This window comes from Arachis stenosperma, chromosome 7, assembly GCF_014773155.1.
Source record: "Arachis stenosperma cultivar V10309 chromosome 7, arast.V10309.gnm1.PFL2, whole genome shotgun sequence".
Classification (NCBI taxonomy): domain Eukaryota; kingdom Viridiplantae; phylum Streptophyta; class Magnoliopsida; order Fabales; family Fabaceae; genus Arachis; species Arachis stenosperma.
In genome coordinates, this window is record NC_080383.1 from 61,378,516 (window position 1) to 61,439,463 (window position 60,948).

Below are 60,948 nucleotides of genomic sequence, written 5' to 3' on the forward strand. Positions count from 1 at the left end.
TAGGAAGGGTCTTCCAAGGATGATGGATTCATCCTTATCCTTCCTAGTGTCTAAGATTATGAAATCAGCAGGGATGTAAAGGCTTTTAACCTTCACTAACACGTCCTCTACCATTCCATAAGCTTGTCTTATTGACTTTTCTGCCATCTCTAATGAAAATGTGGCAGCATGTACCTCAAAGATCCCTAGTTTCTCCATTACAGAGAGTGGCATAAGATTTATGCCTGACCCCAGGTCACACAGAGCCTTCTCAAAGGTCATGGTGCCTATGGTACAGGGTATTAAGAATTTACTAGGATCTTGTTTCTTTTGAGGTAAAGTTTGCTGAACCCATGTATCTAGTTCACTAATGAGCAAGGGAGGTGCATCTTCCCAAGTCTCATTACCAAACAACTTGGCATTCAGCTTCATGATAGCTCCTAGATATTGAGCAACTTGCTCTCCAGTTACATCTTCATCCTCTTCAGAGGAAGAATAGTTTTCAGAGCTCATGAATGGTAGAAGGAGGTTTAAAGGAATCTCTATGGTCTCTATATGAGCTTCAGATTCCTTTAGGTCCTCAATAGGGAACTCCTTCTTGTCTGGGAGACATCTCATGAGGTTTTCCTCATTGGAATTCACGTCCTCCCATTCTTCTCTAGGTTCGGCCATTTTGATTATGTCAATGACCTTGCACTCTCTTTTTGGATTCTCTTCAGTATTGCTTGGGAGAGTACTAGGAGGGGTTTCAGTGATTTTCTTACTCAGCTGGCCCACTTATGCCTCCAAATTTCTGATGGATGACCTTATTTCACTCATGAAACTTAAAGTGGCCTTAAACAGATCAGAGACTATGTTTTCTAAGCTAAAGGAGCTCTGCTCAGAATGCTCTGTCTGTTGTTGAGAAGATTATGGAAAAGGCTTGTTATTGCTAAGCCTGTTTTTTCACCATTATTAAAGCCTTGTTGGGGCTTTTGTTGATCCTTCCATGAGAAGTTTGGATGATTTCTCCGTGAAGAATTATAGGTGTTCCCATAGGGTTCATCCATGTAATTCACCTCTGCCATTACAGGGTTCTCAGGATCATAGGCTTCTTCTTCAGAAGATGCCTCTTTAGTACTGTTGGATGCATTTTGCATCCATTCAGACTTTGAGAAATCATGTTGACTTGCTGAGTCAACATTTTGTTCTGAGCCGTTATGGCATTCAAAGAATCAATTTCAAGAACTCCCTTCCTCTGAGGCGTCCCATTACTCACAGAATTCCTCTCAGAGGTGTACATAAATTGGTTATTTGCAACCATGTCAATGAGTTCTTGAGCTTCTGCAGGTATTTTCTTTAGGTGAATGGATCTACCTGCAGAATGGTCCAGTGACATCTTAGAGAACTCAGATAGACCATAATGGAATATATCCAAAATGGTCCACTCTGAAAGCATGTTAGAAGGACACCTTTTGGTTATCTGCTTGTATCTTTCCCAAGCTTCATAGAGGGATTCACCATCTTTTTGTTTGAAGGTCTGAACATCCACTCTAAGCTTGCTCAGCTTTTGAGGAGGAAAGAACTTAGCCAAGAAGACCGTGATCAGCTTATCCCAAGAGTCCAGGCTATCTTTAGGTTGTGAGTCCAACCATGTTCTAGCTCTGTCTCTTACAGCAAAAGGGAAAAGCATGAGCCTGTAGACTTCAGGATCTACTCCATTAGTCTTAATATTCTCACAGATATGCAAGAACTCAGTTAAAAATTGGTAAGGATCTTCTGATGAAAGTCCATGGAACTTGCAGTTCTGTTGCATTAGAGCAACTAGTTGAGGTTTCAGCTCAAAATTGTTTGCTCCAATGGTAGGGATTGTGATGCTTCTTCCATCAAACTTGGAAGTAGGTGTAGTATAATCACCAAGCATTCTCCTTGCGCCTCCACCATTGTTATTGGGTTCGGCCATGTCTCTCTCTCTTTTGAGATTCTCTGTAAGGTTTTCTCTGGATTGTTGTGCTTTAGCTTCTCTAAGCTTCTTCTTCAGAGTCCTTTCAGGTTCAAGATCTGCTTCAACAAGAATGTTCATGTCCCTGCTCCTACTCATATGAAAAAGAAGAGAACAAAAAAAGAAGAGGAATCCTCTATGTCACAATATAGAGATTTCTTTATGTTAGTAAAAGAAGAAAAGAATACAAGAAGGAAAAGAGGAAAATTCGAACTCAGAGAAGAATAGGGGGTTCGAATTTTTAAGATGAAGAGAAGTGTTAGTAATTAAATAAATAAATAGAGAGAGATGAGAGAGAGAATTTCGAAAATTAATTTTGAAAAAGGGTTAGTGATTTTCGAAAATTAAGAGAAGAAATAAAATTAAAATTAAAATTTGAAACAATTAGTTAATTAAAAAAAGATTTTGAAAAAGGGTGAGGTAATTTTCGAAAATTAGAGAGAGAAAAGTAGTTAGGTGGTTTTGAAAAAGATAAGAAATAACAAGAAGTTAATTAGTTAGTTGAAAAAGATTTGAATTTCAATTTTGAAAATATATGATTGGATAAGATATGGTTGAAAAAGATTTAATTTTTAAAATTAGAATTGATTACTTGACTAACAAGAAACTTAAAAGATATGATTCTAGAATTTAAAGATTGAACCTTTCTTAATAAGAAAGTAACAAACTTCAAATTTTTGAATCAATCACATTAATTGTTAGCAAAGTTTTCGAAAATTTGAAATAAAGATAAGAAAAAGATTTTGAAAATAAATTTAAAAAATTTTCGAAAATCATAAAAGAAAAATGAAAAAGATTTGATTTTTGAAAAAGTTTTGAAAAGATAGGATTTTTAAAATTGAAAATTTGACTTGACTTATAAGAAATAGCTAAGTTTTAAAAAATTTTTACTAAGTCAACTCAAATTTTCGAAAATTATGAACAAAATAAGGAAAAGATATTTTTTATTTTTGAATTTTTAATGAGGAGAGAGAAAAACACAAATATGACCCAAAACATGAAAATTTTGGATCAAAACACTTAATACATGCAAGAACACTATGAATGTCAAGATGAACACCAAGAACACTTTGAAGATCAAGATGAACATCAACACTTAGAAATTTTTAATGCTTAGACACTATGAATGCAAAAATGCATATGAAAAACAACAAAAGACACAAAACAAGAAAATATGAAGATCAAACAAGAAGATTTACCAAGAACAACTTGAAGATCATGAAGAACATCATGCATGAGTTTTCGAAAAAATGCATAAATTTTTAAAACATGCAATTGACACCAAACTTAAAAATTGACACTAGACTCAAACAAGAAACACAAAAAATTTTTTTTTGATTTTATGATTTTATAATTTTTTTGGTTTTTTCGAAAATTACTTTTTGGAAAAACGAAAACAAAGAAAAAGATTTTTGAAAACTTTTTGAAAAGAAAATTACCTAATCTGAGCAACAAGATGAATAGTCAGTTGTCCATACTCGAACAATCCCCGGCAATGGCGCCAAAAAATTGATAGGAAAAATTGTGATTTACTCTTTTCATAACTTGAACAATTCTTAGCAATGGCTCCAAAAACTTGGTGCACACTACTATGGTTCACTCACATTCTTCACAACTCCACACAACTAACCAGCAAGTGCACTGGGTCGTCCAAGTAATAAACCTTACGTGAGTAAGGGTCGATCCCATAGAGATTGTTGGTATCAAGCAAGCTATAGTCATCTTGTAAATCTCAGTCAGGCAGATTATAATGGTTAGAAAGGTGTTCGAAAATAATAATAAATAAAGCATAAAATAAAGATAGAGATACTTATGTAAATCATTGGTGGGAATTTTAGATAAGTGTATGGAGATGCTTTGTTCCTGTTGAATCTCTGCCTTCCTACTGCCTTCCTTCAATCCTTCATACTCCTTTCCATGGCAAGCTGTATGTAGGGCATCACCGTTGTCAATGGCTACTTCCCATCCTCTCTGTGAAAATGGTTCAAATGCTCTTGTCACAGCACGGCTAATCATCTGTCGGTTCTCGATCATGTCGGAATAGAATCCATTGATTTTTTTGCGTCTGTCACTATGCCTAACAATCACGAGTTTGAAGCTCGTCACAGTCATTCAATCCTTGAATCCTACTCGGAATACCACAGACAAAGTTTAGACTTTCCGGATTCTTAAGAATGGCCGCCAAAGGGTTCTAGCTTATACCACGAAGACTCTGATTAAGGAATCCAAGAGATACTCGCTCATTCTAAGGTAGAACGGAAGTGGTTGTCAGTCATGCGTTCATAAGGACGGATGATGATAAGTGTCACGGATCATCACATCCATCAGGTTGAAGTGCAGCGAATATCTTAGAATAAGAATAAGCTTGAATTGAATAGAAAATAGTAGTAATTGCATTAAAACTCGAGGTACAGCAGAGCTCCACACCCTTAATCTATGGTGTGTAGAAACTCCACCGTTGAAAATACATAAGTGATAATGGTGTTCATTGGCTTCGACCCCAGAGAGGAAACCAGAATAACCAAGACGAAAAATGGTCTCAGAGACACCTAATACAATAGTTAAAAGTTCTATTTATACTAAACTAGCTACTATGGTTTACAGAAATAAGTCTAAGTGCAGAAATCCACTTCCAGGGGCCACTTTGGTGTGTGCTTGGGCTGAGCTTGAGCTTTACACGTGCAGAGGCTTCTCTTGGGGTTAAACGCCAAGTTGTAACGTGTTTTTGGCGTTTAACTCTGGTTTGTGACGTGTTTCTGGCGTTTTACTCCAGAATGCAGCATGGAACTGGCGTTGAATGCCAGTTTGCGTTGTCTAAACGCGAATAAAGTATGGACTATTATATATTACTGGAAAGCTCTAGATGTCTACTTTTCAATGCTGTTGAGAGCGCGCCATTTGGAGTTCTGTATCTCCAGAAAATCCATTTCGAGTGCAGGGAGGTCAAAATCCAACAGCATCAACAGTCCTTTTTCAGCCTAAATAAGATTTTTGCTCAGGTCCCTCAATTTCAGCCAGAAAATACTTGAAATCACAGAAAAACACACAAACTCATAGTAAAGTCCAGAAATGTGAATTTTGCATAAAAACTAATGAAAACATCCCTAAAAGTAGCTAGATCCTACTAAAAACTACCTAAATAATGCCAAAAAGCGTATAAATTATCCGCTCATCATAGAGTCCCTTGGTGATGAATCGCTAGATCCTCAGAGATGTATCCAATAATCGTAAAGCAATGGTTGCCCTAACCAACCAACTCTATATGTGCCAACTGGAAGTACCATCTCAAGTATGGCTGTGAGGGGCGCAGATTGAATGCTTGATGTATCTGCAGTCGATGGTCACCCCGAGCTACCCACATCTCATACCAACTTCCCAAGAATTCAGGTAGAACTCGCCTGTACCAAACCGACCATCATGTCTGCACATCTCGTCATATTCAGTTGCCTAATTGGGATGTGCTGCAGCCTGTCAAACTATCTCACCACCCGGTCCACCTAGTGCCACTCGAGAATAACAAAACACAACAATGGGCACAATTCAACAAAAGAGGTTTCATCCTTAATGGTCCTCTGTAGAACAATATCTTAGATAAGTGGGTCAGCATATAGCGTTCAGTCAACCTATTTACGGTTAACAAGAAACATGATAAATATCATAAAATATTTCAAACCCTAATCCCAATCACAACACTAACAGTTTTAAATGCAAGTTCAAACATTACTTACATTATACATATTGTTGCCATTGAGGATGCATCTCTATTGTCAAAGCCTCGTCTCTATTCTGTCATTAAGTAGCTCGAACCCCACCCACGTATAATATCATGAGTAATTAACAATCACACAAATATAATGCTTAACTTAAGAAATAATAAAGCAAAACACATAAGGCCAAACTACCTCTCAATCAGCAGAAATGGCGCTGGTCAAATTCCTCTAGTCGACAAGGGTATATTATGATATGCCCAAGAGATAAGCAATCCATAGCATTCACCTTTGTTCCGCTGCCTATGTTCCGTGGCATGACATATTTGGCGGTACAACTATGCCAGCATAGCTGAACTCCATAATAACCTCCCACATCGATCAAGATCCTCTAATGGAAGCAGCCACTTCATGTGAACGTGAGAGTTAGATGCGTCTGAAAACAAAATGCCTCCAATGATATGCATAATGTGTCCTTTGGTGTACTGCAACAGGCGTTCCTCTATTGGCTCTGCCTCCCATTGTCCACAAATAGTATCACAAAATCATGTGAGGTTGATGGTCCACTTACTCTATGACTGTTTGTCATTGGGTCCAGGTACGACACCTAGCAGCTACAAACAGAAGTCCTCAATAAAAAGGTCCATCGTAGAACTGCTCCCACCCACCCATGTAGCCGCTCACTGGATCTCCATCAATATTGAGTCCCAACTCATACACCACATCTTGTAGGGTGATAGTCATCTCCCCACAGGACAGGTAAAAAGTATGAGACTCAGGATGCCATCTCTCGATTAAAGCAGAAACCAGTGCTTAGTCACGGTCCCACTCTAACATATATGCCACGAGCTCAAATTCATCGTGCCTGAGGTGTGTCCTGGTCTCCTCGTGCAAACGCGCTAGTAAATTCCTTTTCGTCCGCAAGATCTGAAAACCTTAATAAAAAATCAAGGAGTCATATAAAATTGATGTGACAACTAATAAGACAAATTTTAAACATATAAAAGACATAAGTTATAAGATACACTACTCGGCCAAGTCTACCAGCAATATAGTTATATGATCTCATCTATAAAGGGTGTTTTTGTAGCATACAAGTTTTGTGCCATCCAATTACACTATAATAAAATAAACTAAAATTGAATAATTTAAAATTAACTAATATAATTTTTTATCAAAATAAATTAATCTAAATACCTATCATATCATAATTTAACTCTAAACCATAATAAATTCGAATGAAACATTAATTTAAATAAAATTTTGCATAAATATCTATTAATTTTCTAACATAACTACATAATCATTAATTATGAACTAATTATCTATCTAAATAATTATTTCTATAAAAACTACTTTTACATTATTCTAACTAAATAAATATGTTAAAATTATAAAATAATATAAAAACAAATTAACTTTAAAACGAATAGAAGAATAGAATTACTTGGAGTTGACAGGTTACAAAAATAAAAAAGTGGAATAGAATAAAAATGAGGAACATAAGAAACGAGATGAATGGAGAGAGTGGAGTTGAAAAGTAAAAAGTGAGGATGATGGGGTGGGAGGACCACGAGTTTATATATTTGGGCAAAACTCCCCTCCCCTTCTAAAATTTACTGAGGGATGCGGCGAACTTCACTTACAATGTGAAGTTCGCTGAGGGGCGACAAACCTTGTGAAATTGATAAGATTTATCAAGAATTACGGCAAATTTGCCTCCAGCGCAAAAAAAAAAAAATGGATTTCAGAAAATAATACAAGATTTATTTTTCTATGAAACTAAAGCATTTTTTATTTTATTTCAAAAAAATTTTCTATATTTCAATGTCATTTTTGTCGACTAAATAATGGTTAATAGTCAAATTAGTCTTTAAAAGATGAGACGTTCTCCAAATTCGTTCCTGAAAGATTTTATCAATCAAATTGGTCTTTCAAAGATTATGAACTAATCATATTTATCCTTCAGTTATTCCATTAATAATTTTCATCTACGATTGATGATGTAAAATGTTAATTAATATTATACATAACACTTAACATGTCTAATTGAATGCTAACCTAATATATTTATAAAAATCTATCAATTTAGTCACTAAATTATATTGAGAATATAATTTATGTAATTAAAAAAAATTAAAGTAATAAATGTTCATAAATATAGTTGATCAATATTCAATTAGATATATCATATATTATATATGTTGTCAATTAATATTTCACAACAATAATTATTGATAGAAATTATTAATAAATTGACTGAAGGACAAATACGATTAATTTTTAATCTTTAATAAACTAATTTAATTAAAAAATAAGATAAATTTAAAGAATATCTCAATTTTAGAAACTAATTTTACTATCATCTCCCTAAATAAACCTTTGAAGTAATTTACTTGTATAAAGAGTTAGTGTTTCTTCATATCGCAGATAATTAAATAATTCTTTAAATTTTTTAAAAAAAATTAAACATATTAAATATATCAATATTACAATAATTTTAATATCTCAACTATAAAAAATATATATAATATATATTAATTAAAATTATGGGTTAAAATTACTCATCGGTGCTCTACATGTGAAAACTTTCCAATCCTTTTAACCTCTGTGCAGCTATTCAGCTGAACCTGGCCCGAATCTTATTCAAGATAACTAGATAAGACACATATATAAATAACGAAAGGTGACGCATTCAAGAAACGCATCATATTCAATTCCTCTGTGATTGTTTGCTTCTTGTTATTCTGTGTTTGCAGAGTTGAAAGATGCCGCTGAAGGTGTTGGAGGCCACAGTTTCGAGCTTTGATGGGGTCTTTGAGAAGTTCCGATCAGAAACTTCCAACAACAAAGCCAATCTCATCCTATTCTTGGCTGATAAGGACCCTGCCACCTCTCTCAGCTGGTGCCCTGGTATGCTATTATTATTCCTCTTCTTTTCTTTTCTTTTTTTTTTTTATCCGGCGGTCTTTCCAGTTCGTTAGCAGATTATGAATTTTATATAAAATACTTGTGTTCAACCCACATGGAATCTTTCAAAGAATTGTAATTGCTTTGTATTTTGTGTACGGTCTTTTATTAGGGAAGTCTTGAATTTCGTACACACCAATAAAATGTAAAACATAAAAAATAAAAAATAAATCGTGCATTCATAATGCACCGTTTTCCATCTATGGAGCATTTGGCACTGGTGAGAATTCTCAGCACAGTAGAGGGAAGTCCTAATAGGTAGAAAAGAAGACAGAATCTTTTAAACCCTAAACCCCCAAAACTGGGAGAAGATATTTTTCTGCTTGCTGGGGAAGAAAAGATACTTTTTGCTTATGGTAATGATCACTATTCGTCATTTACCAATTTAAAATTTAAGATTAAACAAAACAAAATATGTATTACTATAAAGCATTTGACACCATCGGTGAGAATTCTCAGCACAGCAGGAAGTCGTATAGGGTTTTTAGTAAGATGTGCCTTTAGGGCACAAGTTAAAGTTATCAATTAATAAAGTTTTTATAGAAAAAGATGCAAAGTTGAATTTCTATGGCAGTGGATATGAATTTATTAAAATAAAAGGTTTGAAAATTTCTACTAATAGCAACCTTAACATGCTCTTAGGGCACCAAATAGTTAAATCCAATCCTAAAAATGGTAGAAAAAGGCAGAATCTCTTAACCCCCAAAACTGGGAGAAGATATTTTTCTGCTTGTTGGGGGAGAAAATACTTTTTGTTTATGGTAGTGATAAGTGATTTTCTATTTACCGATTTAAATTTTTAAGATTAAACAAAATAAAGCCGAGATCAGATTATGTTGCTTAGACAAGGTAGATTTACAAGTCCAACAAAATTCAGGCAGTAGCAGAATTCATGAATGATGAACACTCACATGCAGTTATTTTCATGTGAAGTTAATAGTTGAGAGTCGTTAGATAATAATTTAGTCAAATATGTCAAATTATCGAACAGTTTTCAACTAATAGCTTCGTATGTAAATAATTGCATGTGAGTTTCTACCTTCATAAATATATATGACTGGTGACCTAGTGAAGTGTTGTATGTATCATTAGAATTATTCTTTTTAATATTTGATTTGGTATTCCTAGATTGTGTGAGAGCTGAGCCTGTGATCTACAAGAGGCTGGAGGCCTCACCCGACAATATTGGGATTCTGAAAGCTTATGTTGGGGACAGGCCAACATGGAGGAACCCACAGCATCCGTGGAGGGTGGATTCCAGGTTCAAGCTTACCGGCGTGCCTACGCTGATCCGTTGGGAGAATGATGTGGTGAAAGGTCGCTTGGAGGACCATGAGGCCCACCTTGAAAACAAGATTGAAGCTCTTCTTAGTGACAAATGATTGCTTTATTTAGTTGGTATACCATATGATTTAATAACACCATCAAGTTCACTCTTTATCAACTTGGACTAGTTGCTTTGCTGTTGAACAAAATAATAGATGGTTCTAATGGTGGAAATCTTAGTCAAATTTGATAAACTCGTAGTGAGTGGTTCTTATATAGTGCTTATGGTTATGTTGTTGAATTTGAGCTTCAATGCTATGCTAAATATTGGCTAATCATCCATGAGACTCTTCCTGCTCTGCCTGGAAAATCTTTCTGAATTTGAAACTGCTACATAAGCATAGTCAATAGTTAGTGTGCTGAATTTGTTCATGATGAGCAAGTACAAAAAGGGTGCGACATTGAAGACAGAGATAGAGATAAAGATGAAGACATAAATGATTTTGGCAGTAAGTTTTAACATTAGCACTGCCGCTAGAAGTTGTGCTGCCTCTTCCATCGGGAATTCGTTGGAAGTTGAAACAATGTTAGCCACCAATGCTTAGCATTTTGTTTTTATTGTACCCACTTCTCAGTTTTCAACTGCCAAAAGTGTTACTGAATTCAATGTCTTTGTATTTTTATATAACTCTCCGAAACCGTTTTCAAACGCTCACAACTATAGTTGTCAGAATTGAATTGGTAATAAACTGAACTGGTAATCGACCGTTTAGATTACTGTTTATTGGTTAATTAGCTCAATCGGTGAGTCACTGGTTGAACCGGTTGACTCGGTTTTATGTAAATAAAAAATATAAAATAATAAAAAATTTAAAATTAAAATTTAAAATACATCTTCACTAATATTTTAAGAATAATTAAGTCATTCTAAAACAATATAGAATAGAAATAATATAAAATCAGCACCTATTTTATAAAAAAAAATCAATAATTTGTGACCAGTTTGTCAATATAATCAAATAATTATAAAAAATTTTATTATTTTTTTTCTATCATAAGTATTTTTTATTTTTTATTTTTTATATTAAAATAACTATTATTTTTAAATTTTAATAATTTATTAATTAGTTTATACTTATTATATTATTATATATTATAAGTATTTATTAAAAAATAATATTAATAGATTCATATAATTATGAAAAGAAAAAATAAGTGAATTTATAATTATTGGTAAATAAAAATATAATTAATATAAAAATGAGCGAATTTATAATTAAAATTAAACTAAATTAATAAAAGTAAACTATTTGATGAAATATTTTTAGATGTATTATAATTTGTGTATATATATATATATATATATATATATATATATATATATATATATATATATATAACAAGAAGCATGACAAAATAATGGCTGTTCATGCATGCTGCATTCTTAATCGAGAGGGGTTCAAATCTAAGTGGAAACATTTTGGAATTTAATGCAAAAAAAATCGTTCGTACCGGTTCTTTACTCGAGTAGTTTGCTTAGACCATTTTCACCGAGTTTGACTGATTCACTCCAGATTTCAATGGTTTGTACCGGTTCTTTACTTAAGTGGTTCGATTGGATCATTTTTATCGAATTTGATCAGTTTTTACCGATTTATATAGGTTTTTTACCCGAGTAGTTCGGTTGGATTATTTTCACTTGATTTGACCAGTTCACTCTGGCTTTGTCCAGTTTACACACTGTTTCACTTCGGGTTTGACCAGTTTGTACCAGTTCTTTACTTGAGTTGTTCGGTTGGACCATTGACCAGTTTGTACCAATTCTTTACTTGAGTTGTTCGGTTAGACCATTTTCACTGGGTTTGCTTGGTTTTTACCAGTTCGTACCAGTTCTTTACCCGAGTGGTTTGGTTGGACCATTTTCACCGGGATTATTGTTTTCACTGGTTCATTCTGGTTTTGACCAGTTTCCTCTGAGTTAGACCAATTTGTACCAGTTCTTTACACGAGTGGTTTGGTTTGACCATTTTCATTACGTTTGACTAGTTTGTTCCAGTTCTTTACCCAAGTGGTTCGATTGGACCATTTTCACTGGGTTTGACTAGTTTTTACCAATTCACCCCGGTTTTGATCATTTTTCACCAGTTCACTCTGAATTTCATCGATTTTGATTGGTTTTTATCGGTTTACTACAATTTGATCGATTTGATTTGATTCTTTACCCGAATTGTTTGGTTGGACCATTTTCACCGGGTTTGACCAATTTTCATCAGTCCACTTTGGTTTTGAACGATTTCCATCGGCTTACTCTGGTTTTTACTGCTTTTCATCATTTCGCACCAGTTTTGACCGATTCGATTTGATTCCTTACCTGAATGGTTCGGGTGATCATTTTCACCAGGTTTGATCGGTTTTCACCAGTTCGTATCGGTTCTCTACCCGAGTAGTTCGGTTTGACCATTTTTTATCGGTTTGTTGGTTCGTACCGGTTCTCTACCCAAGTGGTTCGGTTGGACTATTTTCACCGATTTTGACTGGTTTTCACTGATTCACTTTGGATTTGACCAGTTCATACCAGTTCTTTACCCAAGTGTTTTTGTTGGACCATTTTCACCAGGTTTGACCAGTTTTCACCGGTTCATACCGGTTCTTTACCCAAGTGGTTTGGATGGACCATTTTTTCTGGGTTTGATCGTTTTTACTGGTTTCCTCCAAGTTAGACTGGTTTGTACCAGTTCTTTACACAAGTGGTTTGGTTGGACCATTTTCACTAGGTTTGACTAGTTTGTACCAATTCTTTATCCGAATGGTTCAGTTAGACCATTTTCATCAGATTTGACCAAATTTCACCAGTTCGTATCAATTCTTTACCCGAGTGGTTTTGTTGGACCAGTTTTACTGGGTTTGACCAGTTTTTACCGGTTCGCTCCGGTTTTAACCGTTTTCACTATCAACACTACTCCTACTATGACTACATAGATGCCTGGTGGAACACACTGTATCTTTCTCCAAATCCACACTCCTGGTTCATATGGTTCCGCAAGGGAATTTCTCTACAGTTTTCCAAGTAGTTCCAGGTATGGTTTCAAGAGTTCAGACCAATAGAAGCAATTTTTTTGAAGGAAGCTAGTATAGCTTATGAATATTTCAAAAACAAAACCTCATTTTTATGGCTTATGAATATTCCACTATGGGATATATGCTGGATAATGACTTGGAAATATGACTTCGCAGGATATGAAGACACTCCAAGCGTGAAATATTTAATTCGAAACATAAAAGTAAAATGGTAGAATAGATTTGACCTTAACCTAATCAGTAAAAGGACTATTGATAATTGGATGACTATATCTCAAAAAAGAGCAGAACCCCCGAGCCATAGTTTAAGGTTTGAAAAAGTAGCATGCGAAAAAGAGACTTGTTTCTTAGTCCATAAAAAACATATGATGGCTGCCCTTGCAGCAGCCACCTCAGAAGAAGAAATCCATAATTCCCTAAAAGCAATAAAAGCAGAACCATTAGATGAAGATGAAGAAGTTTAATCCAGCCCAAAACTGTACATACTAGACACCCAAGATCCATTTATAGATTAAAAAAACTCCCAAAATTAGAAAAACAGACACCTGCCCAAAATAAAAAAAAGAAGTGTTAAGACAGCTCAAAGATCAACAAAAGCATCGCGTGCAGAAAACACCAAAAGTTCATCAGCAGAAATACAAAATTCGCTACCAATTTTCTAAAAACTAGGACAGAACACATAAACTCCAAGGCAGAGTCCCTGAATCAGCCTAACAAAAAGAGCAAATAAATTTGCAAAATCAGAGGTTAAATTGTAAAAGAGTAAAAGGGATAGCCCACTATAAAAAGGGGAGGGGGAAGGAGTTGTAAGGTATCCGCATTTACACACAATCTCTCATACTCTGAAACACTTTTAAACTTTCATTGCAATCATTATATTTGAAAGAATCATCCTTTGTATTTTCTTCAAGCTTCTGAATTATAATACAAGTTCATATTACTCCATCATCAAGTAAGTATTAATATTTAGTTCATTATTAGTTTATTAGATCTTATTATATTGTTGATAGTGCTCTTGTTCAATTTATATATTCTTAATTTAAACATTTACATTATTAATAAGTTATATATATATATATATATATATATATATATATATATATATATATATATATATAGTTTATAAAACTCATATTTTTACGATAAAGTAATGTCATTTCCATTTATTATTTCAACAATCATGTCATATAAATATTATGTCTTCAATTATATTTTATTTTATATAATTAATTTGTTTATAAAAAATATTTTTCTATTTTTTTATTTGTTTGCATTTTATTTATATGTATGCATATATTAATGTTATTTCCATTCTTTAGATGTTTGTGACATAAATTGATATGTTTTAATCTTTACATAGAATTTTTTTTTTTAATTTTCTACCATTCTTTAGAGTAATGTATTTTTCTTTGATTAATCTTTGGAATAGAATTTTCTAGAAAATTAAAATTCTATTTCTTATTTTGGTATAAAAAATAGCACTAATTTCAATTCTAATGAGATTTCAATTCTCATGTTAAGGCTGCGACACCCTACCACACGGAACTTTACGCTTAAGCCGTAAAACAAAGGTGGTGTGGTGTTACGACTTCTAAAATAAAAATATACATACATAATATAATTGAAAGAATATAATATTCGAGAAGCCTTGAAGGTTGGTTAAGCAAAAATGTGAAAAATAAAAGCGCAACGCTCAAGGTAACGATTACTTGCGTACGAAGAAAGAAAAGATACATATATATAACTAGAGTGGAGTATCAAGGGTACAAAATATTCAAGCTCTGGGCTCAACCTGCGGAGCTAAGGCTGGCCGGAGGATAATTATATACATACATATAATCCCATGTTTCCAAAATACTCAAATAACCCTAGTTCTCCATCAAAAGTCTCTATGAGGTACAAGAGTCAAACATACACAAAAGAAAAAGTCTACATAATATATATACATCAAAATAACTCAAACACAACATCCCAACTCCACTGCGAAAGGAACTCCAAATGCCTAGTGAGGTGCCTCTCGATCTGCATCTGAAAAAGATAACATATGTATGGGGTGAGAACCGGGGGTTCTCAGCATGGTAATGGTGCCTACATATATAAGATATAAGGTCCCGGAAAAGCCAGAGGCAATTCTAAAATTTCGACACTCAGATTTAAAACTTGAAGATTTAAAATGGAAAACCATAAGTAGGGTAGTTATCTAAGGTTCTTAGTCTTAACTAAACTCTAACTGAGTCCCTCAATTCTTCGCCTTCCTCCAAAATCCTCCATGACTCTAGTAGAACCACACAGACAAACAAAACAGATGAAGACGTAGAGTACAGTTATTGCAAGTAGTAAGTATGGCAGATAAGCATAGTGATTCACAAAGGCAAACCCAAATAATGCACAAGCAAGCAAAACACATAAATGCATATGATGTATGTCTGTCCTATGGCTATTGAGCTTATTTGTCAGTTGTATAGCCAAACCCGACATCTCCGGTAGCTAATCCGGATACTGTCTCTCTGTTGTGCATTAATATCATTAGAGGGAATGCGTGCCCTGTCACCATTAGAGGGATTATGTGCCATGTCACCATAGAGGAAATATGTGCCCTGCACTATTAGAGGAAATATGTGTCCTGCCACCATTAGAGGGAAATAGGTGCCCTATCACCCTTACAACCAGAGAGAAAACACAGTTATACTCATCATCAATCATTCTCAATTATACCTTATTTATCATATTCATTCAATTTCAATTAATCATCATCGAGTTCAATTATTCTCTTTCATCTTAGCCATCATTCATTACGTATTCAGCGTCTCAGCACTTCCCACGCTTGAAACACCACTTCACAATCTCCCTTCACCTTCAAGTTATCTTCCATTCCTAGTTCAATCTCCTTCACTACCATTACAACTCAATTCTAGGCTCTTAGAGAGTCAAAATAGAAGTTTAGAGGATCAAAATCATGTTTAAAACACTAAACTCAAGTTGCTGGAAAAAACAGAATTTTTGGAGTAAAACAAAGTGTGTGCGTACGCACACTTGTGTGTGGGTACACACCCGCCCAAATTTTGTAAAATGTGCGTACGCACATTGTAAGATGTGCGTACGACGCACGCAATAGCAACCTTTCCCATGCTTATGCGTACGCATCATATTATGTGTACACACGGTTGTCAAAACCTCAGGGTGTCCGTGCGCACACTGCTCGTGCGTACGCACGAGCCAAAACACACTCCCTGTTCAATTAACAATACCAGTACCAGTGTGCGTGCGCATATAAACCAAAAAGTTCATTCAAAATCAAGTTTTTTACAAAAATCACCAAACATCTATTTTCCTTCAAACTTCCATTTCAAAACCAAAGTTTCAAGTTCCAACTCAAACCACTCATATCCAAAACACACCTAAACACTTCTCGTTTATTTCATGACCCATTAATAACCAAATTCAAGAAAATTCAACACCAACAATTCATAACCAACACAACTTCATATTCAATCAACAATGCATCATTATTATCTATCAAAATTATCATTTCATCAACCATCAATCGCAAGCATCAATCACTAATCCATCTCAAACTAATTCAATATCCTTTATCAATGCGACTAAACATTAACATAGTCATACATTCCAACCTATCATATGGCCATCTAGCCTAAGTTTTTACGAAATATTATATATTATATACTAGAAACCAAAATCATACATTGACCGATTTTTTCCTAAGCCAAAGACACCTTAAGGTCACCGTTCTTCAAGTGTCCACAACCCCAAAGCCTCCCTAACAGAATTTTGGCTACCAAGGTTCAAGAATCAAGCTCCCAACATCATCAAGGCACTCCAAAACAACATTAGTTAATCTAAATCCACAACATATTCACTATAATCAACAACCAAACTTATTAATTCACTAACCAACAAGAGGTTTGAGGTTCTTACCTTACCTAAACACTAATGGGATAAAACTTAATGGTTTTCTCAAGTTAGTTGGATCCTAAACACCAAAACATCAAATTTCAACAACTAAATTTCCAAATTTTTGAAAATTGGGTGAAAAGAGAGGCTGAGAGTGATATTGAGATTCTTTACCAAATTAGTTTGTGGGCTTTGTAGAGCTCGACACGATGGACGCGTAGCCGCAAACGCTGCGGCAATCGGAGCTCTGGATTGAAAGTTATGGTGGAATGAAAATTGAAGTGAGGGTTTGGTGTTCTTCCTTGCTCCCCCTCATGCAAGTTCAGCGTGTTTCATTTTTGAAAGGGGAAGGAAGAGCTGAAGCTCTTAATTATCTCCCACGTTTCCTCCATTATAACTTTAGTTGTCCTAACGTCCTCCCAATCTTTGCGCTTCTGCTGCGTCACTCTAACCGCTTCTTATTAAGGACTTACCTAATTATTTACGCTAACCAAACCTCCTATCAAATTTTTCCATCACTAGCTGATGACCGGATATTTTATACATTTTTTAGTACTGTTTTCTTAGTATTTTTGGTTATGTGTTGTTAAGTTTTATTAAGTTTTAGTAGGTTTTAGTGCGAAAATCACTTTTTGGATGCTACTTTGAGTTTTGGTGCTTTTCCTATGTTTTTAGGTGATTTTTGGGTGATTCTAGCAAATTTTGGAAAAGTCTGATTCAGAGACAGAGAAAAGGTTACAGATGCTGTCAGATTATGACCTTTATGTATTCAAACGAGCATTTCTGGAGGTACAGAGGTCCAATTGACGCTCTCTCAATGGCGTTGGAAAGCTAACTTCCAATAATTTCCAACAATATATAATAGTCTATACTTATCTTTGGAAATGATGGCTCAAAACGGGCGTTGAACGCCCTACTGACCCCTTGTTTGGCGTTTCAACGCCCCAAAGGGAGCAAGCTGGCGTTTGGACGCCCCAAGGGGGAGCAAGCCTGGCGTCTAACGCCCCAAGAGGAGTCTCAAAACGTGGATTCACCCCAAGTTCAGCCCAAATACTCACCAAGTGGGCCCAAAAAGTGGATTTTTGCACTAAGAGTCCAGTCTATCTTATTTCTGTAATCCCTAGCTTGTTATTAGATTAGTATTTAAAGGAGAAGATCACCCGTGTTTAGGATCTTCTTCCTCAATGGTGTGCGAAATTGACTCCGCAAACTTTCACACAGATGAACCGGCAAGTGCATCGGGTCGTCCAAGTAATACCTCAAGTGAGTGAGGGTTGAATCCCACGAGGATTGTCGGATTGAGCAAGCAATGGCTATCTTGCAGATCTTAGTCAGGCAGATAGAAAAGATAGTGGTTGTAAAAAACGCATAAAACAAAATAAGGAAAGAATTACTGAATTAGTGTGAAAATAGTGATAAGAAATCGGTTGAGGTTTCGAAAATGCTTTCTCTTTCTGGATCAACTTTTCTCACTGTCTACTTCAACAATGGATGATTCATTTCATCGCAAGCTGTAAGTGATTAATGCCGGGACTAGTGATCATTGATCTCATCTACTTCAGATCAAACGCTGGTGTTAATGGTCATCCAATCTGAATGAGGGTGAAGCTTTAGCAATTCAGTCCCTTAAAGATCCTACTCGAAATGCCATAGATAAAGTCAAATCTTCCGGATCAGAGAATGAAGCTTTATGATACTAGTTTATATCACAAAGGCCCTAATCGCCAAAACTTGAGTACAATCAGAAGAACTTCAAGAGAAAGATGAATTCAAAAATTTTCTAAGGTTGATGGTTGCCAACTTGGCAAGAAAGCTCTTCCTCGAGTGTGATGCTTCCTCATCCTACCTAACAAGAATTATGTCATATAGTGGAAAGTAGTAGTCCTTCAAATTAAAATAAAATAAAATTAGCTTCTAACTTATACAGAAAATTTAATTCACATGGGGTTGGAAAATTTACCATCTTTGATCACAAAAAGCAAAGTTCAACAGCTCCTCAACAAGACATCACAATCACACGGCCAGTTTATAGAGAAATGATACACTCATAGTGGTGCAATTATATTAAGAAATTGATGTGATTTAGATTTTAGAAGGTGCAATTATATTATATAAATATATGTGAATGGATATTATATATATTTTTTGTCTTATATATAACATGTTTCGTAGTACAACAAAATCAAGATTCATCAACACACCAAACTGTGAGGCTAATAATGCCAATAAGAAAATGGTAAAGATTTAAGGAGACACTACTCATATTATTTATCATTATGAATAAATATAGAGAACTAATTTTTAACTAGTCGGTATTAACTAATTATTATATTGTAAAATTCTTTTTAACCTTATTTCTTTATAGAATTTAGAGTTTAGAGTTAGAATTTGTGGAAATTAAGGATTTAAAATTTAATATAATTTAAAAAAATTGGTTATATTGATTGAGAAAAATTGATTTCTTAGTTAATCTCAATTATTATTAGGATTAATCATATACTATAAATAATTAAACTTACCATTCAAGGTAGAATTGAAGATCAACAAACAAATTGGAGAGAAGATTTAAATTTTTGAAAGGAACTTGGCATCCTTTTTTCCTTGAGAGGAGGTTAGGTAACATCATTATAGTAAATCAATTTATTTTCTCTCATGGGGCCATATATATATATATATATATATATATATATATATATATATATATATATATAATGGCCTCCACTTCACTCTCGGTTAGCTTTTTTTAATGGGAAAAAACTATTTTTCAAAAGGAGTTTTTTTTTTTTTTTTAAGAAAAAAGCAATAGTTTACACTGTTAAAGCATTCACAATGTTGAAGAGGGGGAAAGAATAGGAAAATGAAATTAAACAAAAAATTGACCTTGACTTATATTGTAAGACCAGAAATTTTAGAAAATGTTATTATGAGCTGTGTAGGCGAAATTTGTGCAGTGTCTACATTGATTTTATTTTCTCAAATTAGCATGATGTAAATTGTTCATATTAATTTTTTGACGCTTTAAACACAATTAAATTTGGAAAAAATATATTTATGTGATTACGTTTGTCCTATGAATGTAGCTGTTGCTGTATTAAATTATTAATTACTTCAGTGATGTATGGTTATTGATAAAAGAGTGGTTTGTAAAGTTATTTGATTTGATGTTATTAAATGTGGATTTTTTTCTGATCTTGGAGTTAATTTGTTAATGTAATTGAGTCGGTTTTTGAAATGACTTGAGGTATAAAAATGAATGGATTTTTGGAAGCAATTTGGTTTTAAATTAGTTTAATTTTATAAATTACTTAATATTGGAGCTGATTTGATTTTGAAGAAAAGATTTATTATTGGAAGTGATTAGAGGAATATTTCCAATAAAAATTGTTTTAACTATTTGAAAAAAAAAGACACTTTGGGATTGCTAAAGAACAGACGAAATAATAAAGCAACGGAATCATCATAGGATTATTAGATTAGGTTTTTATCGAGCCGAACAAATCCCGAGTCGATTTTTTTTCCGGTATCCAAATCGAATTGAAATATGTAATATCATAACATAATTCCAAAATCATGAAACGATTCATGTGTTGTTGAACAGAAATACAGAATGATTCAATTTGAAAATAATTTGATATTGGAATTGGATGAATTTTGAAAAATGATTGAGACTTGAAAATGGTTGAGAAATGTTTAAAAAATATTTTGGATGGGACCTGAAAAGGGTGACAGAATCCGAGTTTTAGAGAAAATGCTACCAAAATTTTATAAAAATTGGAAGTTTCATCTGAAGTAATTATTTAAAAAGATTTGGTTTTAAACATTATATGTTTTACGATTAATTATTTAAAAAGAAAGATTTATGTTTTGGATTGGAATCGTTGATTAATGGAATGGAAAGAATGATGCTGAGGATTGACTTTAAAATTTGATTTTTTAATGAATTTGGAAATGAGATATGAATTGACGAATGATGATGAAATTGAGAATGGCTTAGATATTGATAAATGATGAATGAATTATCCATATGGTTTATAAATTTGAATTATCTAAGACACGAGTTTCCTGGGTAAAGTACCGTGACTTGCCAGCATGTGTACTAGGATGAAACTCGATACTCTGTTGACCCTACGACATAGGGGTGATCGGGCACTATAAATTTCCGGGAATGTTACCCCCATTGAGCAATATTGATTATTTGTGAAAAAGCTACGCATAGACTCTTGGGGATGCACGTCGAGAGACAGTCTAAGATTTTCGGACTTGTTAAGTTGGCTAGATAACTGACAGATGAGCTCATTAGCCATAGGACAGGCATGTATCATATGCATTTGTATGCTTTGCTTGGGTTTGAACTTGTTTTGGTTTGCCTAATTGTTAAACTGTTCTTAACTGCTACCTGAACTATTTGCTGTAACTATTACCTAAACCTGTGCTTTCTTTGTCTGTTTTGCCTGTGTTTGTCCTAGTGTGCTACTTTTGAGAATGAGTTTTTGTGCTGAATTGATGATTGTGTTGATTGGTTTTGTGGTTGGTCTCTGATTAAGATTTTCTTATAATAAAGAAAGGGTTTGGATTTCTAAAAGATTGAATATTATTTCTTTGAAAAGATTTTGAACGATTAGCTATTGGTTTTTAAAAAGATTCATAAGACAATGATAATCACTGAGTTTGAAAACTTTTTTTCTATTAAATATCTTCTTATGACAATTCTAAAACTCCATGGTGAGACCGTGTGATTAGGTTCTCACCCCCTACAACTTTATCTTTTCAGGAGACGGGTGAAAAAGCTCACGAAGGGTTGTAATGCGTTTCGATTAGTCGATAATGCTGTTTAGTTTTTATTTATTTATCTCTCGCCATCAATATTATATCATGTAAGAGGGATAGGAATTGTATAATTTGTGTGTATATAATATATATAAGTTACTTGAATAAGAAGTGTTGTACATGTATATGCTTGTTTTATTTTATTTTAAAAACATTTTTTCCGCTTTTCAAAAAAACAGTGATACGATTTCGAGTTAAAGACTCAATATTTTATAATTAAGTATATGAAGTCGTCGTAATACTTCTTTCTATTAGAGTAATGCAATCGAAAGCATGTCATTCTAATAGTGAAGGTGTTACATATATAGCCTTCAAACTTCAATGTACTTAAGTAGTTTTTTTTTAATAATTGTATTCACTATTCTTAGATTGGTTTTCTTAATTCGTAACAATTAAAATTAGACAAATGATTTTATTACTCTAATGTTGTACAAGTTAATAACATTTGTATTATAGTGAAAACGGAAGATCACATTGTATAAATTAATAGGAAAAGTTACATGAATATTTTCATATTTGATGAAATTTATGATGTACGGACACTAATACGGATACAAGATATGTTGATACGTAAATTTTAAAATTTTATAAGATACGGGATACGTATACATATAAAATATAAAATATTTTTTTAGATAAATCGTAATGATATTTTGATATTTTATTGATATTAAAATATAAATTAATTTTAATGTCTTATTTTAATTATATAAAATATTTAAAATATTTTTATTTTAATAAATAATAATATATATTATTTTTAAATTTATTTTAAAATATATATTAAAAATAAGATTGGACACACCGATACGTGATGGTATTTAGGTGTGTCCGTGTTCAGAGAAAAATCTTTTTATTATTTTATTAAGACACAGTTGCATATAACAGATACGCATATCAAACGAATGTTGATTAGTGTCATATTCAAAATGTGTCTCACACACAAACACAATAACTCTCCGAAATGTCCTTCATATGATGGAATTCATCTGACCTCTTTTTTCTAAACATCATTTTAGTATTTTAGTATAGTTAAATTTAAAGAAAGGACAACATATATTTCTAAAGATAATGGAAATTGAATTGAATTTTACAAAATTTTAAAAGAAAATGAATATAATTTACCCATAATTCAGGTTGGAGTATTAAAAGGTCTTCTTTAGAAGCGTTTGCCACTCGAATATAAAACTTTGGTGTTTTTAACATCATATGAAGTATGTTAAAAAAAAAATTAAGGAGAGCAAAAACCATTTATAAACCACCTTATAACTTGTTTGATAACTATGGTGACAAGTTTAAATTCTTAGGACCTAATTATTGCCTAAACTTAAAATTACATGAGCAATTATTAGACCAAAAATATTTTGGTGTTTGTTTTGATACGTTGATAAATTTATATGTATCGATACATTTGAAATATAGACAAATAATAATTAGTCATGTAGAATTTATTTTCCACATCAGCATTTAATTTTTTTAAAAAATATATATTGTATCACCACTTTTATTATAACACCCTTTTAATTAAATAAAAAATTATTTAATTTTATAAAAATTCTTAAACATCTTTAGTTTATTCGATTAGACAAAAATACCTTTTTCAATCAATTAAATTTTAGAATTTAAATAGATTCCGGCTTCATGCAGGCGGGTTGCAGCCTACAATCTGAATTGAGGACGGATTTTTGGAGTTAGCTCACCCTCGCGGGATCACGATCCTTTGTCCCGGCCATTGTATCTTTTTGATAGAATATATATAAGATATCATACGGATAATTCGAATCGAACCAATTGGATGTCCGACTCGGGCCTATATGACATGACCGATCAATAAAAATATCATTTTTCTATTTTTTCTAATTCTATTTATGTTTCCATTCTTTTTTTATTAATTCTAATTTTATATTTTTAAATAATTTAAATAATAAAATAAAAAAACGTATAAAGTACTAATATATTATCTGCCAACTTATTATAATTAATAATTAATTATTATATTTTAAACATATATACAAGGAGACACATCCAAAAACAAAAAACATACACTAAAGATACATTTGGATTGCCTAAAGTCTCTTTTGGATTGCCTGAATGTTTCATAGAACTAGTGCAGGAAAAAGTTAATAACCCTCCAGAGTTTGTTAGGGTTTTGAAAGCTGCATTTCAGAGTTGAGGAAATGATACACTAAAGATTAATGTTTCTCATTTGTATGGTCTAACTTCCCTGCTCACAACATATATGTTCATATTGTACATTGCTTCATGATTTCAGTTTGTTTTTGCATGATATACTTCAATTGATAATTTATTTTCACTAAGATAGTTGGTGATATCAGTGCACTAAGGAGGTTGTATTATAATATGTATAAATTTTCTTATTTCACAAAAATAGTTTTGCACTTGGTTGACTCGGTTAAGTAACAATAGAAGAAGGAAGTATGTAATGCATGAATCGTAATAAAATAATGGCCTAATTAACAAGATCCATTAGTTTGCCTTAGATTTCTTCAAATTTATTACCATGATAATATTTTGGGGTAAAAAGTAAGTGAAAGATTATTGTGCGATTTTATGTTCATTTGTCCTGTGTTAGTGGTTTTTTTCCTTGGTACTGTTCACTAATTTAGACAAGTGCCTTTCTTTAATATGCCTTCATTTTTAGAATTGTCACAATACACATATTTCATAACAATTTGATCATCGGTGAAAACTCAAATAGAAAACTCTCTCTTGTTGATTTGAGGAGCTGTTTGATTTAGCCAACTCAAAATCAACTGCCACTTCTCAGTACCAATTTAGAGGATCTCCAACGGGAGAAAAAATTGAAGCCCAATTACTGTTATGTCAGAAGAAAAGAAGGCTTATGCGTTGGAGTGGAAAGAAAGGGAGTTCCCACACGAATTCCAAGGAGGGAAAATCCCTCTGAATAGGGACTCCTGTGAAACATTCAGACCATCTCTAGTAGGAAACTCATTCCAGTTCCTGTTTATGGCCCACCTGTCATAAAAAGTAACTCCACATCAGCTTTTGCGTCATAAACAGTAAATAGGAACTCACAACATCTCTCTCTTCTCCATTAGGAGGAACTAACTTTAGTCCCTATTGTGGTCCCACTTAATTAATTAATTAAAATACTTGAAATTAATTTAATTAATTTTTTTTGAATAATGTAATTTAAATTTATAAATTTATAAATAATTAACTATTAAAAGATATTAATATTAAATAAATTCGTATATAATAATAATACATAATATATAATTCGGGGTTACACTATTTGTAAAATTACTTAATACAAAGAAAAACATAATTAAGCTTTATAGTTGACGACAAGCATTGTGAAATTGCCATATGTGTTCAATCAAGTCCTCTTTCAATTGTCTATGCTGCTGCCTATTTCGAAGTTGGACATTTCTTTGGAGAAATTGATGGTATGGTGCGAAATCTTCTTCTCCCAGCTGAGGTTGTGATAAGCCATTTTTGAAATGTATTTGGTAGTATGAAGTTTTGATTTGGAACTTGAGAGTTTGAGGTTTGAGATTGTTGGGTATTTGGAATTTGAGAAAAGTTTTGTAAGTAATTGAAGAAAGAGTTGAGTTGGTTTTGATCCATTTTTTCGAACAAAAAATAATAGTAGCAGAATTTTGATTTTGTAAACTTAGAAGAAGATAAAGAAGAGTTGTAGAGTGTATGAGAATACAAGTGTATCTAAGTGGTATATATAGAGTAACAAAATATTAATTTATTAATAATAACGGTAACATAGTAACGACTAGTTTCTAACGGCTATTTTTACAACGGCTAAATTAATATAATAATATAAATATAAATAATATTTAATATTAATTATGATATAAATAATTAATATAAATTATTAATTAAATAAATATTTAATTATTTAATTTATTTAATTATTATAATTATTAGTAAATTAATTATAATTTAATTACTTAATTAATTATTAGTTAATTAATTAATATAAATTATTAATTAAATAAAATTATCAATATTTAATTTAATTAGTCATTATAATTATTATTAAATTAATTATTATTTAATTATATAATATAATTATTTAATTAATTAATATTTTATATAATTATTTATTTTTTATTTTAATTGCCAAGTGGCAATTGTTTATTGCTTAATGGGAGTCCCCATTCAGAGGGACTCCCTCGCTTTGAATGGCGTGAAGGAACTCAAATGAGTTCCTCTCCAATGCCCATCTCTCTTTTCTCTCTGACATGCACAGTGGGAGGGCTCCATTTATTTGCCTGTTGGAGATGCTCTTAGACCATCTCCAGTAGGGAACTCGTCCCAGTTCCTGTTTATGGCCCACCTGTCATAAAAAGTTACTCCACATCAGCTTTTGCGTCATAAACAGTAAATAGGAACTCAAAGCATCTCTCTCTTCTCCATTAGGAGGAACTAACTTTAGTCCCTATTGTGGTCCCACTTAATTAATTAATTAAAATACTTGTAATTAATATAATAAATTTTTTTAATAATGTAATTTAAATATTTAAATTTAAAAATAATTCACTATTAAAAGATATTAATATTAAATAAATTCATATATAACAACAATACACAATAGATAATTCGGGGTTACACTAATTTGTAAAATTACTTAATACAAAGAAAAACATAATTAAACTCTATAGTTGACGACAAGCATTGTGAAATTGCCATATGTGTTCAATCAAGTCCTCCTTCAATTGTCTATGCTGCTGCCTATTTCGAAGTTGGACATTTCTTTGGAAAAATTGATGGTATGGTGCAAAATCTTCCTCTCCCAGTTGAGGTTGTGATAAGCCGTTTTCAACATCATCATACTCTAAGCCTTGAGTAAAATTTCCTGCATAACTGTCTCTTTCATCCTCAACAATCATATTATGCAATATAATACAAACTCTCATTATGTTGGCAAGCTTTTTCTTTTCCCAAAAAAGGTGGGTCGACGACACGAGCAGGAAGCACCGCTTGAAGGCGAGAGAGGCGCTAGTAGCCTAGCTCAGACGAAAGAGAGAAGGCAGACGCGAACAGACGACGCGGAGGATTCGGCGAGAGGCGAGAGGCGCGGGGACTGCGCGAGCATGCGGTGGCAATGAACGCCTCTGTCTATGGTGTGCGGTGTGCCGTTTAGAGACTAGAGTGTGAGAGTGTGAGAGTTGTTATAAAAATTATAACTTCAATGGCCTTTGGATTTTCGAACATGACGAAGGAAACGTGAGTAACGCACTGAATGAGAAATGCAAAATTCCAACTACAATGAAAAATGCGCTATGGGGTTTAAGGGCCCATTTTGGGACCATGTGCCCATTATATAAATCTTTTATTCTTTTGGGCTAAACTGTAATTTTCGGAGTGGTTGAATGCATCTGAAAAGAAACTATGAAAGTGTATTTAATTTAAGGTTTTGAAAACCTTTTAATCATTGCTTTATTTATTAATTTAATCGATTTAGTTGTATTTTAATAAATAAAACATAATGATCAAAGTTTTGCAAATCAGACTAGTTATTAAACCGTTCTAATCAATAATTTATTGGTTTATTTATCTAATTTGTTCAATTGTGGTTTAATCAGAAAAATTATTTTATAATAAAATAATAAATAAAACATAATTATAGTATAATATAAACTTTAAAATGTCATCCAAATTTAAAATACTATCAACCAAAATCTTATGATTTTATCAAAATACAAATTCAAAAGTCAAATAACAAGAAAAAAATTCAAAGATTAACAAGATTTTAGCATAATTTTAACAGATTAATAAACTTTTTTAAAGATTAACAATGAGCAGTAACAATGAACATAATTTTAACAAAGATTAATAATTTTTTTTCAAAGATTAACAAGGAGCACTTGGACAGTAACAATGAGCATAATTTCAGCATAATTTTTAGCATAATTTTAACAAAGATTAATAAATTTTTTCAAAGATTAACAAGCAATAAATATAATTTCAGCTAACTTATTTTCAATTTTTAGAAAAAAGTAACAAAATAGAGTCCAGTACAACACAACACAATAGTAATGGCTAATCAAGTAATCATTCAACAATTCAATCAGACCAGCATTAGCAACATCACAATCATACGTCGACGAACAAAGAACCAAGAACGAAAATTTAAAAAAAAAACAAAGAAACCAATATGAGTAGCACTAACAGAATTGTAAATCTTTGTTTTGACTTCTGAGCAGTTTGAGCATAGGGGCAGAAGCGCACCGAAGATGGAGGCCAGGTGACGAGCACAACAATGGCGGGTTGGAAGAAGTTGCGGCTGACAAACGAAGAGCAAACTCCAACATGCCAAGCTCAAGAAAGAAGCTACGATTGGTGGGTTGGAAACTTTAAGCACCACGACTAGACAAGACGGTGGTGCCTGAGCGTAACGGAGCAGATGAAGACCAGGGACTAACGTCGAGCTCGAGGAAGGAGGTACGATTGTTGAATGAAGAAGAAGAGCGGACAACCAGACGATGAAGGTGGTACCTGAGCTCGACGGATGGCGGCAGTCCTTGCAGCAGTGGTCGAGAAGTTAGGGTTTCAAGTGGCAGCTCTCTGAAGTCTGAACTGAAGGGAAGGAGAAGAAAGGGTAGCTGGGTAGAGTTTCAAAGTTTTTTTCCCTATTAAACTTCAAACGGTGCTGTTTTGGGTAAAGTTGGTCGAGTTTCGATTTGGTCTGACCGACTGGTTCAACAGTTTGCAAACGGTTTTTATATTTGTGGTTTTTCTTTTAAACCAAACCGCAGAGATGTCTGATTTGTGTTTGGACCAGTTCGATCTAATTTTCAAAACCATGGTTGGAGGGTAGAGTTGGGATTTGTTCAACTAGGATTTTTTTTCTAAAAAAAATTAAAAGGTCATACGATGTTTTTGGGTGGGATTTAAAAAAAAAATAAATATCGAACCTGTCTGAATTTTTCAAACCTGTTGATTCACCGTTTTTACAAAATTTGGATGAGTCAAACCAGTGAGATGGGTTTTTATTCTTTATTTTGTTATGAAATTTCTAGTAAAAATAATTTTTTTTATCACAAGTTAAAAGAGTTATTTTCTTCTTTCCGTATTCCTTTTATCACTTTCTAAAACAATTGAACTATTGTGCCTCCTTGAAAATAGTCAATGGCAGGCTGTGTAAAGTGCTCCATGACAAAGCAAAAGTGAGTTGTCCCCGCCATTTTTATTCTTCTTAATGTATTCCTTCAAGGCCTTCGCATTTCGCATCCATCACTTCAAAATCAACAGTTTTATTATTTTGCGCTAATGCTCATGCTTCATCACGAAAAACATATGCCACAAAGATACCCATACTTATTCAAAAAATTACAAGCACACTTGAACTACCCCGTCTTTTTGTCAAATAGGACAATGATATCTCTGCCAGAAAATCCATTATTTCTCCAATGTATGCACTTTGTGTTCAAAGACCTTCTTAACCTAACAAAGTTAACAATTGCAACCCTTTCAATTTCCTTGTGAACATCCACGAAGATTTCTCGTGTATACAAAAGGATAGCAAAGCACTTGATTGCCTCCAAACTAGTAGTCATGACCGACATATTGTCAATGGGCGAAATTGAGCCAATAATTCGTTATTTCTATAATCAAGGACCATTAGCTCCAAATTTTGCACGAGCTCAAGAATTGTATTCTTCTACTGTAGAAAATTCTTAACCACGACATTAATTCCTTAGCACCAAGATGTCGTCTTGAAACTAGCACAAAACTTACTTTGTATATAGACATTTTAGCCACATCTGCTTCTTACTAAAATATTGATTAGCCCACAAACTACCATGCAAGCCATATTCGTCAACCGACTGTGTCCACTCGTCCAAAAATTGTTCAACTTTCATGTCTGCAAACAACCACCTATTGAATCAGTATCACAAAGATACATTCTTCAGGTTTGATGTCACATTCTTGTGCCGTGCGTAGAGATGGTGGGTTGATTTAGAAAAAACCAAACTAATGCCTTTATGTATGGCCTCTTCCCCATTTATAACCACTGCGGACGACATCCTTTAACACATGACATCCAATAAGGATTGAAGCAACCATGTTTATGACGCAACTATTTCATCCAAAACTAAACTAAATCCAAATATGGTGGTTTGTTTATGGTTGTTAGAAATAGAGAAAATCACCGGCGACCTTCTATATTTGTTCTTTTTGTATGTAGAGTCAAACACGAGAACATCACAAAAATACTGAAAATCAACTCGACTGCTTCCATCAGCCCATAAAATGATTGTCCAACATGTCCTCATATGTCAAGTTATACCTAACCATTACCATTGGAACTGCTTCTGCCAAATCTTCTAAATATGCAATTGCAACCTCAACATCTCCATCCTCTATCCTTCTATGCCTTCTTTTATCAATATAGTTGTAAGCATCCTTCTTCAGAAAATCAACTAGAGAATATTCACCTGCCATTCTCGTCATGTACAGCAAACTCTTTGCTATCGAAATTCCACGCTCATTAAGCCCATTTAATTGAGCTCTGGCTGCATCCGTCATTGAGCAATACCTCTGGATCAAGTGCACAATGTAATGGAGTCAACTTATGGTTATGGTTGTTATTGAGCTTCCTTACATGCCATAATGATGCACTCGTGTCTAGGTAAATGGAAAATTTAGCCTCCCAATTTGTCCTATTCTCTATTTGTGTACCCTTCTCTTGTCTAATCAATTGTATTGTTTCGCATCTTGCAACATTTTCCTATTTCAAAAGAACATCCTTCTAATTAGGTGATTGTCATCATCCTTCGAGAATTACCCTTCCTTATACCTACACCCACACGTCCAACTTTCATTATGACATGCATTGTCTTCATACCATGCTGACAACCACGGTCAGCACCGTAGAACCGTTCGAATAATTTTCTAAAATATCCCATTACATGAAATAAATAGTCTTGAGATGGGAAGAGAAATATCTCGAAAAAAAAAAAAAAACTCAAGCACATTTAAGTCATTTCATGTAATTCAGATCTTTTTACATAAGTCTCTAATTATTAATTAATTAAAGATTTATCTAATTTGTATTCGAAGAACGCATATTAAAATGATAAATTAAGATTTTTTGTAAATACAAAAATTTAAATTTTTAATATATTTATCTTTTATTTATTAAATAAAAATATTTTAAACATAGTAATTTTATCATGTATCTGTTAACTAAATCTATTAATTAATCATGCTCTAAGTTAATAGAAAAAGATTTGTGTGACATTTGATGAAATATTAATGACACTCAAATTGAAAATCACATTTTAATGATTGAATAATGAGTATCCCCCTAAATAATTGAAGAAATTAATTATCTTATCACTAATACTACTTAATTATTAATCAACTTTAAAAATAACCTTATCTAAAAGTAAAAATATTCTTAAGCTCACACTACCTGACCTTATCTGCCATGAATAAAAAGACCGTCCATATTGGAATATATTCGGTACCACCACAATAACAGTCCAATCAAACTTGGTACTTCACCTCCTTGTGTTACAGACAAACAAGGGTATCACAAAGACATAGAAAAATTATACATTTACGTAAGTAAAAAACAAACAGAAACCTATTATTGAGAGAACTAATCCTAAAACTAAAAAAACACACAAGTGTGTGTGTCGATGTACTTTTGTGTTTTTGTTTTCTAGTGTTTTTCCCAAAGCCATAGAAGTAGAACCGTTTGCTCAGTCATTTTTATTTTATTTCCGAGTTGAGAAATTCCTATTTTGTCCTCCTAGAGAGAGAAAACATCAGGCATAGGTAATTGGAAGGTTGTAAGAGAGAGAAAGGAAATTTTGGTCTTTTTTGTGTGTTCCAATGGTTCAACTGGGAACCCAAAGCAGGGTTGTGAGAAGAAAGAAAAATTTAATCTTTTTCTGATGGGTTGTCCTGAGCCTATGATCTTGTGAGAACCCAGAAAGCGATCTTTGATGCGCTCATAGGATTGGCCGATTCAACCCCAAACGTCTTTGGTGGCCGTTGATTTCGTTATTTCATTGTTTTCCTTTTTTGTTCCCTCCGAGATATGAACGGTGGCGATGAGGTCGTCGCAGCTCCGGCGGGTCCACCGAACCCTCTGGAGTGGAAATTCTCGCAGGTTTTCGGCGAACGCACGGCCGGTGAAGAGGTTCAGGAAGGTAATTACAGCACCTTGTATTGTTGATTGGATAAAAAAAGGGACATTTTTTTTGGGGACCGAGGGGGGACTTGTCGGATCCAATTGATTTGTTGGGATTAGGGTTTGATTCCGATGTTTCGATCTGTTTTGGATCGTGTTCCGACACTCCCTTGTAGTTTAGGCTTCTGGGTCGTTGAGTAATGTTGGTTTTGACTAGTGGGTCATTGCTTTAATCATTGCCTGATTCGGGTCTTGATTGCTTTTCTCCTTTTGGTTGATTTTGTCAGTGTTTTCGTGCGCTTGTGTATGTGTGTGTGGGAAGGTAGTAGTGTGGAATGATATGCTTTGACCTGGATGTTTTTTGAGGTTTGTGTGTCTTTGCATTGTAAATTCACTTGATTGGATTGTGGGGAGTGTGAGACTGAGCTGATGATGACACTTGCCTCGTGTTTGTGGCAATTTGTGTTGTGTTTTCTAGCCCGTGCTTTGTGTTGCGAATAACAGCTTTTGTTGTTGCTAATTGGTCGCTGTATTTTCTCAATAATGTGTGAGCTTGTGTGAGTGTGTCATGTTTAAGATCTTGTTGTTATGTAGTTTGATTTGTGGCGTTGAAGATTGGCTGCTGTAATCCGTGGCATCGACAATGGAAAGCCATTTGGTTTGCAGCATAATTTGCTACCTATGAGTATAAGTAATGGTGGTGTCTCTTTGACTAGATATTCTTGGTTGAAAACTTAATTTTGTCAGCATTAGACAGGGAAAGTTGTCTTCCATTTCTCTCAATATGAAACAGCCTAGATGTGGAATTATCATTAAGTTATATGTACGTGTCGACAAATTTGGAACGTCGTCATGGATTTGTCGTGATACTCATATTTATGTTGTTGCGCGGTTACATAAATTTATAGTGTAGAATTGAGTGCTTTTGGTCTTGCCTTTCTCATGATAGCCCGATGTATTTACACGAAGTCACCGCTTATAATATGGGATTGTTTGCCTTCAATGGGACAAGAGAGTGAGATTTATCAAGGGAATGACTTGATATTGCAATACAGTGATTTATAAATCTGAAATGGTTTTCATTGCAGGATAATGTGAAGGTTTACTAATTATTTGCCCTATTTTATTTCCACAGTTGACATAATTTCTGCTATTGAATTTGACAAGTCTGGTGATCATCTTGCTACTGGTGATCGTGGTGGTCGAGTTGTTCTATTTGAGAGGACAGATACAAAAGATGTAAGCCTGGTTTCTGCCATCCCCCCCCCCCCCCTTCCCCCTTCTTTTCAAGAAGTTCCCATCTAAGCACTTTGTATTGGAATGTGTGTGTATGCTGAAACTTTCAGGCTGGTGGATCAAGAAGGGATCGGGAGAGGATGGACTATTCTATTAGTAGGCATCCTGAGTTCCGTTATAAAACAGAGTTTCAGAGTCATGAGCCCGAGGTAGTCACCCCTTGCCCATTAATATTGTACCGACTTCCTATCATTCAGAAGTTATGAGTGTCAATATTTACGATATACGGTCATTTTTCAGTTTGACTATCTCAAGAGCTTGGAAATAGAAGAGAAAATCAACAAAATCAGATGGTGCCAAACAGCTAATGGTGCCCTCTTCCTTCTTTCTACAAATGATAAAACCATAAAATTTTGGAAGGTATGAGTCAAATGCCGAGTTTGGTATTTTCACCAATTTGATACTGAATTGTGCTCAAGGTTGCATTTTTGTGGAATTAAGTTCGATTCCTGGTTTTTCATGCATAGACACTATGAGGCCTCTGCATTTGTATTCTGTAAATTATCAGTTAGCCAGATACATTTGCATGTAGTGGAGACTCTTAAGTATGCATGTACGGGTAGGCTTTTCATTTTCACCTGCATAAAATTGTGATGTCCTTTTGTACTACCATCTTTCATGCACTTTTGTGACGAGTCTTTTTTTGTTGTGTTTGTTAATACACCATATTTATTTTATTAAAATGCATTGGGATGATCAAATGTCATGATTAGTTGATATTGAAGGAGGCTGTGCCATGAACTAAATCCTAATGGAAAATGATGTTGATGAAATATTACCTTCCTTGAATATTTGGATATGTATGTATATGAAACTGAATGTGAGTGTCTTCAATTTTTTAAGTTTTCCTCCCTTATGAATATTGTGATTGATCCATCTGCTAGGTTCTTAATCTAAATATTTCTTATCTGAGAACAGGTTCAAGAAAAGAAAATCAAGAAAATTTCTGAGATGAATGTTGACCCTTCAAAAGCAATGGGAAATGGCAGTATTGGTAGTTCAAGTAGTTCTAGGGCATATCTTGCAAATGGAGGAGCTCCAGATAGATCACACAATAACCTAAGCAATGACTACTCATTTCCACCAGGAGGCATTCCATCACTAAAGTTACCTGTGGTAGTTGTATTTATCCCTTTCATGTGCAACTCATTTCCCAATGTTTGTATGTTGAGAATAAAATTTCCGGTTTTTGTTTTAATTATTGAAAAAACAATAAATTATAAGTAGACTAAAACAAAAGTGTCAAGGCCTAGCAATGGTTAGTTTTTCTTCATTAAATGGAATGCAGTTTGTGTTTGCATTACATTGAGTTTGAACAACTTAGCAGATATATGTTGAACTAACAAGCCCTGGCAGTAGTTCAACAAACATATTTCAATCTTGGTTGTCTTCATGGTGCTACTTAAGGTTGCTTAATGTAATTTAGCCTATGTCAACCCCAAATTTTTTCTATTCGAAAGGGAAATGGTCCTAACTTTTTCATTTTTAATGTTCAGTGTGTGTGGTGGGTGGGGTGGGGTTTTTTTGGGGGGAGGCTGACAGTGCTATAACTCACATGTTTGAGATTTCACAGTGCTAACTCACATGTTATAATATATGTAGGTAAGTAGCCAGGAGACGAGTTTATTGGCTCGGTGCCGCAGAGTATATGCCCATGCTCATGATTATCATATCAATTCTATTTCAAATAACAGGTGATCATAGTTTTCTTAGTTCACACTTCAAACCATATTTTGCTATCTCATCTGGTAAATTTTGGGCGAAAGTGAGAAACCTGAGGATTCATATTCTATTATTCTTAGAGTGGATATTATTGTCAACCTTGCTTTCATTATTTTTATTCTCATAATGTTTTGTTTTGAAATGTTTCCTGTTGGATTATTGATTCATGTCAACATGATTCTATTTGAACCTTTTGTTTTGCTTTCTTTCATGGTGATACTGTTATGCGATCCTATCTTCTAGTGATGGCGAAACTTTCATATCAGCCGATGATTTGCGTATAAATCTTTGGAATCTGGAAATTAGCAATCAAAGTTTTAATATTGTCGATGTAAAGCCTGCAAATATGGAGGATCTGACAGGTAACTTGGGGAACTTCTTATGCTATAAACTTTTCTCTGTTGATAACATGGTTATGCATGAGTAACTTCAACATATAAGTTTTAGTTGACTGATCAGTTTGTAATGGCCAGCCCCATAGTAGTAACTTTATTGGGTCTGAGCTATTCCAGCCTGGGAGATCTGTGTTCATCTCGGAACTCTCTATTTCTAAAATCACATTTTTCCCAAAGAAAATATCTTGTGGGGTCATATCTCCCTTTAGGTAGGCCCAAGCATGGAATAGTCCAAAATATGTAGTTACCATTTTTTTTTAACTTGCACTAGTTTGTTCGTTGTCAAAAGAATTTTAACAAATTTTTGGTGGCTGCAGGAGTTACATTTGTCTTTGAACTACTTTGCTTAGTCCATACCATGCAATTATTTACAAAAAAGATTGCTTACCGTGTTGAGTTTAGTTTGTAGTCACTATTTTATACTTCGATTCTATATTTTCCTTTCTTAACAATGAATCTAATTTTCAAAACATGTGATTTTTCCACAGCTACTTTGCTTAGACTTGCAGTTCAGATTATGTTTTGTCTCAAGTCTAAACTCCACCTGACTTAGTCCCTGCATGGGCCTACCTCAACTTGAGCTTGACTATATGTCTAGGTTGGGGTTAGAACTAATAAAGTTTAATCTTTTGGAAATCTCAAGCAAAATATGGGCTTAGTCAAATCTGGTTCGTGGAACCGATTTGTATTTGTAATTAGGCTATGTTTGGGAGTTCTAGAAATGTTGGAAGGGAATGTTCTTTAATGGAATGATGAAAGAAAGGTGAAAATTGGAGTGTACTGGATCGTGTCCTTCACATGTGTGGTGTGTTCAATAAGTATATGAAGGAGGGAAAGGAGAAAATGTATTTATAGGCAAGTGGGGAGGGACTTGGTGGGTTGAAGGTAGAATCGGCTTGTGTGTTGCATGCATTATTTGCAGGAGAGTATTTCCTATTTCTTCAGTCTTGGTTGAGCTTTGACCCCAGATATTTATGATTTCAGAGGTAATAACATCAGCAGAATTCCACCCTACACATTGTAATACGTTGGCATACAGCAGTTCAAAGGGTTCAATCCGCCTAGTTGACTTGCGGCAATCAGCATTATGTGATTCGCATACCAAATTGTAAGCTTTTGTTATATACTTTTGTGGTAATCTTCATGTTAATTTCTAAAAACCAAGTAAATAAGTAATAGTGTTTAATAAATGTCAAGACTGTAGGCTAAATAGCAGAAAGGTTTTTTCTCTCTATTTTTTCCTCTTTTTTTCTTGGCGTGGACAATCGAACTTCGCAAAAGATCTTCTTTTGCCCCCTTCTTTGTGTGGACACTTGAAATGTTGCTTATGAAGCAAAGAGTTTTTATGAAAATCTATTATACTAATGCAGTTGTGTATGCTTCCTTGTTCATTTAGATTCTAACAGGCAATATAATCTTTTGAACAGGTTTGAGGAACAGGAGGCCCCTGGGTCCAGATCATTTTTCACGGAGATTATTGCTTCTATCTCAGACATAAAATTTGGGAAGGATGGAAGATACATACTTAGCCGTGATTATATGACTCTAAAGGTTTGACGTTTTTACGTCAAAAAATTCATGTTTTCAGTTGTTGAAGCTTTCTAATATTTTGGGCTTTGGCAAATAGATCCTCCTTTCTAATATTTGAGGAGATAAAGTTGTCAAATTGAAAGTTGAGAACCACACCCTCTTTGCCAAGAGACTTTTTTTATGTATTTTTACTTATTTATAGATAGGGATGCTTTAAATTTTTGTTGAATTGAATTTTTTATTTTTTATTAGTTTGGGTTGCTTTGTTTAAATTGTACTTTTTTTACTTAGGTCTCTTCGTAACTTCAACATTCTTTGTGCTGTAGTCTAAACATATCAAATATCTCTCATTTTGTTTCTTTGGATGGTTTCTACGCTTTTGTGTTTATGATCACTCATTCTTTATCTTATTCACTCATCTTGACTTATTTAAACAGCTATGGGACATAAATATGGATTCAGGCCCGGTTGCAACTTTCCAGGTTCACGAGTATTTAAGACCTAAGGTTAGATTCCTGGGCTTTTATAGGTGAAGTTGATTCATGAATTTCTTTCCACTGCTTTGTTGTCTTATAATTGGCTATGCTTTTGTTTGAACATGCCAGCTTTGTGATCTATATGAAAATGATTCAATTTTTGACAAGTTCGAGTGTTGTCTGAGCGGTGACGGGTTGCGTATTGCTACTGGCTCTTACAGGTCTGTGGTAAAAAACTTGATATGTGGTTGAATTGTGATTGAAATTATTTATCCTGTTCCTTACTAATTTGATTCATTTGATGCCAGCAACTTATTCCGTGTGTTCGGTTGTGCCCTGGGAAGTGCCGAGGCTACAACTTTGGAAGCCAGTAAAAATCCAATGAGGTAATTTTTTATTGGAGATCTGATGTGAATCATGCTTTATTACTTAGGTATTGTGGAATTATTAATCACTCTTTCATTCCGCCAGACGACAAGTTCCAACCTCTACACCAAGGCAAAGATCCCTCGGAAACAGTATAACAAGAGTTGTAAGACGAGGTAAGTGTTCAACTCTATTTCCCTAGTCTAACCTGGAACAACATGTGAAATGTATTGTTTAACTGTTGCAATAATATTCGATACTTGCATTCTTGAACAGGTACAGAAGCCCCAGGTGTTGACGCGAATGGGAATTCTTTTGATTTCACAACAAAGTTGCTGCACTTGGCATGGCATCCGACTGAGAATTCAATCGCTTGCGCGGCCGCAAATAGCTTGTACATGTACTATGCGTAAAGGAAGACAAAACGATGAAAGAGGACATGACATGACGTGTATTTTGCATGGTTAAATTGCTGTGGAGAAGGCTGCTTCTTTTCCCTTGTTACCTTACCTACCAACCACACTGGGTTGGAGGCTATATTACATTAACAACTCTCACACACACTAGAAAAAAAAGTCAAAAGTGCCCTTCAGAGCCTGTTTTGGAAAATGATGCAGAAGTGGCTGTTTCTGAATTCCCCAGGGGTAGGCACAGACCTTATTTTTGTTCTCCTTCCAACCCTAATATTCTTTTCTCCCCCTTTATTTCTCTGTATCTTCTTCTGAAAGAGAAGGTGCAAATCAATGTTTCAAATTGTGTTATGGCTTGCAAGTGAAGAAGAAAAATGTCATTGTAGCTCTCCTGCAACAGATACTAAAGGATGTTCAATATCTGCCATTAGGATCAAGATTGAAAAAAAAATGTAGCTTTTCTTTTCTTTTCTTTTCTTTTTTTCCTTTTGCCCAGATCTCTCTGTGGAATGGAGCAGTTGAAACCTGCAGTGCATCATTTTTTCATTGATTATTTTTGTGCTGGAATTTAATTTGACATGTCTGTCCTAAAGTCTTTAATTTTTACTGTAACGGTGGTTAGTTTATGTGCAAGTAATAATTTTAGGTTGCAAAGTAGCATAAACTGGTGGTTCTCTCAGACATGCATTTATTTAGTGTTTAAAGAACGATTTTATGTTTGTGTCAAATTTTGCAATTGCGATTTTATATGAAAAAGGCAACAATTTTGAAGCGTGTTCTTTTCAAACTATGGATGCTAGAATTATAAACTCCTAGATGTTTCAAATACATGAGTTATAAATTATAATGGAGGTGTTACGGTGGGTAACCGGAGATGGTATTGGACGGATGGCGTTAACTGGCCCAAGTGTGTGGAGGAGGGAGTTTCCGTCTGAGTATGTAGCTCGGGAGATTCCATCCGACTTGTGCTCACAAGTGAATGGGGGGTGGTACCTGCAAAGACACTCCGATGCCTAAGTTAGCAAGGGTGTGAGCAGGTCTAGAGAGTATTGGGCTTAGAAATACCTGAGGAGTGTCAGTGTACTTATAGTGGTGAGCCAATAACCACCGTTGAAGTAGTGCCGTATCTTTAGGATGTTAACCGTCCCATTATCTTAGGGAGGTTAAGATATGGCTTAAGAGAGATTTTAGGGGCGGTTACTCATTTGAATGAGTGCTTATCTGCCAGCTAATCTCATGTCCGACTTCTTTAGAGTAAGTCGTGATGAACACCGACTTCTTATGTGAAGGTCGGTGCTTAGCTAGGCTTAATCTATTGGATTAGGCCTTTTAATTGGACCTGGGCCCTTAACATTGGGCCAGGGTATGAACAGTGCCCCTACTTGAGCCCAAGATCTTTTTAAGGCTTGGGTTCAAGTATTTAACTCGGGTTTGTAGCCGACTTTCACGGGTTTCGAAACCGACGTGATTTTCGCGACCTTTTGTTTCTGACAGTTACGTCAATTCAAGCGTCGTGTCCGTTGGGGAAGCATTTAGGGATTGAGGGCTTTGGTAACGGTGCAATCTCATTAATGACTGCCTCGCTTTTACCATTATGCCCCTTAGTATGTTTATAAATACTTTCCCTCTCTTTCTTTCTTCCGTTTCTGCAATCTTTCAAACTTCTTCTCTCCTTGTTCGTGCTGTATTCCTGTGCTTGAAGATTTCTGCTTTTCCCAACCTTCATTTCTCGGATAAAGGTTAGTGTTCACTTTTTCATGTCATGCCTTATGTTTGCATGCTTTGGTTTTTGTGGGTGGATAGGTTGGCCTGTAGGTTTCGGTTTCGCATCCCTCCCCTTTAGGGGCCGTATTTTTTGATTTTCTTTTTTCTTTTTTTTTGTAGGTTTCTGTCATCTTTCATTAAGTAAAGAAAAATGGCCTCTGTAGATGTTCTTTCTCAGTGGGTTGATGACACTGTCCTTGGGGAGGAACCCTTGGTCGATGCTGAGTTTATCACTCACCTTCGTACTCATCACCGGCTTTGTACTTCGGAGGAGGACGAGCCAAAATATGAGTTGATAGTCCCGGGTCCGGAAGACCGGGTTTGTTTTGGGAGGGCCGATGAGACGGCTCCTCATTTTTTCTTTATGTATGAATGTATGATCACCCGCTTGGGTGTTTTTCTTCCCTTTTCTGATTTTGAAATATCTGTCCTGCACCACTGTCGAGTTGCACCTACCCAACTTCACCCTAATTCTTGGGGTTTTCTGAAAATCTATCAGTTTGTTAGCCACGCCTTGGACTTTCCGACCTCTTTGAGGATTTTCTTTTATCTCTTTCATATGACTAAGCCCTTTAGTGGGCTAAATAACAAACAACAATGGGTGTCCTTCTGAGCCATACAAGGTCAGAGAATTTTCACCCTTTTTGACGAATCTTTTCACGATTTCAAAAATTATTTCTTCAAAGTGCAAGCTGTAGAGGGTCACCACCCCTTTTTTCTGGATGAGCATTCCTCCCCTCGCTTTCCCCTTTATTGGTTGGCGGCCTCCCCTTGTGAGAAGTATGGTCTAGATGACCTTGACGAGGTGGAGGCGGCTATTGTGGGGTTTTTCCGAGAAGCGTGGGGGCAGGCCCCGTATTTAGATATGAGGAAATTTCTCCAGGGGACGCCGACTTTTATTCGGTCACAACTAGGTAGTGCGTGCATCCCTCATTTCCGACTTGTTTTTGCCGGTTTTAAGTTTTACCGACTTGTAACCTTTGCTAGTTGTTTCTTTTGCAGATATGGCAAGGAAGAATGCTCAGGAATCTTACCAACGAGTTCAGGAGGCTAAGGCAAAGTCCCGAGCCAGGTCGGGTGGTGCCAGGGCGATCGCCTCTCCTCCTCCTCCTCCTCCTCCTCCTCCTAAGAATGTGGGTACTCCCTCTCAGCCCATTATAATTTCCTCTTCAACTTTGTCCCGGCCACTCCCTTCTGCCCAACTTCTTCCCGAGCCAGAGAAGAAGAAGCGCAAGACTTCAGAGTCTGGCTCTTCTTTTGATGGTGGGGTTAAGGCGGATGCTCTTACATTCGTCCGAAAGAACATCTATCCTTTTATAAGTATGGATGATGTTTCTGTTCGAAACCACCTTACCACCATGGCCGAGGAGAGTTTTAGGGCAGCAGGTGTTTGCGGCAAACTTTTAGATCTTTTTGAGAAGACTCCCCTCAGCTCTTTGGGGGTAACCTCGAAGGTTGAGGAGTTGGAGGGGAGGCTTCTTGCTTTCCAAGATCAAGAGAGGGAGTTAAAGGAGGAGGTGGCCAAGTTGAGGGGGGAGAGGGATAGCCTTCGGGAGAAGGAGAGTAAGCTGCGGGCCCAATGTACTATGGAGGCAAATTTAAGGAAGACAGCACAGGGTAGTTACCAAAGTTTATTTCAGGATCTTGTGGCTGTGAGGAAGGATTTGCTGAATTCTCGGAACGCATACGCCGAGTTGGAGGACTCTATCGCTGATGGTGCCGAGGAGTCTTGGAGAATTTTCCTGGAACAAGTCAGAGTTATCGCTCCCGACTTGGACCTTTCTCCTTTACATCCTGATAAGGTCGTCATTGACGGTGCTATCGTGGATCCTCCTGCCTCTGGTGGTGATGATTCATCTACTCCTCTGCAGAAGTAAATTATTTTTTTATGGCTATATGGGGGCTCGGCCTGTGAGTCTCCCCTTTTTTAAACTTATTTACATGTTGTTTGGTGATGTTTGAACAATCTTTTCTGGCCTTTTAAGGCCGTTAACAAAATATTTTGGCACGTGCCCTTTTTGACTAAGGGTTTAGATTAACAAAAATAAATACCCTTTTTTGGATAAGGGTTTAAGTTACCTTGTGCGTGTATGCTTTTCTAATTTTCTGAATTCCCTTTGACTTTTTCTTGAAAACCTTTTGACTTGTTTGTCTTTCGGAGTTTTTCGTTTAAGGACTTTTTGGGACATCCTTAAAACTTCTTCCTAGGTTTTCATATCTCTTTTTGTTATTCCTCATACTCAACTTTGTTTTAGCGAGTTCCTATGACTTAGGTTATTTTTGCGATGCGTTTTTCTTCTACTCGGTTCTACGCTCCGATTTGGGGATCGGTGTGTTTCCGAGCTTTCCTACTCGGAATATTGTTCCGACTTATGAGTCGGATTTGTTTCCGAGTTTTTACGATCGACTCATATAACCTCTTTACACCGACTTGTACCTCGTCGTTTTATCCTGACGACCATCTAGGTCGGTTCATAGGATTTTCACGCTTTGTCGAGCTTAAGTCGGCGCGTTTCGTAGAAAGACTTAGAAAAATAAAGAAGGATATTATAAGAGATATTGTGAATGAAAAAGATCTTTATTAATTGGGGAGGTACCTTCTTTTGCTACTAAGGGTCTTGATAGCCTATTTTTCCCTTAGTCTCTACTATGATGCCTCGTTAAAAACCCTTCTCCAGAAAAAACCCTTTTGGGAAAAAATCATGAAGTTGGGAAAAGAGTACATCAGGGAGTAGAGTTCGCTTTTAACTGTAGTACCTTTTCATGTTACAAGCATGCCACGACCTTGGTAACTCAGTGCCGTTCAGGTCGGTTACTTTATAATAACCTTTTCCTAAAACTTCATTGACTTTGTATGGTCCCTTCCAATTTGCGGCGAGCTTTCCTTCTCCCGATTTGTTGACTCTGATGTCGTTTCTGATTAAGACCAAATCATCTGGAGCAAATGTTCTTCGAATGACTTTTTTGTTGTACCTTGTAGTCATCCTTTGCTTCAACGCAGCTTCTCTTATCTGGGCACCTTCTCGGACTTCGGGGAGCAAGTCGAGCTCTTCTTTGTGTCCCTGTATATTTCCGACCTCGTCGTGGAGAATTACCCTTGGGCTTTGCTCATTGATTTCTATTGGAATCATGGCTTCCACGCCATAGACTAGTCGGAAAGGTGTTTCTCCCGTGGCGGATTGGGGTGTTGTCCTGTAGGCCCATAGCACTTGAGGGAGCTCTTCAACCCAAGCCCCTTTTGCTTCTTGTAATCTCTTCTTTAGTCCTGCCAGTATGATTTTGTTGGCTGCCTCGGCTTGCCCATTGGCTTGTGGGTGCTCTACCGAGGTGAACTGATGTTTGATTTTCATACTGGCTACTAAGCTTCTGAAGGTAGCGTCGGTGAATTGGGTTCCATTATCCGTAGTAATGGAATAAGGTATCCCATATCTTGTGATGATATTTTTGTGGAGGAACCTGCGACTTCTTTGAGCGGTGATAGTGGCTAATGGTTCTGCTTCTATCCACTTTGTGAAGTAATCTATTCCCACGATCAAGTATTTGACTTGTCCTGGCGCTTGGGGAAAAGGACCTAACAAATCCATTCCCCATTTTGCAAAAGGCCATGGAGAAGTGATACTAATGAGCTCTTCTGGTGGAGCCACGTGGAAATTTGCATGCATCTGACACGGTTGACATTTTTTCACAAATTCTGTGGCATCTTTCTGCAAGGTCGGCCAGTAGAATCCAGCTCGAATTACTTTTCTGGCTAGTGACCTTGCTCCGAGATGATTTCCGCAGATCCCGCTATGTACTTCCTCCAACACCTCGGTGGTTCTTGAGGTCGGTACGCATTTTAACAATGGTGTCGATATCCCTCTTCGGTAAAGGACATTTTTCACCAAAGTGTAATGCTGTGCTTCCCTTCGGATTCTTTTGGTTTCCTTTTCCTCCTTAGGGAGGATATCGAATTTCAGATATTCGACTAAGGGATTCATCCATCCGAGGTTCAAACCGACTACTTCAAGTACCTCTTGCTTATCTTTTGTTACTGAGGGTTCCTGGAGGGTTTCTTGGATCAGGCTTCTATTGTTCCCTCCTGGTTTGATGCTTGCTAACTTGGATAGGGCATCTGCTCTGCTGTTCAGATCCCGAGTTATGTGTTTTACCTCGGTTTCTGCAAAGCGTCTAAGGTGCTCCAAAATTTTTTTCAAGTACCTCTTCATATTAGGGTCCTTTGCCTGATATTCTCCGCTTATTTGGGAGGTCACCACTTGGGAGTCGCTGTATATCATCACCTTTGTAGCACCGACTTCTTCTGCTAATTTTAGCCCAGCAATCAAGGCTTCGTATTCTGCCTGATTATTTGAGGCTGGGAATTCAAATTTTAGAGAAACCTCAATCTGGGTTCCTCTTTCATCTACCAATATTATGCCTGCGCCGCTTCCTGTTTTGTTGGAGGATCCGTCTACATAGAGTTCCCATGTAGTCGGCTTTTCCTCTTGGTCCCCTGCGTATTCTGCTATGAAATCGGCGAGGCATTGAGCTTTAATTGCTGTCCGAGTTTCATATCTCAAATCGAATTCGGAGAGCTCTATTGCCCATTGAACCATTCTCCCTGCAACATCCGTCTTTTGGAGGATTTGCTTCATGGGTTGGTTTGTGCGGACTCTTATTGTATGAGCCTGAAAGTAAGGTCGTAGCCTCCGTGAGGCTATCACTAAGGAGTAGGCAAACTTTTCTAATTTGTGATACCTTAGTTCAGGGCCTTGTAAGACCTTACTGATAAAGTAGACCGGGTGTTGTCCGACCTCATCTTCTTTTATCAGAGCTGACGAGACAGCCCTGTTTGCCACTGATAGGTATAGAATGAGGTCTTTCCCCGGTATTGGTCGGGTTAGAATAGGAGGTTGGCTTAAAAACTTTTTGAACTCCTGGAATGCCTCCTCGCATTCAGGAGTCCATTCGAACTGGCATCCCTTTCTTAATAAGGAGAACAATGGAAGGGATTTTAGTGCCGATCCTGCCAAGAATCTGGAGAGGGCTGCAAGTCGGCCATTTAGCTGCTGGACTTCTCTCAAACAAGTCGGACTTTTCATTTCTAGGATGGCTCTACATTTATCGGGATTGGCCTCAATCCCTCTTTGTGTTAGCATAAATCCTAGAAATTTTCCTGCCTCCACCGCGAAGGCGCATTTTGCCGGATTTAGTCTCATCCCATGCAGCCTTATGGTGTCAAAGACTTGTGAGAGGTCGGATAAGAGATCGACTTCTTTCTTGGTTTTTACTAGCATGTCGTCGACGTATACTTCCATCAGGGTCCCCAGGTGAGAGGAAAACACTTTATTCATCAACCTTTGATATGTGGCTCCTGCATTCTTTAATCCGAATGGCATGACCACGTAGCAGTAGTTAGCTCGGGGTGTGATGAATGATGTTTTCTCCTGGTCGGGCTCGTACATCGGAATTTGATTATATCCCGAGTATGCATCCATGAATGACAAGTATTGGTACCCCGAGCTGGAATCCACTAGGGTATCAATACTTGGTAGGGGATAAGGGTCCTTAGGACATGCCTTATTTAGGTCGGTATAGTCGACGCACATTCTCCATTTACCATTCTGTTTTTTGACTAGCACTACATTGGCTAGCCATGTTGGGTACTTGACCTCTCTAATAAAGCTGGCTTCCAGGAGCGCCTGTACTTGCTCTTCTACTATTAGGGCTCGTTCTGGGCCGAGCTTGCGTCTTCTTTGTTGTACAGGTCGGGATCCTGGATAAACCGAGAGCTTGTGGGACATGAGCTCGGGGTCAATCCCAGGCATGTCGGAGGCCTTCCAGGCGAAGAGGTCGGAATTATCTCTTAGGAGCTTAGTCGACCCTTGTTTTAGAGTTTCCCCTAGGTTGGCTCCTATATGAGTGTTTTTTCCTTCCTCTTCACCAACCTGTATCTCCTCGGTTTTTCCTCCCGGTTGTGGTCGCAGCTCTTCTCTGGCCTTTGCACCGCCGAGCTCTACTGTGTTAACTTCTCTGCCTTTTCCCCTTAGGTTTAGGCTTTCATTGTAGCACTTCCTTGCTAGCTTTTGATCTCCCCTTACCGTTGCTATTCCCGCTGAGGTCGGGAATTTCATGCAGAGGTGAAGGGTAGATACCACTGCTCCGAGCCGATTTAGGGTAGTTCTGCCGATTAAGGCGTTATATGCTGACCCCACATCGATGACTATGAAGTCTATATTCAGAGTTTTTGATTTTTCCCCTTTTCCAAAAGTAGTGTGAAGGGGTAAAAATCCCAGTGGTTTTATCGGCGTGTCCCCTAATCCATATAGGGTGTCGGGGTAGGCTCTTAATTCTTTCTCATCTAACCCTAGCTTGTCGAAAGCAGGCTTGAAGAGAATGTCCGCCGAGCTTCCTTGGTCTACTAGGGTTCTGTGGAGATGGGCATTTGCTAGGATCATAGTTATTACCACTGGATCATCGTGTCCAGGGATTATTCCTTGCCCATCTTCTTTTGTGAATGAAATGGTAGGAAGGTCGGGTGACTCTTCCCCGACCTGGTAGACTCTTTTGAGATGTCTTTTGCGAGAAGATTTGGTGAGTCCCCCTCCCGCAAATCCTCCTGAGATCATATGGATATGTCTCTCTGGGGTCTGCGGTGGTGGGTTTCTTCTATCCATATCATCTCGCTTTCTTTTTCCGTGACTGTCCGACCTTTCTATGAGATATCTATCAAGCCGACCTTCTCTAGCCAGCTTTTCTATCACATTCTTGAGGTCGTAACAGTCGTTAGTGGAGTGACCATATATTTTATGGTACTCGCAATAGTCGCTGCGGCTCCCCCCTTTTTTATTTTTAATGGGTCTAGGGGGTGGCAGTCTTTCAGTGTTGCAAATCTCTCTGTATACGTCCACTATAGAAACCTTCAGAGGAGTATAAGAGTGATATTTTCTTGGCCTTTCGAGACTGAGCTCTTCTCTTTTCTTGGTTTCCCTTTCCCTCTCTTTTGTTGAGGGAGGGGGCCCAGGTCGTCCACTCAGGTCTCTTAGTTTGGCGTTTTCCTCCATGTTGATGTACTTTTCAGCTCTCTCTTGTACATCACTTAGAGAAATGGGGTGTCTTTTAGATATGAACTGTGAGAAGGGACCTTCTCTGAGCCCATTGACTAGCCCCATTATGACTGCCTCTGTGGGCAGGTCCTGGATCTCCAAACATGCTTTGTTGAATCTTTCCATATAGGCTCGTAAAGATTCTCCGACCTCCTGTTTTACTCCCAGGGGGCTCGGTGCATGCTTCACCTTGTCTTTTTGAATTGAGAACCTCATCAAAAACTTCCTTGAGAGGTCTTCAAAACTGGTGATCGATCTTGGGGGAAGGCTGTCGAACCACTTCATCGCTGCTTTCGATAAGGTGGTCGGAAAAGCCTTGCATCGAGTAGCGTCGGAAGCATCAGCTAGGTACATCCGACTTTTGAAGTTGTTTAGGTGATGCTTTGGATCCGTGGTTCCATCGTAGAGGTCCATATCAGGGCTTTTGAAGTTTCTCGGAACTTTTGCCCTCATTATGTCCTCGCTAAAAGGATCTTCTTCACCTAAGAGTGACTCTTCTTGTTCGTCGCGGGAGTTGTGGTTCTTGAGGGAAGATTCCAGCTTTGAGAGTTTCCTTTCTAACTCTTTTCGCCGTTCCATCTCCTCTTTTAGATACCTCTCCGTTTCCTTTTGTCGCTCCCGCTCATGTTCTAACTGCTCCAGGCGGCTGTGGACTAACCCCATTAGTTCAGTTATGTGGGATGGTCCGCCTTTTTCTGATTCCCGCTCGTCTGAGGGGTTTGCCTTCGGGTTTTTTTACCCCGGAGGTGCCCTCTCTTTGCTGATCGTTAACTTCTTGGTGGAGGGTTAAGTCCACATTGTTATTACCTGCGTTCAGATTCTCTTCTTCGGAATCTGTTTCCGCATGGCCTTCTTCGTGGGATCTATCCGCCATCAATGGATGATCTCTCGGGTCCCCGGCAACGGCGCCAATGTTACGGTGGGTAACCGGAGATGGTATTGGACGGATGGCGTTAACTGGCCCAAGTGTGTGGAGGAGGGAGTTTCCGTCTGAGTATGCAGCTCGGGAGATTCCATCCGACTTGTGCTCACAAGTGAATGGGGGGTGGTACCTGCAAAGACACTCCGATGCCTAAGTTAGCAAGGGTGTGAGCAGGTCTAGAGAGTATTGGGCTTAGAAATACCTGAGGAGTGTCAGTGTACTTATAGTGGTGAGCCAATAACTACCGTTGAAGTAGTGCCGTATCTTTAGGATGTTAACCGTCCCATTATCTTAGGGAGGTTAAGATATGGCTTAAGAGAGATTTTAGGGGCGGTTACTCATTTGAATGAGTGCTTATCTCCCAGCTAATCTCATGTCCGACTTCTTTAGAGTAAGTCGTGATGAATACCGACTTCTTATGTGAAGGTCGGTGCTTAGCTAGGCTTAATCTATTGGATTAGGCCTTTTAATTGGACCTGGACCCTTAACATTGGGCCAGGATATGAACAGGAGGTAAATATCAAATCAGTACCCAAAAAATTTAATAGTACTTAAAAGATGTTATTGACAAAATGGTCTCCGAATAATTTTTAAATTTAACAAATGTGACCATTTGTCGTTTGATTTTGTTTAACAAATTTGATAAAATTCTTAATTTACTCTTGGTCGCAAATCCTAATCCCATCCTTTCCCAACACCTAATTTACCTTTTGATAAACTCTGAGTCGGCAAACAATTGATTAGATATCTTTAGAATCTATTCTTTTATAATATCTTTAGAATCTATTCTTTTATATATATATATATATATATATATATATATATAACCAATTGATTGAAAAATCTTTTTAATTGACTGTATTGACAACAAATATGCATTTTTGATTGTTTGCGCCTTCAAACGGATCAAACATATAGTTTATTATATAATTTTTTTTTCAAATAATTCATGTTGTTTCTTCTTCTTTTTTCAATAACAGTTCAATTCAAAAGAATAATAAAGATTGAATCTTAATTTTACAATATAATACTTAAGTTTGAAAATTCAAATTAATTGAAGTAGTTCTTACTTCTTACATCGAACTCATGATCATATTCATAAAACATATCAAACTATAATTAAAGTCTACATTGATAAATGTTCTATTTCTTTACGGTTTCAAATTGTTGATAACAAAGATTAAATGAATGGTGAATAATAAAATAATAATTTATAAAATAAAGAGTATATTTTAAAATTAAATAATATATGAAAGACTAATTAATAAATAAAATAAAAAAAGTTATTTGGTAATTATTTAAATACTTAAAAAATATTTTTTATTATTAAAACCATTTAATAGTTTAAATGTTTAGAAACTATCTATCTTTTGTCGAATAAAAATGCTATTCGTATATTAAAATCAACCATTAAAATTAGCCATCAATATATTTGTGTATGAATACATGTGTGATTTAATTTATTTTTAATGTATATTTATATTCTAACATGTATTTTATACTAGTAGCTAGTTTTGAGATACATGTAACATAGTGGTTTGCCAAAAGATTTAGATAAACCTCCAAATCCTTAATAAAACTGTCTTGGTCTTGGTAAAAAGGGTAATCCACTAATCCTTGAACACTGAGTTGGTCATCTGTTAGCGGTAGAAACGGTAACCAAAGTAACTGAATTCAACATCTTCACTAAGATTGTGAAATTATGAGTTATTCTTGTTTGAACAATTCTCTTACTAATTGAGGTGCCATATGGCAGCATGTCCTTATATATATATATATATATATATATATATATATATATAAGTATAGGTTGAGTATGATCCAATAATTGAAATAGAGCCTCCATTTAGAATGTCCACATGATTATTATGATAAATGTTGCACCTTTAGTTTAGATCATATTCATGGCATCAAGGATTCCTGAGTTGCAATCAAAGGTGACACAAGCCTCTCAAGTTGTTGCTAAGAATGGAGGTTCCTACTACAAGCTATTGTTGGAACAGAACAGACACTATATCCAAGAGCCTCCCACCATTGAAAAGTGCCAATCATTGGCTAAACAATTGTTTTATACTCGCCTTGCAAGGTTCTTGATCAATTCAATTCCCTCTAAATTGTTGATAAATTTACATAAGAGAATAACAAAAAATAAAGAATGTTGAGATCCATAACAATATAATTGCTCCTTGATTTCTGCAGCATCCCTCTTCGGTACAATTCATTCTTGAAGGATCTGGATTATGTAAAGAACATAGTGAAGAACAGACATGATCTAAACATAGAAGATGTTGGCATTGGTGCTTTGTTTGGACTAGAGTGTTTTGCATGGTTCTGGGGGGGTGAGATTGTTGGTAGAGGATTCACATTCACTGGCTACTATGTTTAACTATTTCAATCATTACTCATTCATCTATTGAGATTGCTAGTGAGATCATTTTCATCATCAAGTTTTATACCATCTCTTTTGATTGATTCATCAGATATTTTGATGATGTTGCTTCAAGGCTATTTTTAAATCATCATGAACTAGCTTTTCTCCTTTGCTTGTTTGGTACGGATGCTAGTGGCATTTTCGGGAATTCACTACCCATGATCTTAAACTAAAAGAGGATGGAATATAATGAAAATTTGATAAGCTTAAGGAAAAATGGAACATTATTATTTTTGTCTTCAAATTTTAGTTAAGTTTCAATTTCATCTCTAATGTATAAAATATTCTATTTTTGTTTTAAATATTTTATTTTGTGTTATTTTTATTGTTTGATCACAATCAAAATTTGTTTTTTTTTAACACTATTTTTTCTATTATTATCTTTTTTTCTTACTCTTCAACTATTTTTCGCTCAAATTACTACAATTATCATTGTTATGACCACTGCAATTATAAATTTTATCGTTGACAGAAGGAAATTATAATAAAAATATGTATTTTTGAAAGAAAAATTTAGTTTTGAACAAAAATTAAAATAAAACAAAATAAAATATTTAAAATAAAATTAAAATAGAATATTTTAAACGTTATGAATTTAATCAAAATTTTAGAGACTAAAATAATATTTTTTCTCTTGAAATAATTATTAAGCATCTTGAGATGAGTTTGTTACAAAATATATTATAGGTGCTGTAGATTTCTACAGCGGTCCCATTTTCATTTAAGATGCATGATGAGATTGAGATGTACAAGTTAGCCTAATGGAGACTTTAAAAAAAAAAAAACAGAATCACATTCTCATTTAAGTTGCACCTCTTCTTTAGTTAGTTAAAAAGAACCAAGAATATATATATACATATGTATGTACATAGGTGGAAATGCAAAATAGTACAAGATATTGGAAAAGAATATGTACTCTCTTTACCCTCAATGGAAGTGTGTATGTAGAGGTCACTTTCAAGCGATTGAGATCTTATATTCTATATGTGAAACATGTTTGTTAGGCTTGTTTGTTGTTTATTTCCACCTCAATATATAAGTAATCACTTGCAAACAAACACCACATGCATGTGTGTGTGTACACTTCATGTGCAAAAACCAAAAAGTGCTTAATTTCATATGCGGCTGTGACCAAATCCAATGGTTTTGATCATGTCCTTGTGTAGCCGCCAACTACTCAAGATTTTTTCATGGCCTCTCAAACAATGCAATTGGATTTCCACTTCATTAAATGCAAGAGAATTAGTATAATTTTTATTCATGATATGACTAAGTTGATGAAAAGTTATTGTCAATTCTTTTGATGTTTATTTATCGCACTTTCATGTGAAGTATAAAAATCCTTCATATGGGAATAACACAACTGGCGAGGCTATAAACAACACATGGGCTGTGCTTCGATGGTTATCTGAAATAATGGTGGTTTGAGCCTGAATGTAAAGTACACACTTTTTTATTGGTAGTATCTGATTTGCTTTTGGTGTCTGACTGCTATTGTCTGAATTTCTCGTGAGGAGGTGGAGGTTGTATCTACAAGAGATGTTATTGTCTGAATTTTTCGTGAGGAGGTAGAGGTTGTATCTACAAAAGATTTCGATACTTAAATTAGCAAAGATTTTAGGCAGAATTTTAGTAGATTGAAATTTGAATATACCTAAAGGTTGTCCGTGTATTTATAGTAGGGTAGATAGCCACTTTTGTTAGTGGATAACCGTTATCTTTATTTTGGGAGTTCAATGAAATCTTCTTCTAGATGAGGTAGAGATAGTAGAAAAGATTTGGTGAGGTAGTTACTTATTTAGATAAGTAAAATTGGACCTCTTTATCGTGTCCGACCTCTAAAGAAGTCGAATAAGTAAAAGAGGTCACCTTTCGCAGACCTTTATACTTAATGGGTCTGACTTTACTTTGGGTCAGGATATGAACAGGTTGTTACATTGCTTATGGTTATTTCATTCTTCAAGTACTTATGTTAGCTTAATTTTTTTATTATTATTATGTTATTTAATTTTTTCTCATTTTTGTTGTTTTTCGTTTTTATTTTATTTTCGATTCAGTTAGAAAATTAATTATGGGTGTAATAAACTGGAGTCAACCCGTTAAAAAAATAAGTTCATTACAAAAAAAAATAAAAAAATAATCTTTTACTATTCTAATTTTATAAATTTTAAAATTAAAATTAAAAAAATTGATTGAATTGGTTTACATTGTAATTGGTTTTTAGACTTTTTCTTTTATTTTTATACATGTCCTAATGATATATGCCCTACATTATTCAATAGCACTTGGATGGAAAATTTTCTGTAGACTCCTTTTTTATATATATTATTAACTTAAACACTATGTAATGAGATAGAAGGACAATATTAAATTGAAGACTTAATAAACCTATTGATTTTTATAGTTTTTTTACTACAAATTTATAGTCATTATATTAGATAAAATTAAACTTGAAATGAAAGAAAATGTCGTTGTAATGATAAAGTTGTATATACATATATGTGCATCTGAAAATGGTTAAATTAAGAGTCGTCCACATGCATAGAATTACAATGTTATAGGAGGGGGGTCCCATTCTCCCATCACAACTCCTCGTGCTATTGTATCTTCATTTCAACTTGCTCTTCACTCCTCCACTACTCTCTCTCTCTTTTTAAATCTTTTATACATGTTCTAATTTGATTCATTACTATCCCACCATTCTATACACTTATTACAATAATAACAGTAGTTGGTCACACACATGTAACTTCCAACGATAAATCGTATAACATGGAACCAGTTATGTGTCATTAGTTGGTGGCCTTATTGATTCATCAAGTAGTGGAATCTGAATTAGTGAGGACGTGGCTGCACAACAATTTAATCATAAAACATTATATTATATATAGAATATTGATCTTAGTACAAGATGTATTTTTTTAATCACATCACAGCCGCACACGTGTCAAACTTGATCATCAATCACCGCATTTGAAGTAAATGGGGGCCACCTAATCCTTCGCCTATGCGCACGAGGACGGTGCCTCTCTTCAATTCCAATCCATCAACCCAAATCAAATCACAGCCGTCCAAACAATTCAACGCACAATGTAGGACCCACTTGTTCCCTTTAAGCTTTTTACCCCTCATTCTTCACCATCACCACGTCACAGTCACACGGGTCAAACATCTACGGCTTCAAGTTGAAGCAGCCAATAAAATGACAAAACGTGGGACCCACAACTGTTCCTCAAAATGTCACCGGCGTGTGACTCTAACATTCCTGCTATGAAACTTGTTGCTGCAGTGCTGCTCCAGCTGTCAGTCGAGCACCTTCCACTCATGGGGTTCTGCCACGTGTCCCCTGTGGCATTGGCTGTGATGGGGTGACGGTAACTCAACGCAACCCACTTTCGCACACATTCTACACCGCTCGACACTTTGACGTCTCTGATTCGCTTGCGTGATATTTCAACGGCCGTGATCTCATGATGAAACCCACGAAATGATGGGTGTTGATTGCTTTGTCCACACGCAAGCCCTGTCGTGTGGGCTCAATGGGCCACTCTTTTGACGGCGGCTTTCCCAACATGGCCAAATATACGGCTTGGCTCAGCCAGATTTAAGTCGGTAAAATTTCTATTAATATTATATATCTTTTCCCCCTGAAAATGCGTTACTAGTAGATAATAGAGTATAGACTATCGAGTAATGAGGTTATTAGTTAGTTGTCTTTTGTGGTTGGTGTCTTTAATTAAGGTGATTAAGTTGATGGAGACATTCTAATATCACAAATGCCTCTATATTAAAGGAAGATTATTTTATTTTATTTATCCCATTTGTTTATAACCATAAGAATTTATGACCTTACACTCGATTCTCCCATCTCAATATTCTTATTTGTCTCTTTATCAATATCTTAATTACATTATTGGCGTCCCTTTTTTCTTATTTTATTGTTACGTTATATTATATTATTACTACTTTTTCCAGGAGCAGTTTTCATACGGTCATGTAATAATAATAAGAGCGACTAATTCCGTGGTCTACTTTGGTCATTGACCCGTTGACTAATTAAATAAAGTTACTAGTTTTTAATATACAAAAACATGACTTTTTATGAAAGTTAACACTTTTAATCGCCCCACTAATACTGTTAAATTTTAGTTAAGTGCGATGTGTGAATGCCCAGAAAAAGGAGCTCAAGATTCAAGCCAATCCTTCTACTTGTAGTGAGTAGTGACTGCAACAGAGAGAGAGAGAGAGAGAGAGAGAGAGGTGTATCTATTCTCTTTCTATTTGAAGAGGGTGTGTGTTAGTGGTAGTCATCACACTCCATAATAATCTCCATCATCAAGGTTTTTGAGGCTTTTCAAATATCTTCCTATTTTTTTTTCTCTTGAACATTCTTTGTTTGTGTTTGTGCTGAACTTAGTTAAATCTCTCTGCTTTTGTTTGTTTGTTTGTTTGTTATGTCATGTTTTTTTTTCAGCTGGTATAATGATCCATCCATAGAAATCCAAGGCAACAAGAGAAGCTTCCAATTCCAAGTTCATTCATCAAACCAACCACGTAACTTTCTCGTTCTGTCTCTTTGAGCTTCTATCTGTTTCTTCAAACTACTTTACTTTGTTGGAACTGCTTCTAGATTATGTTACACAACCAACCACAACAACACTTTTTATGTGTTTTTATTTTTGGGATCATGGTCTGATTGATTATCTTGTCATCTTTCCACTTTCTACTTAGTACTATAAAAAAGCTTACACCTTTGTTTTCCTGAACCTGAACTCAGATCTTAACACATCAAGGGTTGCTTGCTTCACATGCCCTCAAATTCAATCCCTTGAAAGGTTTGAACTTTGAACTTTGTTATCAAATTGATGAAACCCCTTTTGCTTAAATACTGAAGTGCTTTTTAGTATTATAAGGAGAGAATGCAAGACCCGACAATATTTCAACCCATCAAACCCCAATTTCCTGAACAAGAACAACTTAAATGCCCACGTTGCGACTCAACAAACACCAAATTCTGCTACTACAACAACTACAATCTCTCACAGCCACGCCATTTTTGTAAGAATTGCAGAAGGTATTGGACCAAAGGAGGTGCTCTTAGGAACATCCCAGTTGGTGGTGGAAGCAGGAAGAACACAAAAAAATCATCCACCAACAACAACTCCTCCAAACGCCCTACATCATCATCTGCACCATCATCATCATCAGTATCCCCTTCACCATCCGTTTCCACTCCAGCACAGGCTGCTTCATCCGCTCCTGAATCCGACTCGGCCCAGGCCTACGCCGCCCAGCCTACTGTGGCTGATCAAGGCCCAGGCTTAAGCTTCAGTTCCCTATTGGCAACTAGCCATTTGGGGAGCCTATTGGAGGGTCTGAATTCAAATGGATCAAGTCTTAAAATGGTGCAAATGAATGAATTCGGAGTGAATGTGAATTCGATCGGTTCTGTTGAGCCGCCAGTGAGCTCGAATTCTAGTAGAAATCCAGGGTTGGATGTTCAGAGCAATGGCAATAATGCAGAGAGCTTTCTGAGTATGCATAATGGTGATTCAAGCTGTTGGAATAATGGTAGCAATGGATGGTCTAATCTTGCAATATTTACACCAGGATCAAGCTTTCAGTAGAAGCAGCAGATTCAGCAAAACTGATGAAATTGATGAACCTTCTTAGTTAACTTACTATGTTTTTTCTTTTTTTTCCCTTCGGTTATATAGTTATTACCTCAAGACTATGTATGTTTATTAGTCTTGATGTTATGGGAGATCAAAAAGCACAGGGGCTACTAAAAATAACATCATCCTTTAGGTAAATTCTTTTTCTGATTTTGTGGTGATAGTTCTTCAGTTTTATCAGTGGTGTTAGAAAAAGAGAAAAGGAAAGTGGATTTTTTTTTTATCAGTTATTATAGTGACTTTACTCAGTACCCACCATTGTTGGGGGATTCTAATTTGATCTATATATATATAAATATGTATTTTACAGTTAATTTGGTTTGTTTTCTGCATCTTGCAGATGGAAAGTTGCTTGTAGTGATCTTAGGAAGAATGTTTTTTAAGGATATTTATAGGTTACGCATAGATAGATAGACAGATAGACACATTTCTTTAAGATTATTGTTATATTTTGTTCTACTTTAATCATATATGTAATTACTAAAATATTAAGGTTAGAGTAGTTTAAAGTATTGTTCTGCCCCCTCCATAGGATACCTAGCTGCCTGCTTTTTTCTTAATTATTAAAGCATGTGATTTATTCAAAATGGTGGGTGATTAAACTTATTGGTCTTAATTGGACAGAGAATTTTTGGATCAAATAGAGGGCCACTGCCATTGAATATTAACTAACCACTATGAGTTTATGACTATCATGTACACGGTCATACTAATGTATAGCTGTGTCACAATTTTTTATTTTTTGAATATAACGAGTACTATGCAACTTATTTTAGTTTTATAAAGGCATAATTATGAAGGTTACTTTTGACGAGTTTTAGATTAGTTTATGTTTGTTCTTCTTGTATCTTTGTAAAAATAAAAAAAAAATTATTGTATTTTCACTGGTCTTGCATATTCTTTACTTACATTTTTTTATTTTTATTTTTCAATTTCAATAAAAAAAAGCGGTGGTTTTCTTGTCATCTTGTGCAGGTCCTAATGATATTTTTACTTTTTTGTCATTGCCTACAAATTTTGGTATTCTTTTTGGGTGAATTCTATGGTGTAGAAAGGAAATTGTTTCTACATGTGTAGAATGATAGGTGTCAATGCATTAGTAGTTTATGTTGATGGTTTTTGGATGGGAAAGAATTAATTAGAGTACACAATTATTGATTCATTGGACCCACACAAAAAAAGAGAGTGTGTGACATTATATCTATGTCATAGAGACAACTTATTAGGTTTTTTTATTTTAATAAATTAAATAAAAATTTTATTTATTAAAATAAATAATTTAAAAAATTATTACCATGTAGACGAGATATATGTATTTATAAATATAAAAATATATTTTATAAAAATAATAAAAATATTAATAATTTAAATTAGACCAAACTTTTAAAAATATAACATTTCAATTAATATGGAAGGTGGACGATCTTAACCGTACTACTTCCATTCACCGGCGTTTTTTATTAGAATTTACACTAAATCAATTCAAATATTAACAAGGCGGGATTCGAATCCCCAACACTTGCTTAAACAAACTAGTGAGCTAACCACTAGACAAAGTTTATTAATTAGTTAGTTAAAACCGCCTATTTCTTCTATTATTTTGAAACTGCTCATCTTTTCTATTATTTGAAACTGCTTATCTTTCTTATTATTTGAAATATTCTATTTTTAAGAGTTTGATTTAATTTAAATTATTAATATTTTTTATTATTTTCAAAAATTATATTTTTATATTTACAAATACATATATCTCGTTTACAGTAAGGAGATATATGAAAATTGAAAAAATACACATATCTCGATACGGATAAAATTATCTCGTTTACAGTATAAAAAATATAAGAGATGCTGATGTATTTTCCTAATAATTTTTAAAATTATTTATTTCAGAAAATAAAATATTTATTTAATTTATTAAAATAAAAATTTCCACATATTATTTGATTTATTGTTAATAAATATGTATATCACTAATCAAATTAGAATTAAGTCCATTAGATGAAAAAAATTTTGAAAAAAAAATAATATTTTTTAATATTAACCAAAATATTTTTCATAGAATTTAAAAAAGAAAAAGATTTGGAGACTAACTTACTTTCACTCTTAAAATTATTACTATTAAAAACGAAAGAATGTATAATTTAAGTAATAGGTAATTACTATTCATTTACTGTGGTTAACAAATTTAATTTGTTTTTATAATTATATGTCCTAAATATATTACTAATTATTTTTATATTTTTAATATTTTACATGTTTTAATTTATAAATTGAATTGATAATTTACTATTATTAAAGGTATCCCATTTTTTTAGAAGAAAATATTTAACTTTGAACAAAAGATTAAATTAGAACGATATAAAATGTTTTAGACAAAAATAAAATATTTTAAACATTAAGGATAAAATTAGAATTTAGTTCAAATATTATGGACCAAACAATATTTTTTCAATTATAAATTGTTATTTATTTTCAAATATTTAATAATAGGGTAAAATACTTTTGTCCTTAATGTTTTCAATTCATTCAATTACAATTGAAAAAATATTTTACTTTTGTCTAAAATATTTTATATCGTTCTAATTTAGTCTTTTGTTCAAAGTTAAATATTTTCTTCTAAAAAAATGGAATACCTTTAATTATAGTAAATTATCAATTCAATTTATAAATTAAAACATGTAAAATATTAAAAATAAAAAAATAATTAGTAATATATTTAGGACATATAATTATAAAAACAAATTAAATTTGTTAACCACGGTAAATGAATAGTAATTACCTATTACTTAAATTATACATTCTTTCGTTTTTAATAGTAATAATTGTAAGAGTGAAAGTAAGTTAGTTTCCAGATCTTTTTCTTTTTTAAATTCTATAAAAAATATTTTGGTTAATATTAAAAAATATTTTTTTTTTCAAAATTTTTTTCATCTAATGGACTTAATTCTAATTTGATTAGTGATACACATATTTATTAACAATAAATCAAATAATATGTGGGAATTTTTTATTTTAATAAATTAAATAAATGTTTTATTTTTTGAAATAAATAATTTTAAAAATTATTAGGAAAATACATCAGCATCTCTTATCTTATTTATACTGTAAACGAGATAATTTTATCCGTATCGAGATATGTATATTTTTTAATTTTCATATATCTCTTTATCGTAAATATATCCTTATTGTAAACGAGATATGTATATTTGTAAATATAAAAATATATTTTTTGAAAATAATAAAAATATTAATAATTTAAATTAAATCAAACTCTTAAAAATAGAATATTTCAAATAATAAGAAAGATAAGCAGTTTCAAATAATAGAAAAGATGAGCAGTTTCAAAATAATAGAAGAAATAGGCGGTTTTAACTAACTAATTAATGAACTTGGTCTAGTGGTTAGCTCACTAGTTTGCTTAAGCAAGTGTTGGGGATTCGAATCTAGCCTTATTATTATTTGAATTGATTTAGTGTAAATTCTAATAAAAAACGCCGGTGGATGGAAGTAGTACGGTTAAGATCGTCCACCTTCCATATTAATTGAAATGTTCTATTTTTATGAGTTTGGTCTAATTTAAATTATTAATAATTTTATTATTTTTATAAAATATATTTTTATATTTATAAATACATATATCTCGTCTACATGGTAATAATTTTTTAAATTATTTATTTTAATAAATAAAATATTTATTTAATTTATTAAAATAAAAAAATCTAATAAATTGTCTCTATGACACATATATAATGTCACACACTCTCTTTTTTTTGTGGGTCCAATGAATCAACAATTGTGTGCTCTAATTAATTCTTTCCCATCCAAGAGCCATCAACATAAACTACTAATGCATTGACACCTATCATTCTACACATGTAGAAACAATTTCCTTTCTACACCATAGAATCCACCTTCTTTTTGATTCAAAACAACAACAAAAAAAGGGAAAAAAAAAGGCAAGAAGAAAAAAAAATTGTATTTCTTGTATTTGTTATTTTTATATATTATTTTTTTAACTATAAGATTCGAAGATGATTTTTAAGAGAAAGAAAATGTTATGTATTTTAAATGTTCGTGATATGAAGAGTTTAAATATTATTTAGTAGTATTAATTTATACTTTTAAGTATTAGAATATTTACTTTAATTTTATGTAGTTTAAATTTGTTTATTAGTTATTAAATTGGACTTTAATTTATGTTAGGGAGTTTAGTTTTTCTTTTTAATTGTAATCTAATAAAAGGTTATAAATACCTCTTAAACTAATGTAGCTCTCATTGAGTAATTAAAGGTGTGAGAAACTCTTTTTGATTTTGTGATGAAACTACGGTATAGACAAATAAAGTTGAGTAAGTCTCTCTCTTATGGTATCAAAAAATTAGGTAAAAAATTGAGTAATTTTATTCGATTCAATTCCTAAACTATGAAGTGTATAAAATACGTGGGGTGAATCTGTTTTTTGTTGCATAAAAAATTAGATAAAAAAAAGGTGTTTCTCTTTGTATTTAATTTCAATCTATTCTTTTATTTTTTATTTTCTATTTTTAATTTAAATTTATTTTTTTATTTTAATACTTATTCTTTTTATTTAGGGTTAAAATTTAGAATAAACATCCATCCCGGTCCCTGTCCATTTCAAATTAGGACAAGGCGACCCCTCACCAAAAAAGTAATCCATGCTAGTCTCTGTCCATGCATAAAATAACTCATCGTGTCCCCTCTCTTGTATCCCCCGTCCATAGTTGATGGAAAAGTTTGATGTGGCACTTACCGACGCTGATCTGACAGTTAGTCCAGAGTTAAGTTCCAACGTGGATTAGGGTTAATGAACAGGGGTCGATTTGTCCCCCTGTCACATTCAAAAACGCCGCCGTTTTTAGGTTAAGAATGAGGAAATGTCATTCTCACCTTCATAACCCCCCAAGCCCTAACTCATATTTACAGAATAACCAAAATCCCTGTAACCTTCTTTGCGCAAAAGGATAGATAGTGGTGGAGATAGCTAGTGTT

At 34.7% G+C, this 60,948-nt stretch overlaps 4 protein-coding genes and 1 non-coding gene across 10 annotated transcripts; all 5 read left to right on the forward strand.

Moving 5' to 3' along the window:
• Positions 1–1,411: 1,411 nt before the first annotated feature.
• Positions 1,412–1,519, forward strand: LOC130943009 (small nucleolar RNA R71). The gene has a single exon (XR_009071549.1). It is a non-coding gene; the product is annotated as a small nucleolar RNA R71 (small nucleolar RNA).
• Positions 1,520–8,258: 6,739 nt separating this feature from the next.
• LOC130940154 (thioredoxin-like protein Clot) lies at positions 8,259–10,241 on the forward strand. Its single transcript, XM_057868203.1, has 2 exons — positions 8,259–8,580; positions 9,766–10,241. The coding sequence occupies exons 1-2, from the start codon at positions 8,436–8,438 to the stop codon at positions 10,017–10,019; spliced, it is 399 nt and encodes a 132-aa protein (XP_057724186.1). The 5' UTR covers positions 8,259–8,435; the 3' UTR covers positions 10,020–10,241.
• Positions 10,242–31,481: 21,240 nt separating this feature from the next.
• Positions 31,482–38,644, forward strand: LOC130940933 (serine/threonine protein phosphatase 2A 55 kDa regulatory subunit B beta isoform-like). 2 transcript variants are annotated; one of them, XM_057869221.1, is made up of 14 exons: positions 31,482–31,889; positions 33,006–33,109; positions 33,217–33,315; positions 33,407–33,526; positions 34,085–34,282; positions 34,769–34,860; positions 35,132–35,250; positions 36,268–36,391; positions 36,711–36,834; positions 37,251–37,319; positions 37,419–37,510; positions 37,598–37,675; positions 37,761–37,831; positions 37,932–38,644. In XM_057869221.1, the coding sequence occupies exons 1-14, from the start codon at positions 31,778–31,780 to the stop codon at positions 38,066–38,068; spliced, it is 1,539 nt and encodes a 512-aa protein (XP_057725204.1). In that variant the 5' UTR covers positions 31,482–31,777; the 3' UTR covers positions 38,069–38,644. The 2 variants fall into 2 exon arrangements, with proteins under 2 accessions (XP_057725204.1, XP_057725203.1); XM_057869220.1 differs by having other exon boundaries at positions 31,485–31,889; positions 34,085–34,285.
• An 11,017-nt stretch (positions 38,645–49,661) lies between these two features.
• On the forward strand, positions 49,662–50,464 carry LOC130940934 (uncharacterized). Its single transcript, XM_057869223.1, has 2 exons — positions 49,662–49,919; positions 50,033–50,464. The coding sequence occupies exons 1-2, from the start codon at positions 49,738–49,740 to the stop codon at positions 50,217–50,219; spliced, it is 369 nt and encodes a 122-aa protein (XP_057725206.1). The 5' UTR covers positions 49,662–49,737; the 3' UTR covers positions 50,220–50,464.
• Positions 50,465–53,975: 3,511 nt separating this feature from the next.
• On the forward strand, positions 53,976–56,253 carry LOC130942023 (dof zinc finger protein DOF3.1-like). 5 transcript variants are annotated; one of them, XM_057870699.1, is made up of 4 exons: positions 54,004–54,604; positions 54,739–54,818; positions 55,042–55,099; positions 55,178–56,253. In XM_057870699.1, exon 4 carries the CDS (start codon positions 55,184–55,186, stop codon positions 55,889–55,891), a length of 708 nt encoding a protein of 235 aa, XP_057726682.1. In that variant the 5' UTR covers positions 54,004–54,604; positions 54,739–54,818; positions 55,042–55,099; positions 55,178–55,183; the 3' UTR covers positions 55,892–56,253. The 5 variants fall into 5 exon arrangements, with proteins under 5 accessions (XP_057726678.1, XP_057726682.1, XP_057726681.1 ...); XM_057870696.1 differs by having other exon boundaries at positions 54,021–54,604; positions 55,169–56,253; XM_057870695.1 differs by having other exon boundaries at positions 53,976–54,818; positions 55,336–56,253.
• The last annotated feature ends 4,695 nt before the right edge of the window (positions 56,254–60,948 follow it).

Bases quoted from the DNA above. Each gene is read 5' to 3' on its own strand.
- LOC130940933 (XM_057869220.1), top strand. From the start codon at position 31,778: ATGAACGGTGGCGATGAGGTCGTCGCAGCTCCGGCGGGTCCACCGAAC. The intron at 36,835-37,250 runs GTTTGACGTTTT...TTATTTAAACAG, and splicing joins GTGATTATATGACTCTAAAG to CTATGGGACATAAATATGGA. The intron at 37,676-37,760 runs GTAATTTTTTAT...TCATTCCGCCAG, and splicing joins GCCAGTAAAAATCCAATGAG to ACGACAAGTTCCAACCTCTA.
- LOC130940934 (XM_057869223.1), top strand. From the start codon at position 49,738: ATGGCATCAAGGATTCCTGAGTTGCAATCAAAGGTGACACAAGCCTCT. The intron at 49,920-50,032 runs GTTCTTGATCAA...TGATTTCTGCAG, and splicing joins TTTTATACTCGCCTTGCAAG to CATCCCTCTTCGGTACAATT.
- LOC130940154 (XM_057868203.1), top strand. From the start codon at position 8,436: ATGCCGCTGAAGGTGTTGGAGGCCACAGTTTCGAGCTTTGATGGGGTC. The intron at 8,581-9,765 runs GTATGCTATTAT...TGGTATTCCTAG, and splicing joins CTCTCTCAGCTGGTGCCCTG to ATTGTGTGAGAGCTGAGCCT.
- LOC130942023 (XM_057870695.1), top strand. From the start codon at position 54,719: ATGTCATGTTTTTTTTTCAGCTGGTATAATGATCCATCCATAGAAATC. The intron at 54,819-55,041 runs GTAACTTTCTCG...ACCTGAACTCAG, and splicing joins TCATTCATCAAACCAACCAC to ATCTTAACACATCAAGGGTT. The intron at 55,100-55,335 runs GTTTGAACTTTG...TAAGAATTGCAG, and splicing joins CAAATTCAATCCCTTGAAAG to AAGGTATTGGACCAAAGGAG.